The sequence below is a fragment of the Neltuma alba genome, unplaced genomic scaffold (assembly GCF_004799145.2).
Source record: "Neltuma alba isolate B1F8T4 unplaced genomic scaffold, ASM479914v2 tig00001633_pilon, whole genome shotgun sequence".
Taxonomy (NCBI): domain Eukaryota; kingdom Viridiplantae; phylum Streptophyta; class Magnoliopsida; order Fabales; family Fabaceae; genus Neltuma; species Neltuma alba.
In genome coordinates, this window is record NW_021632543.1 from 653,445 (window position 1) to 725,533 (window position 72,089).

General features: G+C 33.0%; 3 protein-coding genes and 1 long non-coding RNA gene across 4 annotated transcripts; 3 read left to right on the forward strand and 1 right to left on the reverse strand.

Annotated features, from left to right (window-relative positions):
• The first annotated feature begins 13,923 nt into the window (after window positions 1-13,923).
• LOC114760203 (uncharacterized) lies at window positions 13,924-43,859 on the forward strand. The gene is made up of 2 exons (XM_028949468.1): window positions 13,924-14,312; window positions 43,544-43,859. The coding sequence occupies exons 1-2, from the start codon at window positions 13,924-13,926 to the stop codon at window positions 43,857-43,859; spliced, it is 705 nt and encodes a 234-aa protein (XP_028805301.1).
• Window positions 14,605-27,774, reverse strand: LOC114760351 (uncharacterized). The gene is made up of 3 exons (XR_003742041.1): window positions 27,762-27,774; window positions 22,515-22,518; window positions 14,605-14,858 (listed from the first exon to the last, which is right to left on the reverse strand). It is a non-coding gene; the product is annotated as an uncharacterized LOC114760351 (long non-coding RNA).
• Window positions 43,860-60,193: 16,334 nt separating the features above from the next.
• Window positions 60,194-62,589, forward strand: LOC114760211 (uncharacterized). Its single transcript, XM_028949478.1, has 4 exons — window positions 60,194-61,093; window positions 61,196-61,949; window positions 62,088-62,193; window positions 62,271-62,589. Exons 1-4 carry the CDS (start codon window positions 60,194-60,196, stop codon window positions 62,587-62,589), a joined length of 2,079 nt encoding a protein of 692 aa, XP_028805311.1.
• Window positions 62,590-64,294: 1,705 nt separating this feature from the next.
• Window positions 64,295-64,606, forward strand: LOC114760236 (uncharacterized). Its single transcript, XM_028949506.1, has one exon. It carries the CDS (start codon window positions 64,295-64,297, stop codon window positions 64,604-64,606), a length of 312 nt encoding a protein of 103 aa, XP_028805339.1.
• The last annotated feature ends 7,483 nt before the right edge of the window (window positions 64,607-72,089 follow it).

Genomic DNA, 72,089 nt, shown 5'->3' on the forward strand with positions numbered 1-72,089 from the left:
CCTTTTTCGTATATCTCTCCCTTGTATCATGTGTTCTTGTTTTAGATTCTGCCTCTTCGTAAGACTATGCACATATATATGCTTGATAGAAATATAAATAAATATATGCGCCTCTATATATATGTATATATATATTATCATCATCTTCTACCCCGTTTCGGTGTTCTTCCCCTCTAGTCATAGGTGTGTACATTCATATATTGGTATCCACAAGTCATTTAGCAACGTAGATAAAACAAATTTACCCCCTGTTAGCATTAAAAGATGGGATAATGGCTTAAGAGGGAAAAAAAAAAACACACACACACACACATATATATATTAAGGACGCATAGTTGGTAGGGATCGGTGGATTTTTTTTTAAATGAGTGTTCCCTTAAATCATTTATATATATATAATTATATATATTCGCATAATAGGTTAAAATAAATAAATAATGGGGAATTGTGTAAACTGAATATATGTATGAAATTTATGGTTAGTTATAAATAGGTGTGAATTTAAAAGGGTCTCTTGACAGCTTTAAAATAATATTTGAAATCAATAATATGTAAGCGATTTGTGATCCTGAAATTTAAGAAGACTTAATTAGAGGCCCGTGGCATAGATTTAAAACTTAAATGGCTTTTAGGAAAAATCTTAGAGTAGCTTTGAGATAAACTTGAATAGCTCAAATTATAATTGACTTGGTATTTGTATAATTTTGTAGACTCTCACTGAGAGCCTTATTGCTTGGAATTTTTGTTTCACTACTGAGGAGCAAAGGGAGTCAGGTAACTTGGGGTTTTTCTATGTGTGTGCAATCTTTATCCATCATAATTAAAATTGTATTGACTCTATCGACTTAATTGTTGCAAATAAATAGATAAGACTAAAAAGGTGAAAGAATAAAATTGTATTATCTTCTATGTTATTTGAATTCTCCTTTAAGCCTGAATGTGTCTTGGATATTTTTGTGAAAAATTTATGGTAATTCGTTTTCTTTCAAGCATGCTTGCATATACTGGATTTGTTATACATTCATGACATGCATAGGCGGTTGGACTTGGGAGTTCATAATATTGATATATGTGACAAACTGTGACCACGTGGTTTGCCTCCACTTAGTGCAAAGTGGTTGGCCTTTTAGGGCCCCGTTCCTTAATACTTACCTGGCCAGGTTTGTAGAGGGGGAACGTGGGACAGTGACACCTCCTGGTTCTTTTAAGGAGGGGAGCCATAGTCTAGGCTTGGGCTCTGTATCTTTGGCCAGATACATCTTAAGTACTGGAGTAGCTTTGGTCAGTCCAGTCAGCGGAATAAGGTTGGATGGAGCAATAAGGGTGGAAGCATCCATTGCATATGAACATGGTACATTATTGAATTAGTTACATATTTTGCTAATGATTATTTAAGCTATTGCAATATCTGTTCGCTTAGCCAATATGAAAATGTTTGGGTAATGGTTGTATCTACATGGTTGAATTCTGGGTTACTGAGACGTTTGTGCTCACCCCAATTATTTAACATTTTTCCAGGTGATAATCCTTATAGGGAGCAAGGGAAGGTACCGGAGGAGTGAGCTAGTAGCTCTTACACTTCTCAAGTACATGCTGAATTAATTTGATTCTTTACTATTTGCCATGACCCTAGAACATCAAATCAGTATTTTGTTAATTCCTTGAATGGATAGATTTTAGCGTTTCATTTCAAGTTTTATCCACGGGTTATGTTATGTTAGACTTTGAGACTGCAAGCTTGGATATTTATGCTTGAATTAAATTATGGGTTTAATTGCTCATGTTTACTTGTGGTGATTAAGAGGCTGAGTCTTTCAGTGAACTTTATTATTGAGACCTTAAGATCAAACTAGTTTTTACTTGGTGTTTTAAGTAGCTTAGAAAATAGGGTGTTACAGGCGACACTTTTGTCGCCGCTAAAAGTCTTGGTTTCAATGCCGAACTTTCAGTGACGACTAAAAAAGTCGCCGCTGAAGGTCCACTTTCGGTGGCGACAAAAAAAGTCACCGCTGAAACCAAGACTTTCAGCGGCGACAAAAGTGTCGCCGCCGAAAATGGACCTTCAGCGGCAACTTTTTTTGTCGCCGCCGAAAGTCGTCGCCTAAAGTCTATTTTTTTGTAGTGGACGCAATCATATATAATAAATGTATGTAGTTACAAGTCAGCTCCTCTTGTCTGAAAATATAATAAATGTATGTAGTTATAAGTCAGCTTCTCTTGTATGAAACTAAGTAAAAAATGTGTGTATGCAAACAATATTTCTCATTAAGATGCCATAATATATACAAATTGTCTCTGCAAGATGAAGCAAGTGAATATATTCCCCCAACCAAGTTAATTACTCAATTTTATTTATATTTTTCATTCACATTATAGTTATGTACTTTTGCATAAATCATGAAAGCTATTTAGCACCATTAGAATTATATATTTTTTGGGCCAAGGTTAAGAATAGCATTACAAACAATCTCCTATATTTAAGATTGGAAGCAGTATTATCTTTTCACAAACACACTTCCTTATAAAATGCTATTCTCTTCTACACACATTCGTTTTTTAACTAATTAAAAGCATTTGCTTTTCAAACGGTCTTCTTGAAAATGTATGTTAATTAGAACATATATTTTATAAATCACTTTATAAGTAGAAATATCAAAGCCTTCTAAAATGTTGCCACTAAAAGTATCATTCAGTGGCTCCATGTTGAGTCACAGCTAAAAACTTCTTTTAACGGCGACAATAAATGTCACCGCTAAAAGTCTTTTTCGGTGGCAACACCTAATGTCGCCATTGAAAGTCTCATTTTTGAAAATTGACCTTCAATGATAACTCCAACAAGTCACCATTTAAAGTACACTTTTAGCGGTGATATTTATGATCGCACCTAAAATTAAGCTTTTTAGCAGCAACTTTTAATGTCGCAACTAAAAGTTGTGACTAAAAGTCATTTTTTTTAGTGACACTAGCATACAGATGTGATAGGGTAAAACTATCTCTATTAAGATGATAGAGCCACTCTTTGTCCCATTAATAGGATCAATTATAACAATTTTTCTGAACTAAATTGAATAACAAAAACCAAATTGTCAATAAACAAAGACTGAATATTTAACTGAAAACTGAAATAATCAGGTTGGTTTACTGTTACCATTTGGCGTTGGTCACCCCATAAACCAAGAATCTTTGTTTCCTATTAATTGACAATTGGCATGTCAGCGCCAGAGAGGTAGCTGTAGGGAAAAGAGAGATGGGAGAAGTGGCTGTAGTTGAGGGAGAGAGATTAAAAATTTTTGAAAATAAATTTGCATATATTTCTAATAAAACTAGTAAAAATATTAGAGGGGAGGAGTGGCATAAGGGCTAACATGTAGGATAAAGATTACTTGAGTTGTCAAAATTTTAATGGCAAGTGCATGAATAAGGTGGTACACTAGGTGCATGCAAGAATTTCTCTAGAAAATTAAAAGACATATGAAAATATTGAAAATGTTGTATTTTTAGATTTCCTTTGCCCGCCACTAATTATTCTATGGTGATTCAACTTTTTGTACTCTGCACAGAGCCAGCCATTCATCATCTGCATTCGATATCTTCAGCCATTTGTAATACTTCAACATACAATTGATCATGTGGTAACATATTTTCTATCCACATAATAAAGATATATTCTTTCACAGATGCAATCATAATAAATGTATGTACTTATAACTAACAACTTCTTCTGTCTGAAGCCAAGAAAAAATCGATGTGGCTGTATCTTCAAAAGGGTCGTTTTAATGATACTATCAACTATTTAGTGGTTGGATGTGGCATGTTTCTTTACATTAAAGTTTATCTCCGCTTCCTTCCAACGCAGTTTAAAATTATTCTGATTAAATTTTAATAATTTAATTTAATACTTGTTATACCAATATTCTTATAAAAATTTTAAGAAAACATTAATCATTTGCTTCCTATAGCTTTGAGTTACATCCAATTACTATATAAATACGGTACAAATAAAGGAATCAAATGTGTTTTTCTGTTCCTCCAGGTACATCGACGGTTCATATCCCAATAAGCACATCAAACGGTTCAATATTTTGACCCAATAACTTCGTATCAGTTTTGTCATACACGGCCACTGGATCAACTTCTCTGACACCATCAGTGGCTTAAAATTGTGTTTAAGTTATATCAAGTATAATTATGTACTTTTGCATAAATCATGAAAACAAAATTGCTCCTTGTGCATAAATCGGGAAAGCTGTTCAGTATCTCTAGAATTTTTTTTTTCTTTTGCCATGGATAAAGAATTATATTATCTTTTCATTATCACACTTCCTGATAGAATACTATTCCCTTCCACGCACTCTAATTTTTATTTAATTAAAAGCATCCTTTTTTCAAACGGTATTATTGAAAATGTATGCATGTTAATTATAACATATATTTTATAAATCGCTTCATGAACAGAGATATCAAAGCCTTCTAAACTTTTAGTTATAATGAAGAGTAACAGAGAATGTATATGCCTTCCCTGTTACTCTTGTATGAAACAAAAAAAAAAAATTTGTGTGGCTTCATTCATTATGACATGACTTGTCTTTCTTTTCTTATCATGTAGTTCTAAGTTGTCCACACCAAATTTTAATAGTTTACAATCTAATCCGATATCCTGCTGCCATATGTTTGGTATGAGAGAATTGGAGGGGAGGAGAATAAAGAAAATTTTTAATGAGCTCAGTTTAAAAAAATTAGAGTGGGGTGATAAAATTTTAATGAAGAGAATATGTAAGATAAAAGAGTAAGCAAAATTAGTTAGAAGCATTCAATTCTACTTCTTCAATTTCTCAAATCAAGCTCATAAAAATTTTCCCCCTCCCCTCCCTTTCATTTCTCTCATACTAAATAGGCCCTAGATCTTCTATTCGTCTTGTTTTGATTCACTGCCATCGGCGAAGACTTATCTGACGTTGATCTGAATACAATATGATGCATTGAAGACTTAAGTTTTAATTTGTTATGGATTTTAGTGACAATAACTATTCATAATTATCTGTTTGATTAGAAAAGGATCTCCTGTTAAGTATTCTGCATACCAAAATGGTCCCTTTTACAACCTTGGACCCAAATTTCATTTACCTTCGTGATATTAAGAACGCAAATTAATCAATCTGGTTTTAAGTTAAATGAATATTGTCCTCCCAAATTATCTAGAGCCATTTAATTCAAAATTCCAACTAGATCAATATTGCATAAACAACTGTCTTATAGGCCTTTGGGCATCGGAATTCAAGAGAAGCTAAAATTTTGCCTTTATAGGAGTAATCAGAATCCAGCTATTGTCCCAATGGCGAGTGCATGAATAAGGTGGGACACTATATTGAAAATGCTTGTTGTGCCCAGCACTAATTAAGATGATTCTCTATACAGAGCCACCCATTCATCATCTACATCCAATATATCTTCAACCATTCGTAATATTGCGACATACAGTTGATCATGAGGTAGATATATTTTCCATCCACATAATAAAGATGTATTCTTTCACCGATGCAATGATAATAAATGCATGTAGTTATAACTAACAACCTCTCTTTTCTGAAGCCAAGAAAAAATCGATGTGGCTTTATCTTCAAGAGGTTCGTTTTAATAATACTAACAACTATTTAGTGGTTGGATGTGGCACGTTTCTTTACAGTTTATCTCCACTTCCTTCCAATGTAGTTTAAAATTATTTTGATTAAATTTTAATAGTTTAATTTAATAATTGTTATACAAATATTCTTATAAAAATTTTAAGAACACATTAATCATTTGCTTCCTATAGCTTTGAGTTACATCCAATTACTATATAAATACGGTAAAAATAAGGCAATCAAATGTGTTTTTCTGGAGCTCCATGTGCATCGACGGTTCATATCCCAATAAGTACGTCAACTGGTTCAATATTTTGACCCAATAACTTCGTGTCAGTTTTCTCATACATAGCCGCTGGATCAATTTCCCTAATGCCATCGGTGGCTTAAAATTGTGTTTGAGTTATATCAAGTATAATTATGTACTTTTGCATAAATCATGAAAAAATTGCCCCTTTTGCATAAATCTTGAAAGCTGTTTAGTATCTTTAGAATTTTTTTCCTTTGCGATGGATAAAGAATTATATTATCTTTTTACAAGCACACTTCCTTCTAAAATACTATTCTCTTCCACACACTTTCATTTATAATTAATTAAAGGCATCCTTTTTTCAAACGGTATTGTTAAAAATATATGTTAATTAACATATATTTTATAAATCTCTTCATGAACAGAGATATCAAAGCCTTCTAAACTTTTTCTTATAATGAAGAGCAACAGAGTATGTACATGCATGCCTTTTTTACTTTTGCATGCAACAAAGAAAAAATTGGTGTGGGTTCATTCATTATGACATGACTCGTCTTCCTTTTCTTGTCATGTAGTTCTAAGTTGTCCTTACCAAATTTTAATAGTTTAAAATCTAATCCGATATCCCTATTAACATATGTTTGGTATGAGGGAATTGGAGGGAGGAGAGTAGAGAAAAAATTTTAATGAGCTTGATTAAAAAATTAGAGAAGTGAGATAATAATTTTTTTAAAAAAAATATAAGATAAAAGAGTAAGCAAAATTAGTTAAAAGTTTTTAATCCCATTCTGCATACCAAAATGGTTCCTTTTACATCCTTGCACCCAAATTTCACGCACCTTCGTGATATTAAGAACGCAAGTTAATCTATCTAGTTTTCATTTGAATGAATATTGTCCTCCCATATTATCTAGAGCCATTTATTTCAAAAATTCCAACTAGATCAACATTGCATCAACAAGTGCTTTATGGGCTTTGGGGGACTGGAATTCAAGAGAAGCTAATTTTTTTGCTTTATGCGTTAACAGAATCTAGCTATTGTTCTATCTAATTGTTATTTTTAATTGCTTATGTTTCAGATCATTAGAGAGGTTACGTTGCTTTAGATTATTAAAATGGAAGGACAAAATAGTTCCAATAAAATGAATTAGAGGCACAATGCCCGTACGAAAATTGGATAAACAAAGGTTATTAATAGTCGGGTGAGTGATATGAAAGAGTGGCCTTGTTACTTGCTAAATGAAAGTTTTTAATATATGTTGAAATGTAGTTAATACCTGTACACAGTTGTGACTGCCCAGTTATGCATAGTAGGGCCAGTGACGAAATCATCTTCAAGACATAAAATAAATGCATGTAATTAGATGTTGCAACCACTAAGCAAAGAAGCCATGTGAGGTTGGGAGGATTTTTATGAAGAAGAAGGCCTCTTAGAATTAGCCACGACTTGAGAGGTTGACGGAACTCGAATAATCTACTACATTCTGTCTTACTAAGGAGATCCAGTTTATCAAATTGCATGAGCTAATCAATCTACTAATATTAGTTAAAAAAAGTGAATAATCTCTCCAGTTCACAATAATAAAATTTTTGTTGTTGTTGTCAATATATGTCACCTTGTTGAATTTATATATGATTCTATGATTTTACCATAATTTATTGTTTTGCAAATTGTTATTTTCTTGAAAAATTTACATAAAAATAAGGGTAAAATTGAAAAGTAATCAAACTTGGTAGGTCTTGTGAAATTAAACCTGTATTTTATAACCTAATTTTAAAATTTATGAATTGTTGGGTACAATGTTTTCAAATCCGGACTGAACCGTCGAACCGGTCTTGCTAGTGACAAAAAAATACGACTTGTTTTTTTTATGTTCAGAGTGCTTGAGGAGTTGAACCACATTGAACTGTTTAGACCTGGCTATTGAGTTAGGAACAAGACTCAAACCATCATCTAGAGTGGTTTGTAAGGAACCATCCGGGTTGGAGCTGTTTGGATTTCTCTATTATGGAAGCGAGTAGGCGAGACGTGCCGATGTGGGAGCCGCACTATTCATAGGTTTGAGTGGATAAATTATTTTTTAGATATATTGATTTAAATTTTGTTCCTGAACAACATTACCTCAGTCCACGTAATAGCTATAAAATCTCAATAATATAGGATTTAGACAAGGGATTGGATTTGGTCAAAATTAGATTCAGTCATAAATATAAAGTCTTAATTTACTTTATTTATTATTATTTTCTAAACTAATTCCTGAGAAATCAATCAATTAATTATATTCTTGAAAACTTATAATACCTGATTCATTTAAAAATGGGTCGGATATGATATTATTAGATCTGAATATATTCAATTAATTAGATTTGAATAACATATTAATTGAAATTTGAATATATTGAATTAAATGAGAAACATTATGAATAAATGAGATTCAATTAGAGACTTAAATGAAGAAATTAATAATTAAGTTTAAATTTGAATATATTGCATTAAATGTGGAGCAACATAATTAAATAATATGTCAATTAGCGCCTTAAATAGAAAATTAATTAATTAATTTTAAATTTTTTTCAATTCCTTCTAAATTCTGCATATCTAATTTAAGTTCTATTTGAATGAACAAAAAAATCATACTCCTATAAAAAGTAGATCTTGAACTATAATAGATAATGCAATTTATTATAATTTTAAATCTAATTAAATATGTTAATCCGTGCATCGCATGGGGGAGAAATTTCTAGTTTACACTGAATGTCCAATTTGAGAAAGATCAAATTGGTTGAAATATAATTTGATTAGGTCGACTAAGGTAATGTTCTTCAAGATTAAAAATTTGTTAATGCTGAACTTCATTCAAGAGGAAGGCGAATTAGAAGGTAATATTATACAGAAAAATAAAATCTTAATGACAAAAGCAGTAAATGCAACAGAGTAAATCGGAGGCCATTCGAATCAAAGAGGAGAAACAACATGCATATAATTTACACCCATTCTTCTATTTAAATGTGACTTCTTGTATTTTCTTTCTTCTCCACAATCTCATTTAATATGAATAGAGTTGAAAAAATATTAATTTTCAATTCATGAAAAGTTTAATGAGTTAACTACTATTTTTTAGTTCTGATGAATTGCTTAATGTGACTTATATATATTACGGATAAGAGGGAGTACATTTTGTATTCACATCACAATCATGTATATTTTCACTGGCTCAATCATATCTAATAAATGAATGTAGTTATAAGTCAGCTACTTTTGTCTGAAACTAAGGGAAAAAAATGTGTGTAGCATTACGATGTCATAATGTATGCAAATTGTCTCCAAGCCAAATTTTCAACGAAGTTAATTACTTACTTTGTTTTACATTTTCCATTCACATGAAAATTATGTACTTTGGCACAAATCATGAAAACAAAATTTCCCCTTTTGCATAAATCACGAAAGCTATTTAGTATCCTTAGAATTTTTTTTTTTAGGCCACGGATTAGGAATCATATTATCTTTTCAAAAACACACTTCCTTATAAAATGCTTTTCTTTTCCACACAGTCATTTTAAATTAATTAAGAGTATCCTCTTTTCAAACAGTATTCTTGAAAATATATTAATTATAATGTATACTTTATAAATCGATTTATAAATAGAAATATCAAAGCCTTCTAAAATTTGTCTTATAATGAAGAGTAACAAAGTATGTACATGCTACCTTTTTACCGTCACAAGTTATAGGTTACAACTACTCGTATGAAAGAAAGAAAAAATTGGTGTGGCTTCATTCATTATGACATGACTTGTCCTTCTTTTCTTATCATGTAGTTCTAATTGTCCATCCCAAATTTTAATAATTTAAATTCTTATCCGATATCATGCTGCCATTAAAGATCCACCACTCGTCTTGGTTTAATTTCACTACGCTCGGCGAAGACTTGAAGGTTGTCTTGAATACAATATGATGCATTGAAGACTTGAGTTTTAATTTGTTATGGATTATGGTAATAACAAAACTGTTTATAAGTATCTATTTGATTAAAAAAGGATTTCATGTTAAATATTCTGCATACCAGAATTATCCCCTTTACAACCTTGCACCCAAATTTTACTTGCCTTCGTGATATTAACAGCGCAATTTAATCTGGCTAGTTTTCAGTTAAATGAATATTATCCTCCCAAATTATCTAGAGCAATTTAATACAAAATTCCAACTAGGTCAACATTGCATCAAGCACAGTTTTATGGGGTTTTGGGGGTTGGGATTCAAGAGAAGCTAAAAGTACAGGAGCTAACAAAATTCAGCTATTGTTCTGTCTACTTATTATTTTTAATTGCTTATGTTTCATCATCAGAGAGATTATATTGGTTTAGATTATTAAACTGGATGGACAAAATAGCTCCAATAATCCGAACTAGAGGGGCAATACCCATATAAAAGTTGGCTAAACAAATGTTGTTAATAGTCAACAAAATATAGTCAATATCCATATAAAAATTACTAATGATTTGAATAAGAGGTCTTGTTACTTGCAAAATGAAAGTTGTTAATACATATTGAAATATAGTCAATATCCATATAAAAGTTGTGAATGACTAGTAATTAAAGCTAAGTAGCTAAGTTATATATATTACACGCACAAATGTATTGTATAACGTTGATAACAAAGCATTGGTGTCTCAATGGCGATCATTAATTTTGATACGAATCACCAAGTGGTGGTGGCATTAAATTCCACCTCCACTGCTTTCCCAAAAAAATTTCTCCTTTGTTACCCAAAAAAAATTCTCCTCCTGGTGATAGACGCTGGAGTGTTGGCGGGGTCTTTTGGCTAGGAAGTTGAAAACCTTTTCCTTTTTTAATATGAGGAGCATTTCTGTGAGAAAACTTCTATTTAAAAATCTCATTTTAAGTATTTGTTCCCCTTTTCGTTTACAAGTGGTGGCTTCCCTTTTCGTTCCTTTGATGTTTTCAAACTACGGTTTTTGAGCCATTTCCTCCTTATTTTATTCCACCAACGACTTCTATTAACAAGAAATACAATCAAACGACTTGATATAATATTATATTATATCTAGCGAAGCAGCACATATTCATGTTTAGTTAACTACATATTGTTTTGGATAAAATAAATATGTTTTTAATTCTTAAGTCTTGATATAGACATAGGAAACTAACAAGGAAATGCAACTTGAAAAAGTGTGCAAACGAAAAGTTTTCAATAAAACTTAGCGTAATTTATAATATTTTTAAGAGTAAAATACGTTAATCTCTTTTTCAGAAATCAAGAAAAAATTGGTGAGGTTTCATTAATTATGATGTGTGTATATGATGCAAGCAGTGGTGAAGATTAGTGCTGAAATCATCTTGAAGACATAAAATAAATGCATGTAATTAAATGTTGCAACCACTCGGGAAAGAAGCCATGTGAGGTTGGGAGGATTTTGCGTGAAGGATGAAGGGCTCTCACAATCTACTACAAGCATTCTGTCTTTTTTTAGGAGATCCAATTAACCAAATTGCTTGAGTTAATGAATCTGTTAATATTAGTTAAAAATAATGATGAATACTCTCTCCAGTTCGCAATAATAAGAGCTTTTTTTTTTGTCAATACATGTCACCTCACTAAATTTATTATATGAATGTACAATTTTACCAAAACTATTGTTTTGCAAATTGTTATTTTTCTTGAAAAGTGCATATAGTAAATAAGGGTAAAATTGAAAAGTAATTAAACTTGGTATGTCTTGTAATTTCTGCTGTTGAACCTGCAGTTTACAATAGGTAGTAGATTCAAACTTAGACCGGTCAGGCTGACGACCAAAAAATTCGACGACTCGTTTTTTTATGCTCAGACTACTTGGGAAAGAAAGAAGAAGGAGAAGAAACATAAGAGAAAAACAAAAGGTCTAAAAGGAACAAAGGCAGATTTTTTTTTTTCTCTTTATCCACCTGACAAACTCAATTATTTTTATATATTTTGATATCTTTTATATGGGTTTTTGTCAACTTAATTAGTCTTTTTGGTCTTAATTGATTGGTAATTGATTTTAATATATTTTATTTTGAATTATTATTTTATAGGGGCAAAATTGTCATATTTTGGTTTAATTGTGAGTAATTGATTTTGAGGACAATTAATGCTACCTTATCCTTGAATTTGCTTGCAGGTTTTTGGAAGAAATAAAAATGAAAAAAAATACATAAATAAAAAGAAAAAAAAAGAAAAAAAATAATAATTAAAAAGAAAGGGGCAAAACGTTGCGTTTTGCGCCACCACACTAATAACCTAATATCCAATCTATTCTTCATCTTCTCCAGGAGGCGGAAGACGCAAGTGGGGGCAAAGATGCCGAACGGGAGAGAAGAGGCCGAACACATACACGAAACAGGGGACGCTGGGCAGAACGAAACACACACACGCGGCTGGTGGCAGCAAACTTGATGGCAAACCGTGGCTAAGATCCTCTGATTCTCCAATTCAACAATAATGGCAGGAGCTTGGATCTTTAAGGGGGAGTTCTAGTTGCTTTAATTTCTTACTCAATAATTGTTTAACAATTCCTAAGTCTTAGGATAGTTTTTCTGATTGTTGGGATAATTGTATTGCTTAATCTGATTATATTTGGGGATTATTATGACTGAATTATTGCTTAATATTTGACATTGGACTGTTTATAGTTTTGATCTCAATTATAATGTTGTGGTTATGACATTTGTATTGATTTTGGAATTAATATATTGTGATTTTCTAAGGTGGCTTAGAATTTTGGATCATATAGTCTCTTGCTAGCTTTAATTCTGTTATTTTGGATTTAAGAGTTCTAATTAAGCATTGGTTTTTTTAGCATCCTTAATCCCACTTTACTATTCTGGTTGCAGTTAGTAAGTTGAGATTTTAGGAAAATATTTTGTGGCAACTCGAGGTGGCTCAGTTGTTGGATCAAAAGCTTAATTATAATTCTTAATTCATTGTTTTTAACTCCCACATCTTTTAGAGTGATGATTGCCTGCATTGTTGAATTGGATGATTGATTTTTATCAGTGTTATTTGTGTGTCTCATTTTCATTTCTTTAATCTCCATTCATTTGAATCACTTTTATATAGAAACAAAAAAAAAGTATTTTAATTTCAATTTGATTCGTAGTATTTAATTAACAGCTTTTCAAAATCAAAAATCTCTTTTTATAGTTTAGGTTACTTGCATTCATTTACTAGGGTTTAATTTCGTTTTCGGCTCCTCAAAGTGAAACGACCCGAGTTTTGCACTATATTGCATTAATTCCGTTAATTTTTGGAGTAACCCCAAAGTGACAATTAAGGCAAGTTAAGTTCACCACCTGACATGAATCAGTGGCAACGAAACGGACGAAGGACGAAACTGAACAAAGAAGCAAGAAAGGCAGTGGAGATGCCACTTAGGCACCTTTCTTGCCAAGCTAGTTTTGAAGGTTATCCTTAAGCATTACGTCTTACGTCATTTCGTTTTCTCAATTTTTTTTTTCTTTTCTTCAATTTTAAAATTTATTTTACTGTAGTTAATTGATTTAAATCCATGTTTTATATTATTTTTATTTAAAATAATTGGTGTAAAGTTAAACATGTAGTTAATTGATTTAAAATCCACATTTTCATTTGCAATTCATTCTCATATGCCAAGAAATGTATTAAACTGATAAAAAATTTTTGAGTTTACCCATATTAAATTTTTTTTTGTATTTACAAATTATTATCACATCTATCACATTCTTTTTCTTTTTGCAACGAGAACTAAATAAGGATAAAATTAGAAAATGATCATTAAATTCCCTGCAAATGGCTTATAAAAAGGATGGAAGCGATATTTTAAAAAAAATAAAATAACGGTGAATAGTTGCAATTGGCCAAATATTGCCCCTTTAGATAATCTTTCAAAATAAATAAATGCATGTATGATGGAGGGAGCAGTGACGTCAACATGCTGAGATAAGCGGGCCCTGCGTGGTGTGTATATATAGATAAGGCATGAAGGAAGTTGAGGCACAACTCAGATCAGATCAGCACCAACACCAAAATCAAAATGGCGAATACCAACTGTGTGTTTCGGGCTTACGTCCACAGTTTCGACGAATTGCAGCCTCTGAGGGGTGGAGCAGGCCAAATCGCTGTGGTCTTCGCCAAAGACAGGGGCGGAAATGGAAACTTCCAGCTCGATTTCAATGTCATTGCCCAACAAATCCACGATTTCAAAAGTGAAAATGAGAATTTCAAGTTCTTCTTGAGCATGGAGGTTATCCCTTCAATCTCGCACGGGCTAACGTCGCCGAAGCCGTCAACAGCCTCACAAACCTCATCCACCCGCTACCGTTTTGATGGCATCGACGTTTACTACGACCAGATCCCTGTGCCTCCTGCTCAGTTTGTGGATGTTATGCAGAGTGTGATTGTGGGGCTGAGGGAAAGAAACCGCGGCCTTGAGGTCTCCCTCACTGTGCCTCCTCCTCTCAGTCAGGATTTCTACTTGCCTCTGTACAACCAGGTCGCAGGTCTTATTGATTATGTCATTTACCAGACCCTCTACGGCAAATCCTGTCAACGACGTCGGACAACTAGTGGGGATATTCAATGGTTTACCTTATCCCAGAGGCAAGCTGCTTGCTGGCTATAGCTTCTTCATCAACGACTGGAACACTGTCCGACCGTTCGTCTTCCTTGTGGCCTGTATTATGCTCCTCATCACAGGCCGCATTACTGGCATATCCGTGTGGGCTGCCAGCGCCATCTGATGAACCTGAGATTTGAGCTTCATCATCCACACGCACACCGGGCATGCTTGCATGCTCTTATAATATATTACTAAATAAAGTATCACCGGCGACCCTGTGCGTGTGCTTGCTGTTCATGTCTGGTGGTTTAATTTGCATGTGAGTTTCCTTTCGTGTCTGCTGTTGCTTGTTGCTACTGTGTTATTGGGTTTGTTTTGTTATGTTTGTGTACGCATGAGTCGTATTATTACTTGTGATTATATATTACTTGCCTTCCGTATGCTTTTTTCCTGAGCTTCTATGGTATTCATTTGCTACGTACCTAGCTGTGTTATATATATATATATATATATATATATTCAATCACTATATATATCCTTCCATCCGTGGAATGCCATTTTCGGGAACTACCACACAGTGCCAATTTAAATGAATGTAAAATACGCAACCATTGTTGAAATCTAGACTATTCAAATATAGTTTTAATAGTATATAGATTTAAAATTTTCAACTAAAAATTTTTCAATAATTTTTTTTTGGGAAAAACTTACAGTTAAGAGATTACATTTATTTTGGAGCATATACCTATTAAAGAAAAACATTTTTCAAAAATAAAAAATTTAAATCTTGACTGTCCATATTAAACCTAAACCATTGAGATTTGATGAGTATTCGTTGCGATGATCACCAAAATTGGTTTGGGGCTTATAAAACGGCTTCTAATTGTAACCTCAAATGAATCAAATGTGTTTTCATGGTGCAAACTCCGCACCCCGACAGTTCATATCCCAAGTGCAACAATTACACGATCGGGCTTATGAAACCGCTTCTAGTTTTGTTATCCATGCCCACTTCCAATCCAGTTTCATGAATTTTTAAAAGAAGCGTTACTGGTTCTTAGGGGGAAAAAACCAACATATTGTAGGTGTATAAATTAAAAATAGCTCAACACCAAAATAAATGATTACTGTCTTGTCAGAAGAAACTAAGGAAAATTCTAAAGCAATGTCGAAAACTTTTTACCTTTTCCGTCTTAAAATGATCGTCGCTATTTGTTGTGTTCCTTCATACATAGCTATCATAACTTACTTTCAACACTCATTTGCCCAAATCAAATTGCGTAAATGAAAATTTCCTTGTTTCCCCTCAATTATATTGCATGTACAAAATTACTTTCAAACTTTTACTTAGAATATTTGTTTTTGTTAGCCATAAAACATTATTATTTTATACAATAAAATAGTTAAAAAGCATAGGTAGGTTATTATATGAGGTTTGGGCTCCTTTCGCATTGTAAGAAAGGCCCAATATTTGAAACCCATTTAAGTCTCACTGATTAAAGTGGAGAGTGGGCAGATTAGGGTTATGTGGAAGAGACCTCATTTAAGGAAGAATAGCAGCCGTTAAGGCAGAGAAGAAGAGAGAGAGAATCATTTTTGCATCTTCATAAGGCAGTCTCATTGGTAAATCGATGTTTACGTATTAACCGTTGGATAAGGCTGAAATTTTGATAGCATGTTTGCAACATCCATGGGTCATTTTCAATTATTGGACTATTGATATTTATGGATGCATGGATGTAAAACTCGTGGTCGACGTTACCGATTCGATTTGCATATTTACTTAATTATTGAATTAACCAAATGTTGTTTTATTGTTTTTTTAGTTCTAAAGGGTTAATATGGTGTCATTAGTAGGCCTTATAATTTCATCAAATTTTTATTTTATTTTTGAAATGTTGATGTGGTTATATTTAATTCTAAAAAACATTTGTATCGATGGTGAAATAATTCAAAATCTTAAATATAAAATCTGAAACATGAAAAAGAAAATAATCTCATATCTCATAAATATATATAATATAAACTAAATCCCTGAAAATTCTGAAAATTTTATGTTTTTTAATTTGATAATTCTCATTAAAAAAAAAACTTGACATCGACAGCTCAACAGATCTTTAACGTGCATGTCGACCCACATGTCCCTCCTCCCCTCTATATTATTTTAAAATTGTGTGCTTTTTGATTTGATCATTCCCATCAAATACACGTGCAGCCTTGTTGGTATATCACGACGGAGGAAGTTTGGTGAGCATTCGGTTTTTTTTGTGAAAATCGAATTAACTGAAAAATCAAAGAACACCAATTTTAAGTATCAAACCAAAACCCATTAACTAAATAAATTAAAACTGAATTAACCCAAATACTCCTCCGGTCCTTATTATAAAACCCCATTTGACTTTTTATTTGGTCCTAATTATAAGACCCAAATCCATTTTGTCTCTTATATTTATACATTTTTTTCCAAGATAATCCTTCTAATAATGATAGTTTTAGCCAATATACTTAATTAGCAAAGATATTTTAGGAATGACAACACTTATTTATTATAAATAACCAACTTAACTTATTTCCTTAATCTCCTCAAATAAGTCAATTGGGTCTTATAATTAGGATCGAAGAAGTATTTGAGTTCAGTTAATTAGTTAAACGGAATATATATGTTTCGTCAGATCCTATGAAGAATAACTTCGCCACACAACACGCGCGCGCGCGCGCGCGCGCGCACACACGCACATATGCTTTGATTCGCTGTCTCTAAAGTATTATTGGGTCATGTCTAAATAAAACGCAAAGTGCATATACTTAACTACACTGTTTGAACCTAATAAAACCTGTCCACTAATGAACACGTTATTCTAATGGTCATGTTTAGTATTACAAGAGATAATCCTCAAGTAATAAGGTTATGTGATTTACAAATGCGAGGAAATAATGAAAGATGAAAAACAGCACATAAAATTCAAAATATCATGGTATTTTACACGCGATAATGAACCAACTTCTTTTCTTTGATTGAAAGTATATAGAGATAATCCTCGAATAAAAAGGATATGGTGACATCCTCAAATTCAAAATGAATTCTGTGCAGTGAAAACTATCTCTTTATCACAGCAACATGCACAAGAAATTAGCAATCACATATTAATTTACTATCTCTGGTATTTCATATAAGAGCTAAAGAAAATTAGTTAAGTTAACTATTGGTAATAAATAAATGTTGTCTTTCCTAAAATATCTTCGCTAATCAAGTATATTAGTTAGAATTACCATTTGATAACATGTGCAACTAATACAAAAATTATACTAAAAAATGAATCAAAATGAGAGATAAAATAGATTGAGGTCTTATAAAAAGATAAAATTGAAAGTCAAAGTAGCTCTTATATTAATAACCAGAGGTAGTATTATTCACCATGATTTAGAGCTTTTTTTTCCCTTTCAAGGAAGATAAATAAAAATATAAGGAGATTCTAAACAACCTGGTAAAAGAATCATTCAGTCTTGTGTATAAATTAGAAAATGGTGACAGTGGTTTGAAGAAAACAAAGATATAGTTTTATTTGAGGATTAGCTACAACACCCCCTAATTTTCTGACTCAAGAAAAGTTAAAAAGAAAATTCATAAAATTATTTTAAGCCTAAGTAAAAGGGAGGCAATTATGGAATATTAATTTTGAAGGTTTAAAAATTCTATGAAAAAGTTATGCTCCCAAAAATGACTTAAATAATTTTAAGGTTATTTGTCAGTGCAAAAATGATATATCTTCCTAGAAAATTCAAGGAAAAAAATAGCTAGGAATTTATATTTGAGGTGAAAAATTCAGGATAATTATTTTATGAGGTAAAGATACAAATTAAGGGATAAAATCTTTAAAATGGGTTAAGGATTAATTTCTAGAGTTAATGGCTTTTTTTTGGCAAATTCAAGAAAAAAAGTTACTTGTGACACAAAGTTTGTAGAGAAACTATTTTATGGGTCAAAGAAGATAATGGACAAGAAAAATCCATATAAAATATTGTGGAATAATTTCTGGGTGTATTTTATATTTCAGAAAAATAGTAGAGATGGTGGAAATGGAAGAAAGGAAAGCAATAAAGGGCATAATGGTCATTTCCCTCACTCCTACTCATGCTGCGCTTGTTCCCTCGTAAAATAACCCATCAGAACCCATTTCCCCTCTTCATTCTTCACCTGCAATTAGAGTGGAAGTCGAGAGAAAGAGAGTTCGAGAACCAGAGAAGAGCAACAGCGGAGAAGGTGATCGAAGAAGGGTTTTGGTGCGTGCAATCATTGTTTCAGACCAAGATAGGTGGAAATATCACTCTCATACCCTTCTTTCTTCTATCCTACATGCTGCCGAAGAGTTGAAGCTATGTAAAAGCCTTTATTTGTGGAGGAAAATGGGTAGCTTAATGAATTAAGGGTAGGTGATGGTTGATGGATGCATGTTCGGGTGAGTTGTGATGTTGCATGCTGTTTATGATTTCTGCATGTTGAGGACCGACTGGTTTGTGACACTGAAACAGGGGCTTCATGTTTCGACTTTTATGGTTTTGCGTTACTGAAATCTTTTGTTGCATGTTGCTTAATTGTTGAGAGATATTCACTCTCGAAACTTGGTTAAAAGTTTCAGAGATTGGTTCCGGATTCCCTGAATCTTGAAGGAGGGAATGCAGCTTAAAATTTCTGGTTGCATATGTTGATTTTTGCTCTGGTTCTTCAAGGCTGAAACAGGGGAAGATTTTGTTGTTTGATTTTGATGATCTAGGTTTAATTTCTTTGGATGAATGCTGTTGGTTCTGGTTTAAGGAGAGAAAATTAAGAGCATATATATGTGCACACACGCGCGCGCGCATAATTGATAGCTTATGTGTTTGGACGTGAATCTGAAACTAAACTAGAAAGATATACATACACATATAATTATGTTTGTGTGTGCCGTGAGGGGTGAGTTCGTAAGCCAAAAATCAGATTGGAAGTGAAAAGCAATAATCAAGTTTGTAGTATTTGATTTAAGTGATTGCATATGGAATTTTGAATCTTTGAAAGGTATGTTTAAATCTGGGAAATTACAGATTTAATGTGTAGAGCTGTTTGGAAATTTTTAGAGGCTAAGAGGCATGTATGATGTTCAAATGACGTAGGATATGCACGCACAGGTTGCTGTTGGTTAGGAAATGGAACTCGTTAGTTGAATGAGAGGTTAAGGGATTCAAGAGGATGGTGTAGTTGGGGAGTGAAATTAAATAGAATTTGGTGTTGTAGATGATTAAATAAATTTAAGGATGCTAAAACAGCAATTGGGATGTAATTTTTTGTGGATTAGCGAAAATAGGGAATTCACTAATTGATGTTATATAGTAATTTTAAATGATTGATTGAGTTATCCAGTTGTGATGCTAAAATCAACAGCTGAGAAAAATGGTTTAAAATTGGAGAGTTAAACATGAACCATACTTGAGGATAAAATTTAAGGAAGGTTAAGGGAGAAGTTTTCAAACTTTTAGCTGAATGTCGTCACACCTTATTTTTATACCTCATTTTATATCAATTGGAACCATTTAAAATCACTTATCATGGCCTTGGGTTGGAAAAATTCAAACTTTAAATTTTCTTAAATTCATGTTACTATTCATTATAATCTTTACAAAGGTCAAAGTTTGAAAATTCATAACTAATTCTAAAATAATCGAAATGAGATAGTTCTAAGTTCTATAGAAATCTCTTGACATGCTCTTTAAAGGAAAAATAATTATTGGTATCCAGAACTCATACATTAATCGGAGATTTCGTTCCAAGTGGTACTGTTCATTTGGTCATTCTTCAAATTTTCAAGATTTATGTCCAACTTTGAAAGGATACAACTTTCTGTATAAAACTCCAAATTTGATGAATTACCACTTGTTTTAAAGCTAAAATATGTTCTATAAGCATGCCAAATTTCAGATCCAGATTCATCTAATTGCTTAAAATCACGTCGGTCAAACTTAACCCCTAAAAAGTCAACTTTTATCCTTTTTTTATGCTATTCTTGGTTTTTCTTTTCTTTTTCCTTCAATGATCTTTCAAGTCACACTTCACATACCTTAAATATGGTTCTTCCTTGATGGAGTGCTTACGTGTAAGGTATCATCAATAATGAATACAAAGTTCCAACATAGTTCCCAATAATACATAACAATGTATAATGATTACAAAACATACTTTCAAGAAACATTAAACTCCATCATCCTCCAAGTGAATCCCTTTCCTTTCTCCTTACTTGATCCAACTCCTAGTTGGTGAATATTTAAATATAGAGGAATGAGATTTGATAGAAATCTGAGTAACAGGAGTTACAATTATAATGTCAAACATGCAAGGTAGATTATATATATTCATGAACATTCTATGCCATACAAATATCATCACAATTCACCAATAAATAACATGTTAATACATGTTGCCAAGGCATACAATGTAATTAACTAACATATCATTTTCATCAAATAATCTCAAACATAACACAACACTTATTCATGCAATCATATTATGTAACAACCAAGCAAGTTAACATTATAAATTGTGAATTCTATGCTACTACCTTTTTTTAGTCCAAGAATTTCAGTTCCTCCCTGTTCTCTTATACAATTCCTATCAGTTCATGCATAAACACATTCCAAATTATCAATAATTCAAGCATAAACATAGGGTCCGTTTGGATCAGCGATTGAAAAAATAGCTTATGGAGAAGTGAAGTTGGGTAAAAGTTAAATTAGATAAGATGAATTGTGTTTGGACTAGAGTTTAAAAAATTTAGTCTGTAAAAGTGAGATTGGTAAAAAAATTGTTTGGATTATGATTGGGTAAAAGTAAGTTTGTTTGTAAAATTACCAAAATGGGTATGAGTTTTAATAAATTATGAAACATGGTTAAATTATTCATTTTTTAAGTTAATCATTATCATAATCATAGTTCTAACCAACACACTTAATTAATAAGAATATTTTTAAAAAGATAATATTTATTTATTATAAATAACTAAATTAAATTTTTTAATTTTAATCTATTATATTTGTTGGTTTTTAGAATAATTACTCGCTAGTGAAGATAAATATTTTTGAAGACACGGCCTGACACGCGCATGCGCACGTCACCCTCGCACTCTTCTAGAGGCTGCTTCTCACCGCTCGCGTACATGGATTGCAAAAACCTCAACCCATCAGCTTATCAAAACGCGCGATGCAATCTCACTTTTGGTCCTGAAGTGAAATGGTTAAAAAGCTCTCCCAAACTGCCATCAGCTTATCCAAACGGGCTTATCATTAGTTTAAGGGTATGTTTGAATTGCCATTGGGTAAAACTGACTTCTAACCCAACTGACTTTTGTAACTGAAATTAGAGTAAAAGTCAGTCAGTGTAATGTAATTTATGTTTGGATAGATGCTTTTAAAAAATCAGTTGAAAAAGTTAAAAGTTGTTTGGATGATTAATAGAAAAGTTAGTTTAGTTATAAAATGATTGAAAAGGATATAGAGTAGTGCTTGAAATTTTATATTTTTAATGTAATAATAATTTAAAGAAACACGTAAAATTATTATGATAAAATATAAATAGTTTGTTTGTAAAATTATAAAATAAAAATATTTGTTAAGGAGAAAAATTTGAAAATATATTGTAGATAATTAATTAAATATACATAATGAACAAACATGAATATAAATTAAAATTTATTTGGTCTCTAATTAAAGTAAATAGAATCACATAACTAATTAGATCGTAAGCTTTGCACAATTTTTCCATAAGTCAGTTAGAAAAGTTGATCCAGATTGCATTGGATAAGTCAGTCAGAAAAGTTACTTTTTTTCATAAGTCAGTTAGAAACGAAACTCAATCCAAACAGTCTTCTGAGCTGCAATAAGCCACAAACCGCAGTTTCACGCTTTCTCGTGTGCTTTTGGTATTCCAGACGGCAATCCAAACGAACCCTAAGTCACTTTTGACCCAACAACTGCTCATCCAAACAGGCTGATAATTGCTTGACATTAAGCTCAATTAAACTTCTTTTTTCTTGATTTTTGACATAACTATTCCTCCTTTGATTTCATCAATATTTTAGCTCATTCCTACATAATTTTTCATGTAGAATCCAAATATCAATTCTGATTTTACAAAATCACACTCCTCCCCTTTCAATTCGCTATGGCCCAATAGGGGTAGTATGTCTTGCAACAATTTTATTTTTGATTATAATGATTTTAAACACTTTCTCTTAGTGTTTTCTTACAAAAAAATATATTTTAAACTCATTAGAATTATCAAATCACAGTAAAACAAATTCCTACCCAAAAAAACCATGGTGGCCGAAATATATGCCATAGGACCCTAATTTTGATTTCTTCCAAAATTCAACTGAACACCACTTAAAAATGTGAATTCAAGTTTATATTCAAGGCTTCTATCCTTCCCTAACACATATTCAATTCAGCCGAAAATGGACAGCATGGAACCTTAAGATTAGGTCATGAAATTTTAACCAAAACAAGCTTGAATCTTAACCAAACCAAAGCTCAAACATACCTTGATGAATCCTTGACCAAAGCTTGATAATTCCTCCTTCAAATACACTAATTAAGACTCACTTTTACGCTCAAAAAAATCAGTTTGGCAGCACCCCTCCTCTTTTGTCAATTTTTTTGGCTATTTTAGTGTAATTATGGGGTATTTATAGAGCAAGAAATCTGACCTTTTTACCCAATTTAGGCGTGCTTTTTCTACCATTTAGGAGGCCATTTGGCTGCTATCAAACCCTCCAATTTTCAGATCATGTCATGTGTCCATATTCCAAGAATATTCCACTAATTATGTGAAAATTGGGCTTAAATCTATCTTAATTATTGGGCCAGGTTTGGAAGAAATTTTTAGGCCTTTCTTACCTCAATGTGGGGCCCACTTTTGATCTAGAATGGCCCAAAAATGTGGCCCACAATTTAGATATCAATTCTGAACAATAATGAAGCTTATCGGTGACTATTCACTTGTAACTTTTCATAATTTTTCTAGACTTCCAAATTTTCATTTTTCTTTTTGAAAAATACTATTTTAATATAAGAATGAATTTTGAAAAATTCTAAAATTTGTCTTCACCTCTAACTATTTATTTTGAATTTTTCCCGAATAGAGCTTTATTGGTAAAACTTTTGGAAATAAATTCTCTAAAATAAATTCTTATACTTTCAGAGCCTGAAACCAATTTTATAAATTTCAATAAATATTTATATAATTATTTCATATTTTTTTCAAAATTATTGAGACCTCTAAATAATTATAATAATTATTTTTACTCACTTTTCACTTTTTTTTAAAAAAACCTCTGTTTTCAAGAAATTCTGTAAATAACTATTTTCACACCATTTTCACCTTTAGGGCCTCTATTAAGGTTCCAAAACCTCTAATTTACTTTTTTACCATTTTCTAGGAATTTTCTGGACTTTTGTTTTCAAATTTTTCCATTTTGTCTTTCTTGGATCAATAATTTCAAAAATATCAGTCTAGACCCTATCAGGATTTTATGTCATGTTTGGCTTCATCATTCCGTATTGGCCCTTGACTTGATATTTTATATCCATTGTTAAGCTTAATTTTTCTAGGATGTGACATTTTCTTCCCCCTTAAATAAATTTTGTCCTCAAAATTTACATATACCCTAGACGAAGAACTTCAAGTGACTGCTCTTCATATCGTCTTCCTTTTTTCACATTGCTTCTTGTGTTGAGCTCTCCCAGATCACCTTGACCATTGGAATGGTCTTGTTTTGTAGCTGCTTAATCTGTTGATCTACAATTTTTATCAGCTTAACCTCGAATGTCAAATTATCTTGTAGCACGGTATCTTCATATTTCAAAATACAAGAGGGATCTTGTCACATCCTACCAAATTTAGCATTGATGGAAGGGATGAAAAATTTGGTTAAGGGACCATAGGGAAAGAAGATTGGCATGGTGTGAGACCCCAAAAGGCTCTAGATCGGCACTTTCAAATTTATCGGTCCAGGGAGGGCAAAATGAGAAAATGTGAGAAAAATTCTAGAAAAATTCTAAAAAATGGTAAAAAAAAGAAAAGAAAAGGTGAATTAGAGGTTTTGGAACCTCAATGGAGACCCTAGAGGTGAAAATGGTATGAAAATGGATTATTATGGAATTTTCCGAACACAAAGGTTTTTCAGAAAAACAGTGAAAAATAGGAGGAAAATAATTATTTTAAATAGTTGAAGGCCTTCATAATTTTAGAAAAAATGCGGATGAATTGTTTAAATTTTGATGGGAATTTATAAAATTAATTTTAGGCCTTATAGGTACAAGAATTAATTTTAGAGTATTTAATTTCTCACAATTTTACTGATAAAGGCTTATTTAGAGAAAATTCAAAATAAATAGTTAGAGTTGAAAAAAAATCCTAAAAATTTCTAGATCATATCCGTATATGAAAAGAGGATTTTTCATGGAGAGAAATGTAATTTTGGGGGCCTAAAAAATGATGAAAAGTTACAAGTCAATAGTAACTGATAAATTGTATTTTTGTTTGGAATTAATAATTATAAATGGGCTCCACTTTTGGCTTCATTTTGGGCCACGAAAAGCCAAAAATTTCGTGCAAATAATGGCCTAACAATTAAATGGATTTGACGTCAATTTCAATCAAAAGCTAGATGAAAGTATAAACCATCAATAGGAACCTCAAAGAATATGCTCAAGAACAAGGAGATGGTATGGTGATGGAAGGAATATGTTTGTAGAAGTATATGAAAGCTACTTACCAACTTTATATGTATGACATTGTTATGTAATGTTATGTATTATTATGTATATGTACGGATTATATTGAGATATGTATCAATGACAAGGATACCTTACATTTGAAAAATTGGTAAGAATCATGGGAAAAGCTAGATGAAAGGAAAAGAAAAAGAAAAAGCAAGAATAGTATGGAATAGGGATAAAAGTTGACTTTTCAAGGGTCAAGTTTGACTGATGAAATTTCATGCATTGGATGAGTCTTGAGCTAAAACTTAGCATGCTTATAGATCTCATCTTTAACTTTAAAACAAGTGATAATTCATTAAATTTGGAGTTTTATACAAAAAGTTATGCCCTTCCAAAGTTGGGCATAAATTCTGAAAAATTAGAAAATGACCAAATGAGCAATACCACTTTGAATGAAATATGGGATTGATGCACGAGATCTAGATACCAATGATGTTTTTTCTTTAAAGAGCATGTCAAGAGCTTTTCATAGAACTTGGAACCACCTCGTTTCAATTTTTCTACATTTAGTTCTAAATTTCTAAAGTTGGCAAAGATTTTAGTGAATGATGAATAGTGCCCAAGGCTCTTTGTGACCCCAGGTCGCAACCTGGGAAGTTGAGGTTGTGACCTGAAGCAAAGATGGCCTCTATGACTTCAAGTCATGACTTGGAAGTACCAAGTCGCAACCTGGACTAAAAATTTGAAAAGTTTCAAATTTTTGGAGATTTTCGCATTCCTAAGGCCTATATAATGATCTTAAAGGGTTCCAATTATCATATAATAAGGTAATAAATGAGGTGTGATACATCTGATTGGTGCTTCTTTAGTTAAGAAGCATAGAAGATGCGATGTGTCTGGTCAAGATTAAGGGATAGGGTCAATTCATAAGCTACCGGCTTAACTTTTAACAAAAATTTGGAAGGGTCTTAGGCGTTAATTATTTCACCTTTGGGATTTGACCCATTCCTGTGGTTAGTATGTCTAACCACAACCTCTAAGAGCTTTCTTCTGATGTTCGTATAGCTTTTTTGTCTACTTTATGTGCTTAACAGTCCTTGTCAATTATCTTCAATTATCCTCAAACTTGATCTATCCTCTTTGGACTATAAACTCTTCTTATATTTAGTTTAGTCCACCGCATTGGTGATCGGCACTTCCTGCCATATAAGGCTTCACACTAAGCCATCTGTATAGTGGAATGGTAATTATTATCTCAAGCAATGTCTGCCTTTAACAGGTGTGTTAGCATATTCAGCCATCCTTCTCTTTACCTTAAAGATCTATATTCCTTCTTTTACCTTTTCATTTCACAATTAGCTTGCTTGAATATACACTGTTTAGGACTTACAGTTCTTGGCCTAATCGACAACAATGGTATCTTTGAAAAAGCCAAGGGTGCTCTCTCTATATTAGTTAACCATTAGAGGGGGCTTCTATATCTTAAACTCATCCCTAGTCATTCTGTTATCAAGCCTCAAGAGGAATCACCCTCACAGCTTAACATGTCATCTTATTCCCATGTCTCGAGAGGCATCACCCTTTCGACTTAGCATGTCATCCCACTCTCATACCTTGAGAGGCATCATCCTCTCGGCTTAACATCTTTCCTTTAAGCTTAGTTTACTATGACCTTAGGAGCTACTGTGCTCCACTGTAAGCCTCTTCAAGGTCTATTATAACCCTAGAATATCATTGTCGTCAATTTGCCATGTTAAGATCTATAAAAGATCTCAGACCATGAGACTGAGTAATAAAATAAGTCGCCTCTACCACATGGGTAACTTGACTGATTATTTTCCATGACTGGTCACAAACGCTAGTATTGTCTTCTTAAATCTTACTTAATACTTCCAGCCAAATTTGGAATTCTTAGTCTTTTCATATTTCTTTAACCCTTGAGTTTGGTTACTTTAGCTCACTTTCGTTTCATGGTGCCTCTTGAATTATCGGGCACTAGCTCACTTGTCAAGCTTATTAGCTTATCATCATGTCAATACCGATTTGCCTTGCCTTAGGACTCTGTAGTCCTTGCTACCTCTTATCAATCTGAAACAGTATTGAGAGAGGACTTATATCATTATGTTCTCATTACCTATTACCATACTATAGTACTCTGTTAAGTTCGAGGAGTCTCATGTGTTTGCGTCATAATACCTTTCCATTACTTTTGACTAGTTTAGCTCTCCTCAAGGTAAGATCTACTCCGTGCCCTAACTCAGTTGCATCCCACTATCCTCATTAGAGGATTTGCCTTATTGGGCGAACATATTGCTCATGCTAGCACAATTGGTAGTCCCCATTTCCAAAATTACTGATGGAGAATACATCATTATCAACTCCATTTGGGCTATTCATTGTAATTCCTGCCAAGAATGGCTTACTTTCACAAAAGCAATATAATTTCTGTGACGAAGGATCACATCTACCTTCAGAGAGATACTTTGTGGCTAAGACTTTCATTGTATTCAATCTCTGCCAGGGTACACTCCTTGATTACATATCCCTATCAAAGGGAGCCTCTCCACTAAAATTATCTAATCCCATAGGCAGTGGTGCCTCTTAGTGGGGATTTCTTTTCTTTGCATTCTACCCTGGCCTGGGTATTGTGGTTGCACATTCTTAACCATCTTAGGGACACAAAAGAGCAATATAACCCCTAACATTATCAAGTATTTTAGCATTATCAGGTTTTAGGTATCATTAAGAATTTTCTCATCTTTCATTACAATTCAATTCCCTGTGCAACCTTTAACTATCACATTCTCATCTATCTCTATCCAACACCATCGTCAAGAAGGATCTTGCCTGACATAACTTTTCTAACTTCACTACCTTCTGACCAATCATTCCTACGGTCAGACATTGATTATCATGTGCTAATTGCATTACATAGTAGTGATTTAATCACCTTACTATGTCATGTCTAGTCAGGCATCTAACTCATCATCAGTTCTTCATTCAACAGCATCCAATCACTAAACCTCTTGGTCCACTATCCCTTAGAAATTTCTACCACTATTCAGGGATTTAAGAAACCTTGAACATTCTGTTCTGTCACCTTGCCTCTTTCGAGATTACATCAATTACTCGATGTTTAAATTGTTATTCCACTTCTCTATTAGGGCATAGACTCCTACTTCTGTTGGGCTTACTACATTCTCAGCCTACTACAACCCATTCATTATTTTAAATATTTAGCTTACCAAACTAAGTTATCCTTTTTTTAGTATTTAGTTATAATAAACTTTATCAATCATTTTAACAAACGTAATATTTTGTTAATGAACAAAAGAAGAAGAAAAAGAAATGCATATGTACGAAGGAGAAAGCATAGACGTCAACATGCTATTATCTACTTAAATTTAACTGTTAAATTATGCAATTTGACTAGTATTTTTAATGGTTAAATTTGATGATGGATAACAGTTCAAGACATAAATACTGCCAAATTAAACATTTAAAGAATATAAGAGCAAAAAAAATCCTTCTAGGTGTTAAATGTTCATTTGTAGATATGTCCATCATATATAAGCACTTTATCCCTACAAAACAAAAAATAATTACTCTTGCTAAACACTAGGAAAGATTTCAAAACAACACCCCAAAAATTTAGAAAACCCAAATCAGCGACTCAGATTTGATAAATGCTAGAATAGAATTTAAGGAGATGTCTAAAAGCGGCAACGGCCCCGAAAAAAAAAAAACTTTCTTTCTGAAAATAACTGTACCTCTATATTGTTCCCATCCATAACTTCTTGTTATACATAACTTTTTTCAAAAATTCATATATCCAAATCAAACTGTATGAATAAAAATTTTTAATTTCTTGATTGATTGCAAAAATGCAAAATTACTTTTTAATTTTTCAAAGTTTTAATAAGGATAAATTTAAAAAAGGTTATCAATTTAATACATTCCTTATTATGTGTGAACGAATTACAGTGACTTATAATAAGGTCAATAAATATAATAAAATCCCCAAAGAAGATATTAAAAAACTACTCTATGTTAATATAGGGAGTTGTCACGCTCACCTTCATGAATTGTGGTATTTATTTGTCGAAATTCAGAGTAATATATCTGATTTTAGTAAATTATATTTATAATATGGATAAATTAATTAATAAATTTACTCAGAAGTGTACATTTTGTTTTAAGAAATATGATGAATAGTTACAATTGGCAAAAATATTTGCCCTTTGAACTAATTTTTCAAAATAAACAATGCAAGTATGACGTAGGCAGCAGTGACGTCAACACGTTGAGTGTGTCGGTCTTGTGTGCGTATACAAATTAAATCATGACTTTTTTCAACATTCATATGTCGAAATCAAACGGCATAAATGAAAATTTTCTTGTTTTCCCCTCCGTTATATATACCGTATACTGCAAATGCAAAATTACTTTTAAATTTTTCCAAGTTTTATTTAAAATAATTTATTTTGTTATGCATAAAAAAAATTGTTATTTTATACAATATAATAATTAAAAAGCATAGGATCATATGCCAACATGCACAAATACTGGGAAATTTACAATAAAATGTTCAATTTGAGGAAGATCAAATTGGAAAAAAAATAATTTGATTAAAAAATTGTTAATGCAGACTGATAAGCTGTTAGTTGAGATAGTAAACGGTCTCACCTCATAAGGAGGAAAGCATAAATTTAAGTTTCAAGAAATGTACTTATTATGAGAACTTTAATTATAATGCTCTCAACTCAAGAGAGATTATTCTCAAGCCCAAAATTGACTTGAGGATACTTTGAGTTTTATTAAAAAAAAAATTGTTAATGTAGAACTTCAAACAAGAGGGAGGCCAGGTGAGAGGTGATAAAATATAAAAATAAAATAAAAATATTCACCACAAAAGAAGTAAATGCAATAGAGATAGTAAATTAGATACCAGATATCACCACAGGCGGTTGGAATGAAAAACGAGAAACAACACGCAGAGAATATATACCCGTTCTCGTATTTAAATGTGACTTCTCTATTTTTCTCTCTTCTTCACGGCCACATTTTATATGAGTAAAGTTGAAAAGAAAAAAATTAAAATTTCAATTTGTGACAAGTTTAATGAGTTAGCCACTGTTTCTTACTTTTGATGAATTAATTAATGTGACTTATATTATGAGAGTACATTTTCCATTCACGTGATAATCATCTATGCTTTCACCAATGAAATCACAAATATAATAAATGTATGTAGGGGCAAGTCCGGTTTGGAACCCATCCTCTTCCCTTCTCTCTGTTTTTTTTTTAATTGTTAGATTAATATTTTAATAGTTCAGAATGAAATCTCTTTTAAACTAGTATTAACATATTAAATTATAAAAATAAATAAATAATAAATTACAAATTATATTAAAATTTAATTCTAATGGTTCATAAGTGCATTAAATGTTTTTAAAATTTTTTTATAAATGGTTTTTTAAAAAATTAAAATATAAACTGTTAAAATATGTTAATCTAACAGTTAAAAAAAAAAGAAAAGGAGAAAAGAGGATGGGAAGAGGAGAGGAGAGGTTCCGAACGAGGGCAGTCCCTTTTTATTGTCTGAAACTAAAAAAGACGCGTGTGTGGATGCAAAATAGTTTCTTATCTTCTAAATCTACGTGATAAATCAACTTGTCTTATCTTCAAAATTCACAGGGGGCCTTTTAATTAATAATTAACATGGACAAACTATCTAGTGGGTCTTCACTTCCTCTAATATCCACTGTAGTTTTAAATTTTAATCATTTATTTAGGTTAATTTAATACTTTTGCTATTTTTCTGCAAAATTTTAAGCAAAAATTAATTATTTAATCCCTATAGTTTTGATTAAATTAAAATTTAGTCCCTAAATTGAGACCATTCAATTTCTGTACCTCTAACCATTTAAAACGCTGGTTCCTATACTCCTCTAGTCCTATTTATAGGATAGAAAGAGAAGTTTTTTTTGGTCCTATTTATTATAAGTCACTTTATTAAATTTTTACCATGAATGTACTAGATTGTTCTTCATTTATTATAGTGTAGATAATTATTTTTTTTTGAAAGGTGTATATATTAAATAGGGATAAAGTTGAAAAGTTACTATATTTTAATGAAGAGTTAATATAGTTTAAAGTTTTTTTTTATCTATGTAAAACATGTTAAAAATACCTTATAAATAGGATCAAAGGAGTACTTCATAAAATAAAATTATAAGGAGCAATGTTATTTCTCGTCACATGTTAGGTATTTCCTGTTGCAAGCTAAGGAAGTTTATTGAACGGATCGCAGTTCAATGGAGCCCTTGGAGGTTAGCAAAGACAACAAATTATTACATTCTTAGGAATGAAACAAAAGAAAAGTAAATTAATCATCATTTCCTCCCTTTTAAAATTATGAAACTAATTTATGCTTTTAATATAATAAATTACTCAAAGACTTTTAAAGTTACATTTTTATATTTAATTATCCTTATTACTTTCGAAAAACCTTGTTCATATATAGCGGAACAAATATTTCACATTTTCAAAAATTTTACTTAAAAAAATGCCTTGTAATTTTGGCTTAGAAAAGATACAATAAAAATATTTCGTAGAAGTTTATGGCTAGGACTAATAAATCCTTTTACAACGTGATTATTTTTTTCCAGCAATTATTTTGAATGATATTAAAATTAGAAGAAATACTGTCACTATTCTTTATTTTAAAGACTCTTTCTTAAAGTTTTCCATGTTGCTTAGTACAAAGTCATTTATAAACACTAACAAAGCATTTGTGAGTTTTTCTTTTTCTTTTATAAGTAGAGTGAGAGATTTCGGCTTCTATACTGGAATTTTGAGATAAAAATTAATTACTTTAACTAGCGACAGTCTTGGAAGGTTTTCATAATTTCTGAAAAAATATTAGTAGTCTTAAGTAACTTTAACTATATTAATATTCTTAAGCATTTTAAGTACTATCTTTCATAATTTTATATGACATACCATATTAAGTTCTCATAATAATTTTCTAATTAAGACTAAACTTATTAATACCATCACATGACTTGGCAATCATGTTATATATAAAAATTGAAAAATTCCCAATTTATTAGATACTAAAAAAATCTCTCAATATCAAAATACCCCCCAGATCATGTGATGAATGGTGTTATAAGATATACATACCCCGCTCCCATCCTTAAGATAAGTCACTTGTAGGAAAAAACTTTTGTCCTAAATATATGTCCCTTATTAGGTATTTGAGGATTAAAGGGGCAAAAAAATTTCAATAAGGGTAAATTTAAAAAAAAAAAAAAAAACCAAGATGAAGAAGCGAATGTGTATGGATGACCGAGGAAGCAGTGACGTGAGCATGCTGAGGTAAGCGGGTCCGGTGCGTGTGTGTGATACAGACAAGGGCATATAAAGGAAGTTGAGGCACAGCTCAAACTCAAAACCACACACATCAGCACGTACGAACACCAAAAGCAAAATGGTGAATCCCAGGTATCGCTGAAAAAAAAATTTAAAATTTTAATTTGTCACTAATTGAATGAATTAACAACCATTTTTTGATTCTGATGAAGAGGTTGAAGAAACTTATATTATAGATCAGAGTAAGTACATTTTCCATTGGCATGATAATCATCTATGCTTTCACCGTTGCAATCATCTCTGATAAATGCATCTAGTTACAAGTCGGCTTCTCTGGTCTGAAAACTAAGAAAAATAATGTGTGTGGCCTTATCTTCAAAATTCACAGGGGCCTCTTTAATACTACGAACAACCATCTGGTGGTCGGATGCAGGACATTTCTTTTTCGTTATAGTTTCCTCTTCCCTTCCTTTTTAATGCTACGGAAAACCATCTAGTGGACCGCCAACCTGCCATAAAAAAATGGGTTTAAGTGGGTTATGGTTGGTGTTTTGCCAACCTGTTAAGGTGCCAACTACTCCAACCCGCACTGCATAACTCGCAGGCTGTGACGAGCAAGCCCGCAAGTTGGTGGGTTAGCTCGACATTTTTACATAAATAATATGTTATTATATTTGAAAATTTTCTTTTTTTCATTTACATTTCAATTTTCATGTTACATATCTAAACCAAAAATATTAAAAAAGACATAAGCATGCTCTATCTATAACAAAACTTTAACAACTACAATAACATATAAAACAATATTTATTACAAAAAAAAAGTGTTTTAGAAATACATGGTCAGTAAACTTTATGAAAAATTAGATAGATGCACTTCTAATTTATCAAGAGATAGTTTTTTTGTATCAAATATTGTACTTATATGAAAAGATTGTGAAATTTATCACTTGATGAATTGATGTTGAATGTTAATCATGTAAAATGTTTGTAATGTATTGTTTTATATTTGTATTGACTATTTTGAATGTGGTTACACATCATTTATACTTAAGATTGCTTTTAAAATTTTGGATCACTATTTAAATGTGACTTCTTTTATCGCTGAAAAAAAAAACTAAATTTTTAATTTGTCACAAATTTAATGAATTAACAACCATTTTTCGATTCTGATGAATAGGTTAAAGAACCTTATCTTATAGATCAGAGTAATTAAGTACATTTCCAATTGGCATGATAATCATCTATGCTTTCGCCGTTGCAGTCATCTCTGATAAATGCATCTAGTTACAAGTCGGCTTCTCTGGTCTGAAAACTAAGAAAAATAATGTGTGTGGCCTTATCTTCAAAATTCACAGGGGCCTCTTTAATACTACGGACAACCATCTAGTGGGTGGATGCAGGACCATTTCTTTTCGTTATAGTTTCCTCTTCACTTCCTTTGATATCCGCCATAGTTTTAAATTTTAATCATTTGAATCACTTAGTCCTTCAACTTTTAATTCACTTATAACTTAATCTTTTAATTATGATGCAGTACAACTTAGTTCCTGAATTTTTAACTCGCTTACAACTTATTCCCTTATCTTTTCAATTGTTTAGATTTCTACCCCGATCACCTATAGCTCAATCTTATGTGGTAGGCAAAACATCCTTGCAACTCAGCTCCACCTGTATTTTCTATTAAATTTATTTTAAAAAGACACAGAAAGAAAGGGTTGGACTGGACGGAGGAGCCGCACGGGGGAAGAAAGCTGCAGAGAGATTCACACCAGTACCCACCCTCATTGATCGATTCGTTCTGTTTCGCACCCTATTTCTCTCTAGCTCTCTCATTCTCATTCATCGCGTTCTTTCAGAAGGACACAAATTCAACTTACACACATTTGTTTTATGTCGCAGTATTATCTTTTCACAAACACACTTCCTTATAAAATGCTCTTCTCTTCTACACGCATTCCTTTTTAATTAATTAAAAGCATTTGTTCTTCAAACGGTATTCTTGAAAATATATGTTAGTTAGAACATATATTTTATAAATTGCTTTATAAGTAGAAATATCAAAGCCTTCTAAAATGTTGCTGCTGAAAGTGTCTTGTCACCGCTAAAAACTTCTTTCAGCTTTTAGCGGTAACATTAGGAGTCGCCACTAAAAGTTTTACTTTTGAAATCTGACCTTTAGTAATAACTCCAAAAAGTCACTGCTCAAAGTACACTTTCAGTGGTGACATCTATGGTCGCCCCTAAAAGTAAGTTTTTCAACAGCAACTTTTAATATTGCCGCTGAATGTAGCTGAATTTTTTTTTTTTGGCAGTGATACTAACATAAATATCTAATAGGGTAAAATTATCTCTATTAAGATGATAGATTCACTCTTTGTCCCATCAATAGAATCAGTTATAACAATTTTCTTAATTAAACTGAATACCAAAAACCAAATTGTCAAAAAACAAAGACTAAATATTTAACTAAAAACTGAAATAACTGAATCAAAAAACTGAAATTGAATTTGGTTCGATTTGGTTTACTATTACCATTTGGTCTTGGTCACCCTAGAAACCAAGAATCTTGGTTAGCTAGTAATCGGCAATTGGCATGTCAATGCCAGAGAAGTAGCTGTAGGGAGAGGAGAGATCGGAGGAGTGACGGTAATTGAGGGAGGGAGAGTAAAAATTTTTGAAAATAAATTTGCATATATTTCTAACAGAACTATTAAAATAAAAGAGAGGGGAGGAGTGGCATGTGGGCTCATATGTAGGATAAAGATTACTTGAGTTGTCCAAATTTTAATGGCAAGTGCATGAATAAGGTGGTACACTAGGTGTATGAAAGAATTTCTCCAGAAAATTAAAAGACATATGAAAATATTGAAAATGTTGTATTTTTAAATTTCCTTTGCCCACCACTAATTATTCTGTGGTAATTCAACTTTTTGTACTCTGTACAGAGCCAGCCATTCATCATCTGCATTCAATATCTTCAGCCATTCGTAATATTTCAACATACAATTGATCATGTGGATTAATTAATGTAACTAATATTATGAGAGTACCTTTTTTGTTCACATGATAATCATCTATGCTTTCACCAATGCACTCAGATGTAATAAATGTATGAAGGCGCAAGTCCCCTTCTCTCGTCTGAAACTGAGAACAGGTTCTTGTCTTCTAAATTCACATGATAAATCAACTTATCTTATCTTCAAAATTCACAGGGGCCCTTTTAATTAATAATATGGACAAACCATCTATTGGGTCTTCATCTTCTAATATCCACTGTAGTTTTAAATTTTAATAATTTATTTGGGTTAATTTAATACTTTTACATCAAATTTTCTATAAAATTTTAAGCAAAAATTAATTATTTAATCCCTATAGTTTTGACCAACAAAGTATTTGTGAGTTTTTCTTTTTCTTTTTCTTTTTTTTGTTTATCCATAGAGTGAGAGATTTCATTACTTTAACGAGGGATAGTCTTGGAAGGTTTTAATAATTTCTGAAAAAATATTAATAGTCTTAGGTAATCTTAACTATCTCTTTCATAATACAATATGATGCGTTGAAGACTTAAGTTTTAATTTGTTACGGATTTTAGTGACAATAACTGTTCATAATTATTTGTTTGATTAGAAAACGATCTCCTGTTAAATATTCTGCATACCAAAATGGTCCCTTTTACAACCTTGGACCCAAATTTCGCTTACCTTCGTGATATTAAGAACGCAAATTAATCTATCTAGTTTTAAGTTAAATGAATACTGTCCTCCCAAATTATCTAGAGCCATTTAATTCAAAATTCCAACTAGATCAACATTGCATAAACAACTGTTTTATAGGCCTTTGGGCGGAATTCATAAGAGAAGCTAAAATTTTTGCTTTATAGTAGTAATCAGAATCCAGCTATTGTCCCAATGGCGAGTGCATGAATAAGGTGGGACACTATATTGAAAATGCTTGTTGTGCCCAGCACTAATTATTCTGTGGTGATTCTCTATACAGAGCCACCCATTCGTCATCTACATCCAATATCTTCAACCACTCGTAATATTGCGACATACAATTGATCATGAGGTAGATATATTTTCCATCCACATAATAAAGATATATTCTTTCACCGATGCAATCATAATAAATGCATGTAGTTATAACTAACAACCTCTCTTTTCTGAAGCCAAGAAAAAAATCGATGTGGCTTTATCTTCAAGAGGTTCGTTTTAATAATACTAACAACTATTTAGTGGTTGGATGTGGCACGTTTCTTTACAGTTTATCTCCACTTCCTTCCAATGTAGTTTGAAATTATTTTGATTAAATTTTAATAGTTTAATTTAATAATTGTTATACAAATATTCTTATAAAAATTTTAAGAACACATTAACCATTTCTTCCTATAGCTTTGAGTTACATCCAATTACTATATAAATACGATAAATGAGGCAATCAAATGTGTTTTTTTGGAGCTCCATGTGCATTGACGGTTCATATCCCAATAAGTACGTCAACTGGTTCAATATTTTAACCCAATAACTTCGTGTTAGTTTTCTCATACATGGCCGCTGGATCAATTTCCCTAACTCCATCAGCGGCTTAAAATTGTGTTCGAGTTATATCAAGTATAATTATGTACTTTTGCATAAATCATGAAAAAATTGCCCCTTTTGCATAAATCTTGAAAACTGTTTAGTATCTTTAGAATTTTTTTCGTTAGCCATGGATAAAGAATTATATCATCTTTTCACAACCACACTTCCTTCTAAAATACTATTCTCTTCCACACACTCTTATTTATAATTCATTAAAAGCATCCTTTTTTCAAACGGTATTGTTAAAAATATATGTTAATTAACATATATTTTATAAATCGCTTCATGAACAGAGATATCAAAGCCTTCTAAACTTTTTCTTATAATGAAGAGTAACAGAGTATGTACATGCATGCCTTTTTTACTTTTGCATGCAACAAAGAAAAAATTGGCGTGGCTTCATTCATTATGACATGACTCGTCTTCCTTTTCTTGTCATGTAGTTCTAAGTTGTCCTTACCAAATTTTAGTAGTTTAAAATCTAATCCGATATCCCTATTAACATATGTTTGGTATGAGGGAATTGGAGAGAGGAGAGTGGAGAAAAAAATTTGAGCTTGATTAAAAAATTAGAGAAGTGAGATAATAATTTTTTTTAATAAAAAAATGTAAGGTAAAAGAGTAACCAAAATTAGTTAAAAGTTTTTAATCCCATTCTGCATACCAAAATGGTTTCTTTTACATCCTTGCACCCAAATTTCACGTACCTTCGTGATATTAAGAACGCAAATTAATCTATCTAGTTTTCATTTGAATCTAGAGCCATTTATTTCAAAAATTCCAACTAGATCAACATTGCATCAACAAGGGCTTTATGGGCTTTGGGGGATTGGAATTCAAGAGAAGCTAAATTTTTTGTTTTACGAGTTAACAGAATCCAGCTATTGTTCTATCTAATTGTTATTTTTAATTGCTTACGTTTCAGATCATTAGAGAGATTACGTTGCTTTAGATTATTAAAATGGAAGGACAAAATAGTTCCAATAAAATGAATTAGTGGCACAGTACCCATACAAAAAATTGGATAAACAAAAGTTATTAATAGTCGGATGAGTGATATGAAAGAGTGGCCTTGTTACTTGCTAAATGAAAGTTTTTAATAGATGTTGAAATGTAGTTAATACCTGTACAAAGTTGTGACTGCCTAGTTATGCATAGTAGGGCCAGTGACGAAATCATCTTCAAGACATAAAATAAATGCATGTAATTAGATGTTGCAACCACTGAGCAAAGAAGCCATGTGAGGTTGGGAGGATTTTTATGAAGAAGGCCTCTTAGAATTAGCCACGACTTGAGAGGTTGACGGAACTCGAATAATCTACTACATTCTGTCTTACTAAGGAGATCCAGTTTATCAAATTGCATGAGCTAATCAATCTACTAATATTAGTTAAAAAAAGTGAATAATCTCTCCAGTTCACAATAATAAAAAATATTTTTTGTTGTCAATATATGTCACCTTGTTGAATTTATATATGATTCTATGATTTTACCATAATTTATTGTTTCGCAAATTGTTATTTTCTTGAAAATTTTATATAAAAAATAAGGGTAAATTGAAAAGTAATCAAACTTGGTAGGTCTTGTGAAATTAAACTGTATTTTATAACCTAATTTTGAAATTTATGTATTGTTGGGTACAATGTTTTCAAATCCGGACTGAACCGTCGAACCGGTCTGGCTAGTGACAAAAAAATACGACTTGTTTTTTTTTTTATGTTCAGAGTGCTTGAGGAGTTGAACCCCATTGAACTGTTTAGACCTGGCTATTGAGTTAGGAACAAGACTTAAACCATGATCTAGAGTGGTTTGTAAGGAACCATCCGGGTTGGAGCTGTTTGGATTTCTCCATTAACAATGGAAAAGAAAAAGGAGAAGAAACATAAGAGAAAAACAAAAACATCTCAAAGGAAAAAAAGGCTGATTTTTTTTTTATTTAAGCAAGAATTTAAAAACGTTCGTCTTATACGTTCTCTACTCTTTCTTCCATTTGCAAGTTTAAAAATTTTTTGAATTTTTAGGGCTGACGAGTTATTTTATTTGTTTAAAAAGAGAACGAGTGATTGGATTGGTTGAGAAAAAGGAAGGAATAGTGGGAAAGCGGGGGAGTTGGGGCTGGAGAAGCGACCCCCCATCCCATTGCTTCATTTATAAAAAGGAAAATTACGATTATTGAAGCGAGTAGGCGAGAGGTGCGGATGTGGGAGCCGCACTGTTCATAGGTTTGAGTGGAAAAATTATTTTTTAGATATATTGATTTAAATTTTGTTCTTGAACAACATTACCTCAGTCCACGTAATAGCTATAAAATCTCAATAATATAGGATTTAGACAAGGGATTGGATTTGGTCAAAATTAGATTCAGACATAAATATAAAGTCTTAATTTACTTTATTTATTATTTTTTTCTAAACTAATTCCTGGGAAATTTACACTAAATGTCCAATTTGAGAAAGATCAAATTGGTTGAAATATAATTTGATTAGGCCGAATAAGGTAATGTTCTTCAAGATTAAAAATTTGTTAACGCTGAACTTCATTCAAGAGGAAGGCGAATTAGAAGGTAATATTATACAGAAAAATAAAATCCTAATGACAAAAGCAGTAAATGCAATAAAGTAAATCGGAGGCTACTGGAATCAAAGAGGAGAAACAACAAGCAGACAATTTACACCCGTTCTTCTATTTAAATGTGACTTCTTGTATTTTCTTTCTTCTCCACAATCTCATTTAATATGAATAGAGTTGAAAAAAATATTAATTTTCAATTCATGAAAAGTTTAATGAGTTAACTACTATTTTTTAGTTCTGATGAATTACTTAATGTGGCTTATATTAAGGATAAGGGGGAGTACATTTTGTATTCACATCATAATCATCCATATTTTCACTGGCGCAATCATATCTAATAAATGAATGTAGTTATAAGTCAGCTACTTTTGTCTGAAACTAAGGGAAAAAATGTGTGTAGCATTACGATGTCATAATGTATGCAAATTGTCTCTCCAAGCCAAATTTTCAACGAAGTTAATTACTTACTTTGATTTACATTTTCCATTCACATGAAAATTATGTACTTTTGCACAAATCATGAAAACAATATTTCCCCTTTTGCATAAATCACGAAAGCTATTTAGTATCCTTAGAAAAATTTTTTGGCCATGGATTAGGAATCATATTATCTTTTCATAAACACACTTCCTTATAAAATGCTATTCTTTTCCACACAGTCATTTTAAATTAATTAAGAGTATCCTCTTTTCAAACAGTATTCTTGAAAATATATTAATTATAATGTATATTTTGTAAATCGATTTATAAATAGAAATATCAAAGCCTTCTAAAATTTGTCTTATAATGAATAGTAACAAAGGATGTACATGCTACCTTTTTACCGTCACTAGTTATAGGTTACAACTACTCGTATGAAAGAAAGAAAAAATTGGTGTGGCTTCATTCATTATGACATGACTTGTCCTTCTTTTCTTATCATGTAGTTCTAATTGTCCATTCCAAATTTTAATAATTTAAATTCTTATCCAATATCCTGCTGCCATTAAAGATCCACCACTCGTCTTGGTTTTAATTTGTTATTGATTGTGGTAATAACAAACTGTTCATAATAATCTATTTGATTAAAAAAGATTTCATGTTAAATATTCTGCATACCAGAATTATCCCCTTTACAACCTTGCACCTAAATTTTACTTGCCTTCGTGATATTAACAACGCAATTTAATCTGGCTATTTTTCAGTTAAATGAATATTATCCCCCCCAAATTATCTAGAGCCATTTAATACAAAATTCCAACTAGGTCAACATTGCATCAAGAACAGTTTTATGGGGTTTTGGGGGTTGGAATTCAAGAGAAGCTAAAAGTACGGGAGTTAACAAAATTCAGCTATTGTTTTGTCTACTTATTTATTTTTAATTGCTTATGTTTCATCATCAGATAGATTATATTGCTTTAGATTATTAAACTGGATGGACAAAATAGCTCCAATAAACCGAACTAGAGGGGCAATACCAACGACTTAGAGACATTTCCTCCTTATTTAATTCCACCAACGACTTCTATTAACAAGAACTACAATCAAATGACTTGATATAATATTATATCATATCTAGCAAAGCAGGACATATTCATGTTTAGTTAACTACATATTGTTTTGGATAAAATAAATATGTTTTTAATTCTTAATTCTTGATATAGACATAGGAAACTTACAAGGAAATGCAACTTGAAAAAGTGTGCAAACGAAAAGTTTTAAATAAAGCTTAGCGTAATTTATAATATTTTTAAGAGGATAATACGTTGATCTCTTTTTCGGAAATCAAGAAAAACTTGGTGAGGTTTCATTAATTATGATGTGTGTATATCATGCAAGCAATGGTGAAGATTAGTGCTGAAATCATCTTGAAGACATAAAATAAATGCATGTAATTAAATGTTGCAACCACTCGGCAAAGAAGCCATGTGAGGTTGGGAGGATTTTGCGTGAAGGATGAAGGGCTCTTACAAGCTACTACAAGCATTCTGTCTTTTTTAAGGAGATCCAGTTAACCAAATTGCTTGAGTTAATGAATCGTTAATATTAGTTAAAAATAATGATGAATACTCTCTCCAGTTCACAATAATAAGAGTATTTTTTTGGTTTGTCAATACATGTCACCTCATTACATATATTATATGAATGTACAATTTTATCAAAACTATTATTTTGCAAATTGTTATTTTTCTTGAAAAGTGTACATAGTAAATAAGGGTAAAATTGAAAAGTAATTAAACTTGGTATGTCTTGTAATTTGTGATGTTAAACCTGCAGTTTACAATAGGTAAAACGTTTTCAAACTTAAGACTGGTCTGGCTGACGACCAAAAAATTCGACGACTCATTTATTATGTTCAGACTACTTGAGGAGTTGAACCGCAATGAACCATTTAGACCGAGTTATTGAGTTGGGAATCAGAGTTAAACCACGATTGGAGTGGTTTACAAGGAACAGTTCGGGTTGGAGCTATTTAGATTTCCCCATCAACGGTGGGAAAGAAAGAAGGAGAAGAAACATAAGAGAAAAACAAGAAGTCTAAAAGGAAAAAAGGCAGGTTCCCCCCCCCCTATCCACCTGACAGGAATCAATGGCAACGAAACGGACGAAGGATGAAACTGAAAAAGAAAGAACAAAGAAGCAAGAAAGGCAGTGAAGATGCGACTTAGGCGCCTATTTTGCCAAGCCAATTTTGAAGGTTATCCTTAAGCATTACGTCTCACGTCATTTCGTCTTCTCAATTTTTTTTTCCTTTTCTTCAATTTTAAGATTTATTTTACGGTAGTTAATTGATTTAAAATCCATGTTTTATATATTTTTTTTTAAAAAAATAATTGGTGTAAAGTTAAACACGTAGTGTGTTTAGCATATTATCAGTTATTGTAATCCTAACTAAAACAAAATAATATTTTGTTGTTGCAGCCCAAAATAATCGTCAATATTTTTAAATAAAGCTATTTTTTTTAGCATTTAGTTTTTAAAAAATTGTCTCAGTTAGTTAATAAATTTACACAAGAGCGTAGTACCACTTCAGTTTTTATTACAAGTCATTTGCAATTCATTCTCATATGTCAAGAAATGTATTAAACTGATAAAATTTTTTTGAGTCTACCCATATTAAAGTTTTGTTCTTGTATTTACAAATTATTATCACATCTATCACATTCTTTTTCTTTTTGCAACGAGAATTAAACGAGGATAAAATTAGAAAATGATCATTAAATTCCCTGCAAATGGCTTATAAAAAGGATGGAAGCGGTGTTTCTTAAAAAAATAATAATAATAACATTGGCAAATATTTGCCCCTTTACATAATCTTTCAAAATAAATAAATGCATGTATGATGGAGGCAGCAGTGACGTCTACATGCTGAGATAAGCACGCCCTGCGTGTGTATATATAGACAAGGGCATGATGGAAGTTGAGGCACAACTCAGATCAGATCAGTACCAACACCAAAATCAAAATGGCGGCGAATGCCATCAAGTTTCGTGCTTACGCCCACACTTACGCCCAATTTGAACATCTGAGCGGTGGAGCAGGCCAAATCGCCGTGGTCTTCGCCACAGACAGGGACGGAAATGGAAACTTCCAGCCCGATTTCAATGTCGCTCCCGAACAGATCCACCATTTCCAAAATTTCAAGTTCTTCTTGAGCGTGGGAGGCTATCCCTTCAATCTCAAACCAGATTACGTTGCCGCAGCCGTCGACTCCCTCACAAACATCATCACAAAGTACGGTTTTAACGGCATCGACTTTTACTACGAACAGATCCCTGCCCCTTATGATGTTCACTTTGTGGATGTCATGCAGAGAGTGATTTTGGGGCTGAAGGACGGAAGACCCAGCCTTGAGGTCTCCCTCACTGTGCCTCATCCTCTCGGTCAGAAGTACTACCTGCCTCTGTACAACAGGGTCCAAGATCTTATTGAATATGTCATTTACCAGATCCACTCTACGCCAAATCCTGTCAACGACGTCGGACAACTAGTGCGAATATTCGATGATTTACCTTATCCCGCAATCAAGCTCTTTGCTGGCTTCATCACCGACTGTAACATTATCCCACTGCTCGTCTTCATTGTGGCCTGTATTGTGCTCTTCATCAGAGGCCGCATTACTGGCGTATCCGTTTCGGCTGCCAGCGTCGTGTGATCGCCGGCACTGGTATTTCAGCTTCATCATCTACACGTACCAAGCATGCTTATTATGTTATTACTAAATAAAGTGCCACCAGCAACCCTGAGCCTGTTCTTAATGTCTGGTGGTTTAATTTGCATGAGTTTCCTTTTGTCTACTGTTGCTTGTAACTAGTGTGTTGTTGGGTTTGTTTTATTATATCTATATGTATTACCTGAGTCGTACTAATAATAAAATTATCCAGTACTTGTGATTGTTAATTATCTTGCGTGCGCTTTTTCCGGTATTAATTGGCTACCAAATCTAGCTGTGTACATATTGTCTTCAATATTACTAGATCATCCGCTTCCCTTTCCATTTGTGGAATGCATTTTACGGGAACCACCGCACAGTGCCAATGTATATGAATTTTACGCCGATAGATTCCCAGAAATGCGATCTCAATAAGAAACAAAGCAGCAATCATGTGCAATCTCGGATTTCTACTGCATTTGCCTTTGGTGGCCATTATCATGGCACGAGATCTTCCTTCTTTTCTAGGTCCATTTACTAGCCCAAGAATACAAAGTAATATTTATAACCTTGTGCTTCCAGCCTCTTGAGCAATGTGGACTTTTTTCTTTTTTTTTTGACACACCTACATTATATCTTCAACAATTTTTGTTTAAAATAACTAGCATAAAGAAGTTATGACATCATCTTGAGCACATAAAATAAACGCATGTGAGGTTTGGGAGGATTTTGCATGAAGAAGGGCTCTGATGATTAGCCAAGACTTTAGAGGCCGACTTGACTCATATACCATCTCCTATATTTAATACAAAAGTTAGTTGACAAATTTGAGTAAATTAAAAGAATTAGTTAAGTTAGTTATTAGTAATGAATAGGTGTTGTCTTTTCTAAAATACTCTTGCTAGTCGTATGTATTAGCTAAAACTACTATTTGATGAAATACTTAACATGGCTAACCATTATGAAGACGATCTTAAGAAAAATAGATAAATATAAAAAATAAAATAGAGAGAAATTCTCATATGCTCTAGGAGTACTAGCTCACATCAACTTTGACCAATCAAAAAATAACACCTCATTCAGGTTTAATCCTAGTTGGCTCTCCAGATCAACAGACCATTGACGGCTCCCTGGGAAATGCTACCATTATTTTCTCTTCCCTTCTGCTACATTCCTCTTCAACCACCCATGAAACCATTTCCCAAGACATCAAATTGGAAAATTTTAAATTTTTAAATTTAATTTTGAGTTATTATTCATTGTAACCCTATTTTTTATCAAATTTTGAAAACTTATAACTAATTCTAAAAAAATTGAAATGATGTGGTTCCAAGTCCTACTTGAAGCTTACAATGAGCTCTTTCAGGAAAAAATATATTCAAAGTATGAATTCAGTTCATGTGTACTCAGTTTCAACGACAAAGTACAATATTTGTTTGGTAATTTTTTCAATTTTACATTTATGCCCAGCTTTAAAAAGGCATAATTTTTTGTACAAAACTCCAAATTTTATGAAATATCACTCATTTTAAAGTTAAAAATATGAGCTATTAGACTGTTACATCCCTTTCGCATGGTCAATCTTTATCCCCAATTTAGGTCAACTTTCATCCCTTTCATGCGTAACTTGTTAAATTAAGACCATAGCCACTCCAACATAATTCAGCCACATTTCACAGCATATAACAAGTAATTTCATACTTTGAATGTAATAGCATATTTGTTTATTCAAAAATTGTCAACATTTTATACCATGCATCTATTAACGGCATCGACTTTTACTACGAACAGATCCCTGCCCCTTGCGATGTCCACTATGTGGATGTCATGCGGGGAGTGATTCGGGGGCTGAAGGGCCGAAGACCCAGCGCTGAGGTCTCCCTCACTGTGCCTCCTCCTCCCAGTCAGAATTACTATCTGCCTCTGTACAACAGTGTCATAGATCTTATTGATTATGTCATTTACCAGACCCACTCTACGGCAAATCCTGTCAACGACTTCGGACAACTAGTGCGGATACTCGATGATTTACCTTATCGCGCGGGCAAGCGCTTTGCTGGCTATAGCTTCTTCATCAGCGACCGGAACACTGTCCCACCGCTCGTCTTCCTTGTGGCCTGTATTGTGCTCCTCACCAAAGGCCGCATTACTGGCATATCCGTGTGGGCTGCCAGCGCCATCTGATGAACCTGAGATTTGAGCTTCATCATCCACACGCACACCGGCATGCTTGCATGCTCTTATAATATATTACTAAATAAAGTATCACCGGGGACCCTGTGCGTGTGCTTGCTGTTTATGTCTGGTGGTTTAATTTGCATGTGAGTTTCCTTTCGTGTCTGCTGTTGCTTGTTGCTACTGTGTTATTGGGTTTGTTTTGTTATGTTTGTGTACGCATGAGTCGTATTATTAATAATAAAATTATCCAGTACTTGTGATTATATATTACTTGCCCTCCGTGTGCTTTTTTTCCTGAGCTCCTATGGTATTCATTTGCTACGTACCTAGCTGTGTGTTATATATATTCAATTACTATATATCCTTCCATCCGTGGAATGCCATTTTCGGGAACCACCACACAGTGCCAATTTAAATGAATGTAAAATACGCAACCATTGTTGTAGTGAAATCTACACTATTCAAATACGATTTTAATAATATATAGATTTAAAATTTTCAACTAATAATTTTTCAATAAATTTTTTTTTGAAAAACTTGCAGTTAATAGATTACATTTATTTTGGAGCATGTATCTATTAAAGGAAAACATTTTTCAAAAATGAAAAATTTAAATCATGACCGTCCATATTAAACCTGAATCATTGGGATTTGATGAGCATTATAGTACTATCATTGCGATGATCACCAAAATTGGTTCGGGGCTTATAAAACGGCTTCTAATTGTAATCTCAAATGAATCAAATGTGTTTTCATTGGGCAACTCCACACCCCGACAGTTCATATCCCAAGCGCAACAATTACACGATCGGGCTTATAAAACCGCTTCTAATTTTGTTATCCATGCCCACATCCAATCAAGTTTCATGAATTTTTAAAAGAATCGTTACTGGTCCTTAGGGGGAAAAAACCAGCATATTGTAGGTGTATAAATTAAAAATAGCTCAACACCAAAATAAATGATTACTGTCTCGTTAGAAGAAACTAAGGAAAATTCTAAAGCAATGTCGAAAACTTACTATTTTTTCCGTCTTAAAATGATCGTCGCTATTTGTTGTGTTCCTTCATACATAGCTATCATAACTTACTTTCAACACTCATTCGTCCAAATCAAATTGTGTAAATGACAATTTCCATGTTTCCCCTCAATTATATTGCATGTACAAAATTACTTTCGAAGTTTTACTTAGAATATTTGTTTTTGTTATCCATAAAACATTATTATTTTATACAATAAAATAGTTAAAAAAAGCATAGGTAGATTATTATATGAGGTTTGGGCTCCTTTCGCATAGTAAGATGGGGCCAATATTGGAAACCCATTTAAGTCTCACATATTAAGTGGAGAGCGGGCAGCTTAGGCCCAAATTTTGATGGCATGTTTGCAACATCCAGTGGGTCATTTTCCGTTATTGGAGTATTGATATTTATGTATGCATGTATGTAAAACTCATGGTCGATGTTACGGATTCGATTTGCACATTTACTTACTAAATTAACCAAATGTTGTTTTGTTCTTTTTTTAGTTTTAAAGGGTTAATATGGTGTCATTAGTAGTTCCTATAATTTCATCAAATTTTTATTTTATTTTTGAAATGTTGATTTGGTTATATTTAATTCTAAAAAACATTTGCATCGACGGTGAAGTAATTCAAATCTGAAATATAAAATCTGAAATATGTAAAACAAAATAATATCATATCATATATATATAAAATATAAGATAAATTCCTGAAAATTCTGAAAATTTTATGTTTTTTAATTTGATAATTCTCATAAAAAAAAAAAAAAGAAACTTGACACCAACAGCTCAACCAGTCTTTAACGTGCATGTCGACCCACATGTCACTCCTCCCCTCTATATTATTTTAAAATTGTGTGTTTTTTAATTTGATAATTCCCATCAAATACACGTGCAGCCTTGTTGGTATATCACGACGAAGTTTGGTGAGCATTCGGTTTTTTCTTTTTTGTGGAAATCGAATTAACTGAAATATCAAAGAACACCAATTTTAAGTATCAAACCAAAACCCATTAACTAAATAAATTAAAACTGAATTAACCCAAATATTTCAATTCAGTTAATTAGTTAAACGAAATATATATGTTTTGTCAGATCCTATGAAGAATAACTTAGCCATATATGTATGTGTGTGTGTTTTGATTCGCTGTCTCTAAAGTATTATTGGGTCAATGTCTAAATAAAACGCAAAGTGCATATACTTAACTACACTGTTTGAACCTAATAAAACCTTTCTACTAATGAACACGTTATTCTAATGGTCATGTTTAGTATTACAAGAGATAATGCTCAAGTGACAAGGTTATGTGATTTACAAATGCGAGGAATTAATGAAAGATGAAAAACAGCACATAAAATTCAAAATTTCATGGTATTTTACAGGAGATAATTAACCAACTTCTTTTTCTGTGATTTAAAATATATAGAGATAATCCTCAAATAAAAAGGATACGATGATATCCTCAAATTCAAAATGAGTTCTGTGCATTGAAAAATATCTCTTTATCACAGCAACATGGACAAGAACTTAGCAATCACATCTTAACTTAATTTGGTCTTTCATATAAGAGTTAAATAAAATTAGTTAAGTTAATTATTTGTAATAAATAGGTTTTGTTTTTCATAAAATATCCTTACTAATCAAGTGTATTAGTTAGAACTATCATTTTATAACATGTGCAACTAATACAAAAACTATACTGAGAAAGATGAATTAACATGAAAGATAAAGTAGATTGGGGTATTGTATTTGATAAAATTGAAAGTCAAATTGGCTCTTGTATTAATATCTGGAGGTAGTATTATTCACCATGATTTAGAGCTTTTTTTCTTTATCAAGGAAGATAAATAAAAAGATAAGGAAATTCTAAACAACCTGGTAAAAGAATCATTCAGTCTTGTGTGTAAATTAGAAAATGTTGACAGTGGTTTGAAGAAAACAAGGATACGGTGTTATTTGAGGATTAGCTGTAACACCCCTGATTTTTTGACACATAAAAAGTTGAAAAGGAAATTCATAAAATTATTTTAAGCCTAAGTAAAAAGGAAGCAATTATGAAATATTAATTTTGAAGGCTTAAAAAATTTTATGAAAAAAATTATTTTCCCAAAAATGACTTAAATAATTTTAAAATTATTTGTTAGCGCGAGAATGGTGCATCTTCCTAGAAAATTCAAGAAAAAAAAAGTTAGGAATTTATATTTGAGGTGAAAACTTTAGGATAATTATTTTATGAGGTAAAGAAACAAATTGAGGGATAAAATCTTTAAAATGGGTTAAGGATTAATTTATGGAGTTAATGGCTTTTTTTGGAAAATTCAAGAAAACTAGTTATGAGTTGACTTGTGGCCCAAAATTTTTAGAAAAATTATTTTATGGGTCAAAGAAGCTAATGGACAAGGAAAATCCAGATAAAATATTGTAAAATGATTTCTGGATATATTTATATTTCAGAAAAATAGCAGAAAGGGTGGAAATGGAAGAAAGGAAAGCAATAAAGGGCATAATGGTTATTTCCCTTACTCCTACACATGCTACCCGTGTTCCCTCATATAATAACCCATCAGAACCTGAAACATCCTTCCTTTAATTTCTTAGAGTATATATTTGGAAGCGTTACGGTTCAAACGTTTCATGAAACGAGCCACAGATTGAAAATTTACATTAGGTTCTCAGATTACTATTCACTGATAAATTCTAGATTTTTCATCTAACTTTGAGCAGTCATAACTCTTAGTACACACATCCGTTTTAAATAATCTACCACTTGTTTTAAAGCTCAAGATGTGTATTTTAATCATGTCAAATTTCATACCTTAACTCATTCATTTGATAGGCCAAATTGAAGCTAGAAACTGACTGCTCCAGGACTTACATTTTATTCATTAAACAATTATTACTTTAACTCTCCCTTCATTTGAACATGCAACAACTAGCCTTATGAATTCCCATTCATTCATATACTATGAGTTGCATGCCATTACATTATACATCAAACATTACATCACATTTCATGCTTGACATATCCACAATTAATTACATAATTAGTGATGTCAATCATTATATTGAAACGCATGTAAATTTTCCACTTTCTTTGCTTCCATCTTCGTGCCCTTCTTCATGCATACCTTCTCTTTATCATTTGACCTATTATGATAGGTTAAGGGAGGATGAGATTTGAAAGAATCTCAGTAGCAAACAATAATCACCCAAACATATATGGCAAGCTTGACATTTATAACATGCTTGCAACTTAATATCTTTATAATATAATGACATGTTTGGCAATCATCATGCATTTATCATAAAACACATAGGCCTATGGCATAGTCCAAACACATTCACAATCACAACACACATGAGTTCATAAAATCATATAACATAGAAACATGTCATACATACAATCAAATACCAAGCAAATAAGAGTAAGGTCACGTTTGCTGCCTTGTGTCCTTAAGCTTTCTTCTTACTCCTTTTTGCTTCCAATCACTAAGGTTGCTTACTCAACCACATTCAAACCTTCTCTTGGATGCATCAAGATTCTAATCACAGCCACAAGGGTCACATTACTCATTAGGACTAAGAATTACACAATATGGAAGACTTATGTCCTTAAACTCAATCCCTTTTTTCTTACTTTACAATGTAGTGTTCTAGCTTTGTTAAAAATTGTTTCCTTAGGCCAATTCTACACAATTTTGCCCAAGAAATCCAAAATATGAGCTTAGATTCATCAAACTCCAATTTCTTCCCCTGGTTCTAGGCCAAAACCTAAATCTGTCACTTAATTTTCAGTTTTGATTCCAATGCTTCCAACTTGATTCTTTCATCTTATCCCTACACAATTTTTTATTTTTAAATATATTGGAAGCATCAAAATCATCAAAATCACATCCTAGGTACAAGAACCAAGTCTGGTTGAAATATTTCCTCAAGTTACATAATCATAAAATTCAACCAATTTCAGCATAAAGCCACTTGATTCGTGTTCCTTTGAAGCTATTGAACATTATTCTAACATCAATTTTATCTTCCCCTTAACTTAACAATTTTGTGCAGCATGCTCGCCAAGGGTTTCAAGCTCCCAAAAATCATTAAAATCCATAACCAAACTCAATATCAACAAAGGTAGTGAAAACTACATCAAAAACCATGAACATATCTTGTTTTGGAGCTTGATCTTGCATGGGGTTACTTGGCATTTTTATCTCTTTCTTCTTTCTCTCTCTAGAATCTATTTTGCAAGAGTTTTCCCATGGTTGCCATGTCTTGCACGAAAATGAGGGGTGGGGAGGACGTATTTATAGAAAATAAGACTGAATCTGGACCATTGATCTTAAAAATGTGTGGCATGATCTGGACCCTCCATTTTCATTTTTAATTTTATGGTGACAAGTGTCTAATGACATCATACTTACATCATCTTGATGACATAATGCTTATATCATCAATCCACATGCTTTTTAATCCAACTGTACACGTGTCTTGCATCCAGCCGTACACGTAATACCTTCTTTTCCCATCTAACCATACACTTGTCTCCTCCATATTCCTTCATCATTTTGGCATTAAAATAAGGAGGAAATTAATATAAAATTCATGCAAAATACAACCCTTAGGTATTCCTCCACCTAGCCATTCTGCACCGTATAGGGTACTTTTTCGGATCCTGACTTACCCAAGACCACTGGGACATGTCCTAGTATCATTTTCTCACCTCAAATAAATCCACATGGCATTATATAACATGCCTAAAGAGAGAGTGATATTCTTCCCTTGTTCTTCCATTAAAATAATTAATAATATTTATTTCGGAGTGATCTTGACTGAATTCTTTCTACTGGTCCATAATTTCGAGAATCTATCTCCGGGTACCAATACTATTTATTCATCACGAAAAATTCCTCTAATTTTTCTTGAGTCCAAAGTCAACCTCTAGACTTTGGATTTTGACTTTTCTCGAATAGTATATAAATAGACTTTAAATTCCATTAAAGCCAACTTCTTCACTTTTTTGGGACGGAATTATTTTTAAAAGCTGTGAAAATTCCTCAAGTATTTTTTCTTCATTTTCTTCCAATTATCTGAGGCCTCCCTATACTTTAAATAATTTATTTTTAAAAATATTTCAAATCAGTCAAAACCCTAGAAATTCCACAAATTCCTTCTAGGGGCATTTTCATTATTTTTAGCCTCATACAGGCTTCTGAACCTTATTCCTATTTTTATGAAATTTTTTTGAAGTGTTCAGACCTTAACCTACAATTTCCCATTTTCTGGGATTTTTCTGGGATTTTCAGGCATAATTTCTATATTTGCCCTTATGAACCCAAAACTTTGCAAAATTATGATTTTGTCCCTAGTTTGGCTTAACCTCAAAATTCACTTCATTGAGGCCTCTAACATAGCTTTTAGCCTATATTTATCTTTATTTCTCATTCTTGAGTTTTGAGATTTCACTAAAGTCTCTAACTTTCTCTTTTCTCAGTCTCAAAAAACTTTCTCTTTGCCATTTAGTTTCTGGGAATCCTGCTGTCCTTCCAGAGAACCTGTGGGACCTCTGCCAAAAAGAGATCTGATAGGCTGTCCATTTTAGGCTAATTTCGGTACTTCTAGGTCTAAAATTCGGGATGTGACAGAGCCATTTCCCCTCTTCATTCTTCACCTGCAATTAGAGAGAAAGTCAGGAGAAAGAGAGCTTGAGAACCAGAGAAGAGCAACAGCGGAGAAGGTGATCGAAGAAGGGTTCTGGTGAGTGCAATCATTGTTTCAGACCAAGATAGGTCGAAATATCACTCTCATACCCTTCTTTCTTCTATTCTCCATGCTGTCGAAGAGTTGAAGATATGTAAAAGCCTTTAGTTATGGAGGAAAATGGGTATCTTAATGAATTAAGGGTACGTGATGGTTAATGGATGCATGTTCGGGTGAGTTGTGATGTTGCATGTTGGCAATGATTTCCGCATGTTGAGGACCGACTGGTTTGTGACACTGAAACAGGGGCTTCATGTTTCGACCTTTATGGTTTTGGGTTACTGAAATCTTTTGTTGCATGTTGCTTAATTGTTTAGAGATATTCACTGTCGAAATTTAGTTAAAAGTTTCAGAGATTGGTGTCCAATTGTCTGAATCTTGAAGGAGGGAATGTAGCTTAAAATTTCTGGTTGCATATGTTGATTTTTGCGCTGGTTCTTCAAGGCTGAAACAGGGGAATATCTTGTTGTTTGATTTTGATGATCTAAGTTTAATAGCTTTGGATGCATGCTGTTGGTTCTGGTTTAATGAGAGAAAATTAAGAGTGCGCTCGCATAATTGATAGTTTATGTGTTTGGACTTGAATCTGAAACTAAACTAGAAAGATATACATACACATATAATTATGTTTGTGTGTGCCGTGAGGGGTGAGTTTGGAAGCTAAAAATCAGATTGGAAGTGAAAAGCAATGATCAAGTCTGTAGTATTTGATTTAAGTGATTGCATATGGAATTTTGAATCTTTGAAAGGTATGTTTAAATCTGGGAAATTCCAGATTTAATGTGTAGAGCTGTTTGGAAATTTGTACAGGCTAAGAGGCATGTATGATGTTCAAATGACGTAGGATATGCACACACAGGTTGCTGTTGGTTAGGAAATGGAACTCGCTAGTTGAATGAGGCTAAGGGATTCAAGATGATATGGTGTAGTTGGGGAGTGAAATTAAATAGAATTGGGTGTTGTAGATGATTAAATAAATTTAAGGATGCTAAAGCGGTAACTGGGATGTAATTTTTTGTGGATTAGTGAAATTAGGGAATTCACCAATTGATGTTATATAGTTATTTTAAATGATTGATTGAGTTATCTAGTTGTGATACTAAAATCAAGAGCTGAGAGCAATGGTTTAAAATTGGAGAGTTGAACATGAAGTTTACTTGAGGATAAAATTTATGGAAGGTTAAGTGAGAAGTTTTCAAACTTTTAGTTGAATGTTGTCACACCTTACTTTTATACCTCATTTTAAATCAATTAGAACCATTTGGAATCACTTATTATGGTCTTGGGTTGAAAAAATTCAAACTTTAAATTTTCTTAAATTCATGTTACTATTTATTATAACCCTTACAAAGGCTAAACTTTAAAAATTCATAACTAATTCTAGAAAAATCAAAATAAGATGGTTCTAAATTCTAAATAAAGCTCTTGACATGGTCTTTAAAAGGAAAAATAATCATTGGTGTCCAGAACTCATGCATTAATCACATATTTCATTCCAAATGGTACTATTCATTTGGTCACTTTTTAATTTTTTAGGATTTATGCCCAACTTTGGAAGGGCATAACTTTTTGTACAAAACTTCAAATTTAATGAATTATCACTTGTTTTAAAGTTAAAAATATGATTTATAAGCATGCCAAGTTTGGGATCCATATTTGTCTAATTGCTCAAAATCGCGTTGGTTAAACTTGACCCATAAAAAGTTGACTTTTTTTTTTTCATGCTATTCTTGGTTTTTCTTTTCTTTTCCTTCAATGATCTTTCCAATCACACTTCACGTACTTAAATATGATTTCTTGATTGAGTGCTTGCTTGTAAGGCATCATCAATTATGAATACAAAGTTCCAACATAATTCCCAATAATACATAACAATGTATAATGATTACAAAACATACTTTCAAGAATATTAAACTCCATCATCCTTCAAGTGAATCCCTTTCCTTTCTCCTTTCTTAATCCAACCCCTAGTTGGTGAATATTCGAATATAGAGGAATGAGATTTCATAAAAATCCTAGTAGCAGGAGTTAAAATTACAATGTCAAACATGCAAGGTAGATTATATATATTCACGAATATTCTATGCCATACAAATATCATCACAATTCACTAACAAATAACATGTTCATACATGTTGCCAAGGCATACAATTTAATTAACTAACATATCATTTTCATCAAATAATCTCAAACATAACATAGCAATTATTCATACAATCATATTATGCAACAACCAAGCAAGTTAACATTATAAATGGTGAATTCCATGCTACCTCTTTTTAGTCTAAGAATTTCGGCCTCTTCAATTCCTTTGGATTCCTCCTTGTTCTTTTACACAATGCCTATCAATTCATGCATAAACACGTTTCAAATTATCAATAATTCAAGCATAAACACAATTACTTGACATTAAGTTCAATTAAACCTCTTTTTCCTTGATTTTTGACATAATTATTCCTGTTTTGATTCCATCAATCTCTTAGCTCATTCCTATATAATTTTTCATGTAGAATTGAAATATCAAATATGATCTTACAAAATCACACTCCTCTCTTTTCAATTCATTTTGGCTGAATAGGGGTAGTATATTTTCTAAAAATTTTATTTTTGATTCTAATTATTTTAAACATCTTCTCTTAGTGTTTTCCTACATAAAAATACCTTTTAAACTCATTGGAATCATCAAATCATAGCAAAACAAATTCCTACCATAAGAAACCATAGTGGTCGAAATATATGCCATAGGACCCTAACTATGATTTCTTCCAAAATTCAATCCAAACACCACTTAAACATGTGAATTCAAGCTTATATTCAAGGCTTCTATCCTTCCCTAACACATATTCAATTCAGCCAAAAATGGATAGCACAGAACCTGAAGATTGTGTCATGAAATTTTAACCAAAACAAGCTTGAATCTTAACAAAAACAAAGCTCAAACATACCTTGATGAATCCTTGGCCAAAGCTTGGTAATTCCTCCTTCAAATGCACTAATTGAGACTCACTTTTCAGTTCAAAAAATCAGTTTGGCAGCACCTACCCTCTTTTGTCAATTTTCTTTTGGCTATTTTAGTGTAATCATGAGGGTATTTATAGAGCAAGAAATCTAACATTTTTACCCCATTAAGGTGTGATTTTTCTGCCATTTAGGAGGTCACTTGGCTACCATCAAACCCTCCAATTTTCAGATCATGCCATGTGTCCATATTCTAAGAATATTCTATTGATTTTTATATGAAAATTGGGCTTAAATCCATTTTAATTATTGGGCCAGGTTTGCACAAATTTTTTGGCCTTCATTGGCCCAATGTAGGGCCCATTTTTATCTGGAATGGTCCAAAATTTGGCCCACAATTTAGATATCAATTCCGAACAATAATAAAGCTTATTGATTACTATTCACTTGTAATTTTTCATAATTTTTCTAGACCTCCAAAATTATATTTTTCTCCATGAAAAATCCTATTTTAATATAAGAATGTATTTTGAAAAGGTATAGGATTTTTCTCTAGCTCTAACTATTTATTTTGAATTTTCAATTTTTCCGGAATAGAGCTTTATCGATAAAACTTTTAAAAATAAATTCCCTCAAATAATTTCCTATACTTTCAGGGCTTGAAACCAATTTTATAAATTCCAATAAATATTTAGATAATTATTCTATATTTTTTTCAGAATTATTAAGGCCTCTAAATGATTATAATAATTATTTTTACTCACTTTCTACTATTTTTTCCAAAAAACCTATTTTTAGGAAATTATGTAAATAACTATTTTCATACCATTTTCACCTTTAGGGCCTCTATTGAAATTCCAAAAATTCTAATTTATCTTTTTACTATTTTCTAAGATTTTTCTAGAATTTTTTCTAAATTTTTCCATTGTGTCCTTCTTGGATCGATAATTTTAAAAATATCAATTTAGATCCTATCTGGATTTTATGTCATGTCTGGCTTTGTCAGCTAGTCTATCTTTCATATTGGCCCTTGAATTGATTTTTCATATCCATTGTCAAGGTTAATTTTTGTACGATGTGACATTTTCTTCCCTTTTAAATAAATTTCGTCCTCAAAATTTACATATACCCTAGATGAAGAGTTTCAAGTGATTGCTCTGCATGTCATCTTCCTTTTTTCATGTTGTTCTTCATGTGTTAAGCTATCCTGGATCACCTTGACTGTTAGAATGGTCTTGTTTCACAGCTGCTTAATCTGTTGATCTACAATCTTTATCGGCTTAACCTTAAACATCAAATTATCTTGTAGCGCGATATCTTCATATTCCAAAATATAAGAGAGATCTGGTTGGTACTTTTTCAGTTACGAAACATAGAAGATGCCATGTATCTGGTCAGGATTAGGGGATAGGGCCAATTCATAAGCTACCTGTAACATTCCATTTTTTTTTCTTTATCTTATTATAGGATTTTGGTTATATGGGTGAGATTAATTCATAATATTTAATATTAAAGCTTATTGAATAAATTGTAAATCATAATTTCTGTGATATACATATAAATTATATAAATAAATAAATAAAAATTTTAAAAAAAATTATTATTATTTTTATAAAAAAATTAAAAAATATATATAAATAATAAAAAGGCAAGTGCAGGCACGTGGGCCACCCACTGCCAGCGGGAAGGAGGGTGTTGGGCTGTGGCCTTCTTTTAATTAAATTAAAAAATTGGCACGTGGGCCACCCACTTTCAAATGCTTCCCCCTCCCCTTTATGCCTCGCGTCGTATTCCTTTGGTCCATCGTCCTGTTCGTCCGCCGTGACAGTGAGTGACTGTGAGAGGTAGATTGAGGGTGTGAGAAAGGAAGGACTCTACTTGGGTACATATAAGATATTTAAGTAAGCTATTTTCATCCTATTATTTTTATTTAACTTTTTCTTTTTCATTTCTGTAAATTTATGGCTGAAAATAAAGCCTATTAGGGCTTGTTAGATTTTTAATTTTTAATGTTTCTAACTTATTTTGATGATATTAAGGGAGCTTATGGGGTTAGAATAGAAGCCTTATGACTTAGATTTTTAGTTGGATGATTGATTTGACACAATATAAGTTAGGATTTGGTTGGAAAATTATGATTTGTATTAATGATGATATTAATTTCGAAATTTATCTCTTAGTTGAGTTCATTTGAGGTTACATTGAGGATCCAATGCTTAAACTTTGAGGATTGTTGTTGAAATAGTAATGTTGATGATTCTTGGAGAGACTTTAAGTAGTGGAAATTGGGTGTTTGGAGTAAATTGAGGAAAATATTATAAGTTATTGATTCTAATGAATGGGAAATGATTAATGGAAGAAGGGAATAGGATTGTAATAATGATTGGAGGCATAGATGGTACATGATTATTTTTCTAAGAGTTAAAGTAAACACTTTTTGGAGACTTTTGGATGATTTGAAGGAAATATTCTTATTAATGATGTGAATGAGAGAAATAGAGTTGAGAAGTATTAGGAATTGTCACTTGGAGGAATAGATGAATTATTATTTTTCTAAAGATAATTTTTTAAGCAAGCCAATTATGGGGATTTAGTTAATAAACTATTTTAATGCTGTATTAATTAGTCTTTTTATTAATATATGTTTATCAATTTATTATTGTAGAGTGAGCTTGGTTTGGGCTCTTGGGTTTGAATCCTCCTACTTTTAGTTCTTGTGTCAAGAACTTGAGGTAACCACTTTCTAATTTACCTTGTATGCTTGTTGATGTGATTATAAGCATGTGTTGATATTATAAATGTTATCAATATGTGTTATGGTGATTTTCGTATGAAAAGTAATTTATATATCTATATCAAGATTTATATTTCGTTAAATTTATTAGTTAAGTGGGCATGAATTATTTCATCTTATGAATATCTTGTTGATGTTGAACAAATTTGATTATTGAATCTGAGAATACTTTATGGATATGAAATTGTGTGGAATTGGATGGTTGGATTGTGCTGTGTTGGTTGTGCTAAAATGTAGTTGTGGGAGGTCTGATTATTTATACCACGTGGTATAGCCGCCACTTGGCGCCCAGTGGTTGGCATTAACATTCTTAGGGCCCTCGGTATCACCCTTCCTTTGGCCGGGTCAGGGGTCAGCCCAAGGGACATGACACCTTTCCATATTCTAAAGAAAGGGAACCCATGGTCCGATATGAGCTCTGTAACTTTTGACCGAGTTACACCTCATTATTGGAGAGCTTGGTGCAGTCTTGTAAAAGAGACGAATCCTGTTATGTGTGAATAGCCCATGGGTTCTGTCAGAGGTTACAAGGAGGTTATAAGGATGGTTGATGAAGTTCTATGCATGCAAGTTACTTTTTGAATTATTATATATTGTTTTCTGTAAAGATGTTTAACTTATATGTTATTTGAAATTGTACTTTGCCCGCTTAACTATCTTGTAATCACTCCCTGGATACTTGTTGAATTGGAATTGTGGTTACTGGGTCAATTTGACTCACCCCGTGGTTATTTAACATTTTTCAGGCGAGGGTTCAGGTGTTGGTCCAAGGGGAAGGTGTCCGAGGCTTGAGTTTTCCTTTCCACTCTGTATAGCCTCTGTTTTGGTATACATGATTTGACTGATGTATATTGCCAAACTTTAGGGCCTTTTTGTTATACTTAACATAATCATAGCCTTTCCGCTGCATTCTAGACTTGTACTATTAGGCGGAGCCCTTTTTGGACATATGTGATTGTTATTGTGATTGCAATTGATAATGGGCAGTAGTGGTAGTTATTTTGGTGGACTTCAAATGCCCTAGCCTATTTACAATTGGTCTTAATTGTATTTGAGATTCCAGAGTATTGTTAATGGATTTGATATATACATGAAAAATCAAATGTTGATCCTTTCTGATTTGATTAACTATCTTTACTATTCTAGAACAGTAGCTACTACTCTGTTAAAGATTTGGATTGTTATTGACTATGGTAGATTTCTATTTGATTAGGTGTCCTTCCTACCATGGTTAGCCTTTTAAAGCAATTATCGTTTTGAAAATGTTTATTTACCATGAATTACGGGGGTTGTTACAAACTTGGTATTCAGAGCCTCATGTTTTTGGCTTTCTTGTTCCAATTTCATTATGGCATATAGTTGTATTGGCAATATACATTGATCATACATGTGCTTCCCCTTTATTATTAGGCTTTTTCTAAGTTTCTCAAAGCCTTATCGTTTCTTGGTTTGTTGCGTCCTTTAGGAGGGGAGAGATGGTAGATACACGTAGGACACAGCCGGCTAATAATAATAACAACCCAGACCAACCTCAAGAGCCCCTAGACAATGAAGCATTCTTAAGGGAGCTAAGGACATTGGTAGTCCAAATCAGTCAGCAAGTTTAGAGACATGAGCAACAGCTGAATGAAATGAGACAGGATGAGGAGCCCGTCCAAGAAAATGGGCATATCAATGTTGATGAATCAAGTGGCCATCGTTCCGAAGAAGGTCACCACACTGTTATGGAGACTGGGGATAGTAGTCAGCATGAACAGAAGAAGGAGCAGCCTATTAGTGATGTATGGAGGAATTTCAATAGGTGTGATCCGCCAACATTTAATGGCACCTTTAATCCCTCTAAGAGTGAGGCTTGGATCGATCGTTTGGAAACTATCTTCACCTTGGTCCCATGCACCTCACATCAAAGGGTGCAAGTGGCGGTTGTACAACTTGTTGATGCTGCTAAGAGATGGTGGGAGAGTGTTAGACCATCTGATGGCACTTTCCCTACATGGGAGGTGTTTAAGGAGATGTTCTTTCAGCAATATTTTCCTTCAGCACTCCAATCACTGAAGGAGACAGAGTTCTATGCTTTTCAGCAAGATGACATGGATGTGGATGCTTTCATTGCCAAATTTCTAGAGTTAATTAAGTATACGGCTTATGGACAATCTGAAAAGAATAGTAAGTGGATGGCAGACAGGTTGTTACAGAAGGCTAGACCGAAGTTTAGACGACAGCTAGTGCCACTCCAGATTGATTCTTTTGATGACATGTGTACTCGACTTCGCCTCCTTGATGCTGAGATTAAGGGTTATGGCTATGAAATTGAGCCAAAGAGGGACTCCCCGGGCCGTTTCTCTTCCTTCATGAGGCCTAGTGGTGGGATTGGCAAGAGAAGTGGGTTCAATCTAGGAAGCTCTAGCAAGAAGAGCCGCTTTCAGAGCAGACAGTCACAGAGGCCCCCACTTCCAAGAAGTAATGCTAGTGGGAGCCAACCATCATTCAGAGGCTCTACTGTTTCTGCACCCAGCACTGCACGTGCTCCAGCATGTTCTAAGTGTGGCAAGCATCATTAGGGCAAGTGTTGGACTTGCTTTACTGGTGGCAAGGTTGGACATATTTCTCGCTATTGCACTGCAAACAAACAGAGTGTACCGGAGACCCGATCTACCATTCCTGGTCGTGTGTTTGCGTTGACTCAAGAGGAGGCCGGTGCGTCTCCTAAGTTGATTAGAGGTATCATTTCTCTCCAAGGTCACAGTATACATGCATTATTTGACTCTGGTGCTACACATTCTTTTATTGCTTTTGAATGTGCTAAGCGATTGAACTTGCATGTTTATGATTTGCCTTTTGATATGAATGTTTCGACACCTGCTGGATCTTCTGTAAAAACTTCAAATGCATGCTTGAATCTTGTGTTGGAGTTTGAGAGTCACAAGATAAAGATTGATTTGATTTGTTTGCCCCTTAAGGGTCTTGATGTGATTATGGGTATGGATTGGCTAACAGCTAATGGTGCCACGCTTGATTGTAAAGCAAAAACTGTTTCTTTGCCTGTGTATTGCATGCGTATAGAGGTGTCTAGTGGCCCTCCTCTGTTATCAGCTGTTCAAGTTGAAAGTTGTATAAAGCAAGGATGTCAGGCCTTTATGGTCTTCTTTTCTGTGCAAGCTAAGATAGAGGAAGGGATTGATGAAATTGAGATTGTGAATGAGTTTCTTGAGGTATTTCCCAAAGAAGTGTCAAGATTACCCCCTGAGCGGGAGGTAGAGTTTTCTATTGATTTGCCTCCTGGGACAAAGCCTATCTCTAAGGCTCCCTATCGAATGGCTCCTGTTGAATTGGCAGAACTAAAGAAGCAGCTTAAAGAATTACTTGAGAAAGGATTCATCAGACCAAGTGTGTCGCCATAGGGATCACCGGTGCTATTTGTGAAGAAAAAGGATGGAACCTTGCGGTTATGTATTGATTATCGACAATTAAACAAAGTCACCATCAAGAATAAATACCCACTACCAAGAATTGATGATTTGTTAGATCAGTTGGTGGGGTCAGCAGTATTCTCTAAGATTGACTTGAAGTCGGGATACCATCAATTAAGAGTTAAAGCAGAAAATGTTCCTAAGACTGCTTTTCGTACTCGGTACGGTCACTATGAGTTTCTTATGATGCATTTGGCCTAACTAATGCCCTGGCTGCATTCATGGATTATATGAACAGGATCTTCAGACCCTATTTGGATAAGTTTGTGGTGGTGTTTATAGATGACATTCTCATCTACTCACAGAATGAAGAAGAACACCGTGAGCACCTTAGAATAGTGTTACAAGTATTGAGGGAGCACAAGCTCTATGCTAAATTGAGCAAGTGTGAGTTTTGGCTCAAGGAAGTGAAGTTTTTGGGGCATGTTGTTTCAGCTGAAGGGGTTGCAGTAGACCCTACAAAAGTTGATGCAGTTCTTAAGTGGGAGCAACCAAAGTCAGTGACTGAAGTGAGAAGTTTCCTGGGTCTAGCTGGTTACTATAGGAGGGTCGTATAAGGATTCTCTCAGTTGGCTATGCCACTTACTAAGTTGACCAAGAAAGACCAACCATTCATTTGGACAGAGAAGTGTGAAGCCGCCTTTCAAGAGTTGAAAAAGAAGTTGACTTCTGCACCAGTATTGGTTATTCCTGATCCCGCATTGTCATACACCCTTTACACTGATGCTTCTTTAAAAGGTTTAGGGTGTATATTAATGCAAGAAGGAAAAGTTGTTGCTTATGCTTCCAGACAGTTGAGACCACATGAGGAAAATTACCCAACTCATGACTTAGAGTTAGCAGCAGTGGTATTTGCATTGAAGATATGGAGACACTACTTATATGGTTCACAATTTGATGCTTTTAGTGACCACAAGAGTTTGAAGTATCTGGTGGATCAAAAGGAGCTTAATAATCGACAGAGAAGGTGGATGGAGTTTCTAAAAGACTATGACTTCCAATTGAAATATCATCCTGGTAAAGTGAATGTTGTCGCTGATGTTTTGAGTAGAAAAGTTGTTCATGTATTTCAACTGAGTCTCTATGAGAACCATTTGTTAGAAAGGGTGAAGGACACTGATGTGCTAGCTGATATGGATACAATCTTGCAGGCCATGCGGATTGAGAATGAATTCTGGAAGGAGCTCAAGATAGCTCAGTTAGAGGATGACTATTTATTGAAGGTTAGGGAAGAACTAGAAGAAGGAGAAGTAAGTGATTTTGAAGTTGGCGAAGATGGAATTTTGAGATTCAAAGAGAGAGTATGTATCCCTAATGATGGAAAATCCAAGCAATACATCTTAGAGGAAGCTCATCGAAGTAGGTACACCATACATCCAGGAATCACTAAGATGTACAATGATCTAAAGCAGAACTATTAGTGGCCTGGAATGAAGAAAGATGTGACAGAATTTGTCTCCCATTGTTTGACTTGCCAAAAGGTCAAAATTGAGATCAGAAGCCACCAGGGTACTTCAAAATTTAGAGATACCGAAATGGAAATGGGATAGTATATCTATGGATTTTGTTATGGGGCTACCGAGAACACCTAGTAATTATGATGCCATTTGGGTGATTGTTGATCGTTTGACCAAGTCTGCTCACTTCTTGCCTATACGAGCTACTTATACAATGGAACAATATGCTCAATTATATGTGAAGGAGATTGTCAGATTGCATGGTGTGCCAGAGAGCATTATCTCTGATAGGGATCCAAGGTTCACGTCAGGTTTTTGGAGAGCCTTACACCGAGCTATGGGTTCTAGATTGAAATATAGTACAACTTATCATCCACAAACCGATGGACAAACGGAGAGGACAATCCAAACCTTAGAAGACATGTTGAGGGCATGTGCCATTGAATTGAGGGGTAGCTGGGACAGTCACTTGCCACTGGCTGAGTTTGCATATAATAATAGCTATCACTCGAGCATACAGATGGCGCCTTATGAGGCATTGTACGGCAGGAAGTGTAGATTGCCATTGTGTTGGACAGAATTGAGTGAAAGAACTATCATCGGCCCTGATTACGTTGATCGCACTATAGAAAAGATTGAAATGATTAAAAAGAAGTTGTTGGCAGCTCAGAGTAGACAGAAGAGCTATGCGGATAAACAACGAAGACCCTTGGAATTTTGTGTTGGTGATCATGTATTTCTACGTGTCACTCCAATGACAGGCATTGGAAGGTCTATCAAAGCCAAGAAATAGAGTCCAAGATTCATGGGTCCATATAAGATTCTTGCAAGAGTTGGTGAAGTAGCATACCAGATTGCATTGCCACCACAGCTAGACAGGGTTCATAATGTGTTTCATGTGTCACAATTGAAGAAGTATCAACCTGATCCCTCACACATCATTGAGCCTGAAGAGGTTGAACTCCGTGAGAATTTGACTTACCGGACAGAACCGGAGCGAGTTGTTGATGTGAAGGAGAAACAACTAAGAAATAAGACAATTCGACTTGTGAAAGTCATATGGAAGGGTATGGCTCCCGATGATGCTACTTGGGAAACGGAAGAGAAGATGCGATAATCTTATCCTCATCTTTTTACTTAGGTGCGTAGAATTCCTACTAAATTGAATTTTGAGGACAAAATTCCTATTTAGGAGGGGAGAGTTGTAACATTCCATTTTTTTTTCTTTATCTTATTATAGGATTTTGGTTATATGGGTGAGATTAATTCATAATATTTAATATTAAAGCTTATTAAAAAAAATGGAATGTTACACTACCGGCTTAACTTTTAACAAAAATTTGGAAGGGTCTTCAGCATTAATTATTTCATCTTTGGGGTTTGACCATTCCTATGGTTAGTATCTCTAACCATAAACCCTAACGGCTTTCTTCTAATGTCCACATAGCTTTTCCATCTACTTTATACAGTTGACAATCCTTGTCAATTATCTTCATTTATCCTCAAACTTGATCCATCCTCTTTGGACTATAAACTCTTCTTATATTTAGTTTAGTCTACCACAGTGGTGATCGACACTTCCTGCTATATAAGGCTTCACACTAAGCCATCTGTATGCTGGAATGGTAACTATTATCTCAGGCAATGTCTGCCTTTAACAGGTGTGTTGGCACATTCAACCATCCTTCTCTTTACCTTAAAGGTCTATATTCCTTCTTTTACCTTTTCATTTCACAATTAGCTTGCCTAAATATGCACTGTTTAGGACTTGTAGCTCTTGGCCCAATCAATAACAATGGTGTCTGTTAAAAAAGTCAAGGTATTCTTTGTGTACTAGTTAACCACTGGAGGGGCCTTCTGTTTCTTAAACTCTTCCCTGGTCATTCCGTTATCAAGCTTCAAGAGAAATCACCCTCACGGCTTAACATGTCATCTTATTCCTGTGTCTCGAGAGGCATTACCCTCTCGGCTTAGCATGTCATCCCATTCTCATACCTTGAGAGGCATCATCCTCTTGGCTTAGCACCTTTCCTTTTGGCTTGGTTTATTGTGACCTTGGGAGCCATTGTGCTCTACTGTAAGCCCCTTTAGGATCTACTATGACCTTGGAATGTCATCTTCGTCAATTTGCCATGTTAAGATTTGTAGAAGATCTCAGATCATGGGATTGAGTAATAAAATAAGTCACCTCTACTTTGCGGGTAACTTGACTGATTATTCCCCAAGACTGATCACAAACGCTAGTATTGCCTTCTTAGATCTTACTTAATACTTCTGGCCAACTTTGGAATTCTTAGTCTCTTCATGTTTCTTTAACCCTTGAGTTTATTTTAGGTCACTTTCCTTTCATGGTGCCTCTTGAATTTTCAGGCACTAGCTCACCTATCAAGCTTATTAGCTTATCATCATGTTAATACTGATCTACCTTAGCTTAAGACTCTATAGTCCTTGCTGCCTCTTGTCAATCCAAAGCAGTATCAGGAGATGACTTATATCATCATGTTCTCATTACCCATTACCATACTACGGTACCTTGTTAAGTTTGAGGAGTCTCATATATCTGCCTCATAATACCTTTCTATTACTCTTGACCAATTTCACTCTCTTTAGGATAAGATCTACTCCGCGTCTTGCCTCAGCTGCATCCCATAATCCTCATTAGAGGATTTGCCCTTGTGGGCAAACATATTGCTCATACTAGCACAATTGGTAGTCCTCATTTCCAAAATTAGCAATGGAGGATACATCATTATCAACTCTATTTGGGTTATTCACTATAAGTCCTATTGAGAATGGCTTACTCTCATAAAAGCAATATAATTTCTGTGATAAAGGATCACATCCACTTTCAGAGAGGTACTTTGTGACCAAGACTTTCCTTGCATTCAATCTCTACCAGGGTGTACTCCTTGATTACCATATCCCTATCAAAGGAAGCCTCTCCACTAAAATTATCTAATCCCATAGGCAGTGGTGCCTCTTAATAGGGATTTTGTTTCTCTAGATTCCACCCTGGCCTGGGTGTTGTGGTTGCACATTCTTAATCATTTTAGGGACATGAAAGAGCAATACACTCCCTAACATTATCGATTATTTTAGCATCATCAGGTTTTAGGTATCGTTAAGAATTTCCTTATCTTTCATTACAATTCAGTTACCAGTGCAACTTTTAACTATTGCATTCTCATCTATTTCTATCCAACTCCATCCTTAAGGCTTTGTTTGGTTCAATGGAAGGGAGGGGAGGGGAGGTTAATTAAAGGAAGGGGAGGGGAGGGGAAGGGAGGTCATGGTTTTGTTTGGTTGGAGGGGAGGGGAAGGGAGGGGAGATTTCTTGTTTGGTTCATAAGGGGAGGGGAGGGGAGGGGAGGCAATTATAAATTGACAAATATACCCTTATATCTATATTTAGACTAATTTATTTTTTTAATACACACACGATATAATATATAATTATAATACACACATGTTATGATATGTATATATTAATACATATGATATGTATATATTATATAATTATATATTATATTATTATTATCAAATATTATTAGTGGCTAAAAAGAGAAAGAAGTGAAAAAATATTTTTAATAAGATGGACAAACTTGGAATATTAAAAAATTAGTATGGGTAGTTTGGTCAATATTACACATAATATTTCTCTCCCCTCCAAAAACCCCAAATTTGGAGGGGAGCATGGGGAGGGGAGGGGAGCACTAAAAGACAAATTTCTTCCCTCCCCTCCCCTCTATTTTTCCCAACCAAACACACTTATTTCCTCTCCTCCCCTCCTCTCTCCTCCTCTCCCCTCAACAACCCTCCAACCAAACAAAGCCTAAGAGGGATCTTGCCTGACATAACTTTTCTAACTTCTCTACTTTCTGACCAATCATTCCTATGGTTAGACATTGATTATCATGTGCTAATCACATTACATAGCAGTGATTTATCACCTTGCTGTGTGGTGTCTAGTCAGGCATCTAACTCATCATTAGTTCTTCATTCAACATCATCCACTCGCTAACCCTCTTGGTCTACTATCCCTTAGAAATTTCTCTCATTATTCAGGGATTTAACAAACCTCAAACATTCCGTCCTATCATCTTGCCTCTTTCGAGATTATATATTACTTAAGGTTTAAATTGTCACTCTGCTTCCCTATTAGAGTATAGACTCCTGCTTTTGTTAGGCCTACTACATTCTTAGTCATTTCAGTGGGGGTCATACAATAAAGAGCCTTTCAATCAGTCCTGCCTCGTCATCATGTAATTGCTATTCTATTTCCTTTATCCAGTAGAAGTTCTTCAAACTCTTTTGGGGATTTCATCAACCTATTACAGTACAGACTCCTGTTTCTGTTGGGCCTACTACATTCTTAGTCGTTTCATTAGGGGTCATACAAGAAAGAGCCTTTAAATAAGACCCGCCTTGTCATCATGCAATTGCTATTCTATTTCCTTTTTCCAGTGGAAGTTCATCAACCTCCTTTGGGGATTTCCTCAGGCATTCCCCTATCATTAGTATTTCTTCTACCTTTACTTCTATTTCTACCTGCACTAAAGAGTTATCATGTACCCTTGGTAGTCCTACCTCAAACATTTCTCTGCCTAGGCCTCACTAGTAAAATTCAATCTCATCTCTAGGTAAGAGACAAGTTCCTTGGGAGGGAAAGTTTAAGTTTTAAATTTTTGGTAGTTAAGGAGAACACTATTAAATGAAAATCAATTCAGGCCAGTTTTCAAGTCAACATCACAAGACGGCATACATATCAGATCAAGGATAGTTTAGTAAGATGCATACCGGACAACATAGTTTAAACACACACTAGAGGTTACCACTCTAGTGCCAGTGGGAGTGAAAATATATAAATCACACAGTAACATATCACTCTAGTGCCAATGTGGGGCCCAATTTTGATCTGGAATGGGCCAAAAATATAGCCCACAATTTAGATATCAATTCCAAACAATAATGAAGCTTATAAGTTACTCTTCACTTGTAACTTTTTATAATTCTTTTAGGCCTCCAAAATTATATTTTTCTTCATGAAAAATCCTATTTTAATATAAGAATACATTCTGAAAAATTATAGAGTTTTTCTTCACCTCTAACTATTTATTTTGAATTTTTTCCGAATAGGGCTTTATCGGTAAGACTTTTGGAAACAAATTCTCTAAAATAATTTTCTGTACTTCTAGGGGCTGAAACCAATTTTATAAATTCCAATAAATTTGGATAATTATTTCATATTTTTTCTGAAATTATTGAGGTCTCTAAATAATTATAATAATTATTTTACTCACTTTCCACTTTTTTTCCTGAAAACCCTCTATTTTCAAGAAATTCTGTAAATAACTATTTTTATACCATTTTCACATTTAAGGCCTTCATTGAGGTTTCAAGACCTATAATTTACCTTTTTACCATTTTTCAGGAATTTTCTGAAATTTTTTTTCCAAATTTTTCTATTTTGCCCTTCCTAGATCAATAATTTAAAAAATATCTGTCTTGACCCTATCCGGATTTTATGTCATGTTTGGCTTCTTCAGCCAGTCTACCTTTCATATTGGCCCTTAAGTTGATTTTTCATATCCATTGTCAATGCTAATTTTTGCAGGATGTGACAAATGTCTTAATTGAGTTAGCTTGATATTTCAAAGTTATAGCTTGAAAGTATTTTGGAGGTATTGTAAAAAAGTTTGGTAAAGGATTAACAGAATAGTAAGGAATAGATCAATGAAAACAATAAGAAGTTTTAGAGATTAAATGACTGAACTTAGGAATTGATTTGGTGGCTGTTTTGAGGACCAAAGAATTTAAGTTGGGAATTGATTTGAAAATTGTTGTTTGAGGGTTCCAAATGGTAGATGGAAATTTTAAATGGATGGATTAATGGCTATGGTGTTTGGAAATTATTTTTAAGGTATGCATTTGGGAAATTCTCAATGGCACAGTCAATGATTAAGGTGTGGGTTAAGAATTGACAATTGATTAGAAAGGTTGTTTAAGGAATATGGGACCAAATATTAAGAAGATTAATAGATGGCTAGAAATTGAAATTACTTAGCTTGGATTTAAATGATAAGTACTAAGTTATTTGTGAATAGAAGCTAAGAGAGCTTATAGAATTATTTTGGAAAAATGAAATAAAGTCATTTGGTGCGATTATATATATATATATATATATAGATTTGTTTGTGTGTTTTGGTCATGGGTGCAAAATCAGTGAAAATGGATTTTAATTAATTTTACTTTATCGGGATTGGATGATTAAGGTAAGGAGGGCACCTTGTTGTCCATAAATGTGATATATATATATATATATATATAATATTTTTGACCAAAATGATTAATTACCAAGTACAATAACTGTATGGGTTAAGATAAGGAAGTAAACCTTCCAAAAAAAGTAGTTCGAATAAAAAAAATTGTCTAGGATGACCAAATATTAAGTAATAGTAGAGATTAAACAAGATTTGAGATTTAAAGAGAGTTATTTAATTTATGAATTATAGATGGGCCAAGCATTTATCTACCCTTATGAGTATAATAGGTTTTGATATCTGTCAAGCTCACAAAGGAAGTAAAAGAAGAAATTTGTAAGGTTTGATATGGAGGGAAGAGGATCAGGTGGTAGTTCTTTCCTACCATATACTTGTATATGATTGTTGCATGTTTGTTTATGCCATATTGCTATATTAAAGCATGAGAATATGTAATTCTTAATTCCTTGCATGGATTATTTAGCCTTGATCATGTGTAGCTGATAGACATAAGGCAGTATCTGCCAATTATTTACGCATTATTTATTTAGCTTATCTGTATAAATATTTAATTGCATTAGTTTGCAAGGTTATGTTCTACTTTGGCTCGTTTTGTATGCTTTACATAATCTGCATGTTTGTTTGACGGAAATTATTCTTCAGAATCTCATCCTTCCTTACATGTGATACAACCAACACCAGTAGTACCAAAGGCAAGGAAGTAGCAAGAGAAGAAAGTGAGCTCCGAGAAGAGCAGGAATGCTTGCTCTTTTTCTCTTTTTTTTTGGTATAAATATGCTGATTAGCTAATTATATTTATATTATAATTATTTTGCCAAGTAGCAAATACGTGTTAACACACCACACATATAAAAATACTTTGTATCCTCTATAATGAGGCATGCACTCTACATGACGCAGGTAAGTGCCATCGACTTAGATGGCCATTATAGTTAAGCATACCAATGGTAGTGAGCCTATATATAAGTTTATTATCTATGGGTTGGGGCCTATTAGTGTAAAATCATTCCAAGTCTCTTATTGTTATTTAGTTGAAAACAGGGTTGAATGTGAAGCACTAGTTAGAATTTTTGAAAGCTATAAATTTCTTAAATAGTGAATTCTAATATTATTTACAGGTTCAACTCTTGTATTGGAATTTTATTTTAAAATTCTATGTTTTAAAGGGAAAAAAAATTTTTGGTTCAGTTTTTCCCGGAATAGAAACCTAGCGGTAGTGGTTCATAGTCTTTATATTAATCCTATTAGTATTTAGGAGAGCTAGGCGTTGCATTAGCTATATATATAAACACATACACACACGCACTTTAGATTCCTGGCTACTTCAATCAAAGCACAAGAGGTTATTTAATAATCTCTTGTAATATTTCATGAAAATTTGAATTTTATCTGCTGTTTTTCCTCTACCATAAATTCCTCGCATTTGTCAATCATACAAATTTATATCTTCAGGATTAGCTCTTGTAATGCTAAATATGACTATTAGAATAATGTATTTATAAAAAAATGTATGCACTTTTTTTTTTTTTACAAAAAACGCTTTTTATCAGTTTTTATGACAAAATTGGTTATTATTTGTGTGATTATAAAAGAATTTCATGATGACAAACAATGTGCTATAATTTGGTAGTTATTGATATACATATATATATATATATATGATTTTACCATTGTTAAATATATAGCATTCTAAGATTAGCTATGGATCATAGAACATGTTTTGTAGTTCACATTAGTGCAGTCCGACCCTTGTGAAATTTTAGTCATGTTAAGAAGGGCTTTTATATCCATTTATTTTAAAATGGTATTTTTACACTCAGTCCAATAGATGACATGACCCAATAATACATTAGAGACAACGAATCAAAACATGTGTGTGTGTGTGGGGTAAAATTATTCTTCATATATCTGACTAAAAATCAACAAATTAAACCAGTGAATCCTTTTCGCCAATTTAAACTCTTTGAAAGGATACGAAATAAACAAAATTGGTGCAAAGTAAAACTATAAGGAACTCTGAGTTATATTCTACTTAAAACTCATCATGATAGAAAATAAGAGCAGGGTTCAATATAGACTTTGATTGAACTAGAAATAATTTATCCGAAGATATAATGCAAACCCATAGATAATCTATTTAGATAGTGAAGCCGTATCATATGTGTTTCTATACCTTGCATTCTGTTAACCAAGATTACTTAGAAATTTATTGTTTAAATTTAAAACCTGTAGCTTTAAATTATAACGCCCTCAGAGTCTAACTCACAATCTTACCCTGACGCTAACCTGATTATATCGACATTTTGTAAACATGCTAAC

Coding starts and splice junctions, on each gene's coding strand:
- LOC114760203 (XM_028949468.1), top strand. CDS start 13,924: ATGGCGAATACCAACTGTGTGTTTCGGGCTTACGTCCACAGTTTCGAC. Junction 14,313..43,543: donor GGGCTGAGGGAAAGAAACCG/CGGCCTTGAGGT, acceptor GCTGAAGGACGG/AAGACCCAGCCTTGAGGTCT.
- LOC114760211 (XM_028949478.1), top strand. CDS start 60,194: ATGAGACAGGATGAGGAGCCCGTCCAAGAAAATGGGCATATCAATGTT. Junction 61,950..62,087: donor GAAAGGATTCATCAGACCAA/GTGTGTCGCCAT, acceptor ATGATTTGTTAG/ATCAGTTGGTGGGGTCAGCA. Junction 62,194..62,270: donor AAGACTGCTTTTCGTACTCG/GTACGGTCACTA, acceptor TTATATGAACAG/GATCTTCAGACCCTATTTGG.
- LOC114760236 (XM_028949506.1), top strand. CDS start 64,295: ATGGGTCCATATAAGATTCTTGCAAGAGTTGGTGAAGTAGCATACCAG.